The sequence below is a fragment of the Phalangium opilio genome, unplaced genomic scaffold (assembly GCF_054372755.1).
Source record: "Phalangium opilio isolate 3A_F unplaced genomic scaffold, DU_Popi_V2 ptg000017l_1, whole genome shotgun sequence".
Taxonomy (NCBI): Eukaryota; Metazoa; Arthropoda; class Arachnida; order Opiliones; family Phalangiidae; genus Phalangium; species Phalangium opilio.
Genome location: NW_028324151.1, coordinates 7,879,691 through 7,951,779, shown reverse-complemented (window position 1 = coordinate 7,951,779; position 72,089 = coordinate 7,879,691). Strand labels below are relative to the sequence as shown.

At 34.9% G+C, this 72,089-nt stretch overlaps 1 protein-coding gene and 1 long non-coding RNA gene across 4 annotated transcripts; both read left to right on the top strand.

Annotated features, from left to right (window-relative positions):
• The first annotated feature begins 3,531 nt into the window (after positions 1-3,531).
• On the top strand, positions 3,532-7,274 carry LOC149702900 (uncharacterized). The gene is made up of 2 exons (XR_016381880.1): positions 3,532-5,132; positions 5,849-7,274. It is a non-coding gene; the product is annotated as an uncharacterized LOC149702900 (long non-coding RNA).
• A 7,485-nt stretch (positions 7,275-14,759) lies between these two features.
• Positions 14,760-71,798, top strand: LOC149702899 (dual oxidase maturation factor 1-like). 3 transcript variants are annotated; one of them, XM_089866827.1, is made up of 9 exons: positions 14,760-15,207; positions 30,167-30,377; positions 35,470-35,527; positions 52,107-52,241; positions 52,338-52,400; positions 52,497-52,650; positions 63,177-63,388; positions 69,122-69,656; positions 70,317-71,798. In XM_089866827.1, exons 2-9 carry the CDS (start codon positions 30,210-30,212, stop codon positions 70,396-70,398), a joined length of 1,407 nt encoding a protein of 468 aa, XP_089722953.1. In that variant the 5' UTR covers positions 14,760-15,207; positions 30,167-30,209; the 3' UTR covers positions 70,399-71,798. The 3 variants fall into 3 exon arrangements, with proteins under 3 accessions (XP_089722953.1, XP_089722954.1, XP_089722955.1); XM_089866828.1 differs by lacking the exon at positions 14,760-15,207 and adding an exon at positions 23,763-24,126; XM_089866829.1 differs by lacking the exon at positions 14,760-15,207 and having other exon boundaries at positions 29,569-30,377.
• Positions 71,799-72,089: the final 291 nt, after the last annotated feature.

The window sequence follows — 72,089 nt, the reverse complement described above, 5'->3', positions numbered from 1 at the left end:
TACTAACCTTCACTTTCCCTTAAAATGTTTTAAATATTTTTTTTACGTAATTTTCAAAACGTGTATTTTTACAACTCGCGCCAGACACTCGAGGATGTAAATTGAAATACAATAAGAAGACATAAAAAATTAAGGGGTGGGATATTTGAAATTTTGAAGGTTTTGTGAGACTCATTATTATTTTAAATAGTATAACTTATGTATTGAAGTAATTAAAAAAATATGTCCAGCCCCTCTTACGAACAAACTTTGCCAAAAATTTAGGGGACTACCTTCAAAAGCCTTTAGTTTTGATTTTTATATTTTCCAAAAATTAAAAAACTAGAAAAATTAAATTGGCATGGAATTTTATGTAAAACAAAAATCTAATGGGTTTGTCTTTAAATAGGGACTTAAAAGCTTTGATTTTGAGTGGGGTGAAAATGTTGTTCGGTCTTTTGGGTTGGGTGTAATGTTTTCGTTTTTGCTTCTTTTTTACTGTAGGGGCTCAGTTAAATTAATTTTCAGTTTCATATAGAAAAGCAAATTAATTTAGTAATTAATCTTAAGTGGTTGAATTAATTGATCAGGTTCTACAGAAGCAAATTTTGAACTATTCTTGGCCTGGTCTAGGGCGACTTTAGGTGGAATTTCAGATTAATATATTTGATTGAATAAATTAACCTTTAAATTATTAAAATTTGTTCCGGAGTTTTTAAATATTATCGCGATTGACTTTGGAAAATCTTGAATTATTAACTTTCTGTGGTAAGAAATTTATTTTTAAAAAAACTACGACAGAAAGGTAGACGCTATTACTAATAGCGATTTCCACTGACTGCTCGCGGAGCGCTCCCATGGAGCCATATAAATGGGAGAAGTAGTTCTCGGCTTCGTTAAAGACTGTTTTTGCTAAATCAGGGTCTCCTATATTTATTGCTCCATGGGAGCGCTCCGAGAGCAGTAAGTGGAATTCGCTATAAGAGCGGATATAGTGCTACGTTTAATTTTTAGAAGCTTTAAATTGTCAGAATTATTAATGATTTATGTTAATTGTCATCAAATTTGGGAGAAATCGGTCCAGTACAAGTGGCTCAAAAAATGGGTTACAAGTTTTGACCCAGACAGAGAGAGATGTCAAATTAAAATAAAGACAGGGATAGATGTAATTTTAGAAGTAGGAATGGAGAACAGAGTAATCTGGGCGCGTCAAAGTCCCGGACCCCTATGAAAGCAGAGGCGGGTCATTGCGACAGAGATAAAAAAGGAATTACGTATTTTTCGCCGTCCCCGTCAGCAACGTCATCAAAACGTAGTTTAAGTGAGCCAATAAGATAATTTAAAATTTTCGTTACGTGTTGGAGGGAGGGGCTCTACACTGGGCTATGAATCGGACTGAAGTATATACTAACCGTTCACCATTCCTACTTCTAAAATTAAATCAATCCCTGTACAGACTAAATGGGAAGTCCTGCAAAACTAACCGAGTGTAGTCAATTCTCGCTTGTCGTTCTCGAACAAGCTCGAGCTGTACGTCTCTAGCATTACGAAGTGTCATACTTATGGGACATATATCTTATAAACTTATGTTTAAAACGTTACATCTATCCCTGATAAAGAGTGTAAAAAAATCAATAATTCTAGTATCCGGGCCATACCATTAACTTTCTTAAATGAAAGATTAAATTAAAAGTCAAGTTAAATCCATTTTATCGTTCTTTTAGTCAATCACACACTTTTAATTCTAGGAGAGCGGTCGCTCTCTTAGATAAGACTTGATACTGCCTCTAATGCTAAAGGAGGGTTCTCTGATTGGCCATAACTTTTTTCGTATTGTGTTTGCTGCTTTGAAATTTTGCCAGTGAACTAAAATTTGGGCCCTAAATATGTGGTTAAAATTTCAAAGAGATCCAACTAATAGTTAGTTCTATAAAGAAAAAAGTTGTTAAGGGTGGTTTTAGAATCCATAAAATTAATCAGACATTTGGTGAAAGATACAATATTCTTCCATAGACATAACATGGGATTTTTTTGAAAAATGACCTTAATTGGGATCGTGTATAAAGAAAACTAATCATTCGTTACGTTTGGGAACCATCTTAAATGAAAGATAACAGTCCATAGATGTGCCTTTTCTTAGTTTCATTAAGATCAATTAAGTTTAAGTATCGATTTTTATCATTATTAACACATACTTTGACTTACGTTGTTTTGGGTATTGGAATTACGGCGTTTTACCACTGTTAGAGACACGCATTTTAGCCCTAATTTTTTATATTGGACTTACGGCGTTTTTGTCGTGATTCACGCCTTTAGAGGGATTTTAAGCAAGAAAAACATTGCGTTTGAGCTCTTGTAGGTGCTTTGCCCGGGTTCTTGTGGGTACTTGTTTGTGCTTTTAGGTACTTGTGGGTACTTGTGGGTACTTGTGGGTGCTTGTGGGTACTTGTGGGTGCTTGTAGGTACTTGTGGGTACTTGTGGGTGCTTGTGGGTGCTTGTAGGTACTTGTGGGTGCTTGTGGGTGCTTGTAGGTACTTGTGGGTGCTTGTGGGTGCTTGTAGGTACTTGTGGGTGCTTGTAGGTACTTGTGGGTGCTTGTAGGTACTTGTGGATTCTTGTGGGTACTTGTGGGTTGTTGTGGGTACTTGTGGGTTCTTGTGGGTACCTGTGGGTTCTTGTGGGTACTTGTTGGTACTTGTGGGTTCTTGTGGGTGCTTGTAGGTACTTGTAGGTACTTGTGGGTTCTTGTGGGTACTTGTGGGTGCTTGTAGGTACTTGTGGGTGCTTGTAGGTACTTGTGGGTTCTTGTGGGTACTCGTGGGTTGTTGTGGGTACTTGTGGGTACTTGTGGGTTCTTGTGGGTACTTGTAGGTACTTGTGGGTTCTTGTGGGTGCTTTAGGTACTTGTAGGTACTTGTGGGTTCTTGTGGGTACTTGTGGGTGCTTGTAGGTACTTGTGGGTACTTGTGGGTGCTTGTGGGTGCTTGTGGGTGCTTGTAGGTACTTGTGGGTACTTGTGGGTACTTGTGGGTGCTTGTGGGTGCTTGTGGGTACTTGTGGGTGCTTGTAGGTACTTGTGGGTACTTGTGGGTGCTTGTGGGTGCTTGTAGGTACTTGTGGGTGCTTGTAGGTACTTGTGGGTGCTTGTAGGTACTTGTGGATTCTTGTGGGTACTTGTGGGTTGTTGTGGGTACTTGTGGGTTCTTGTGGGTACCTGTGGGTTCTTGTGGGTACTTGTTGGTACTTGTGGGTTCTTGTGGGTGCTTGTAGGTACTTGTAGGTACTTGTGGGTTCTTGTGGGTACTTGTGGGTTCTTGTGTGTACTTGTGGGTTCTTTGTGTACTTGTGGGTTCTTGTGGGTACTTGTAGGTACTTGTGGGTTCTTGTGGGTGCTTGTAGTTACTTGTAGGTACTTGTGGGTTCTTGTGGGTACTTGTAGATACTTGTGGGTACTTGTGGGTTCTTGTGGGTACTTGTGGGTGCTTGTGGGTACTTGTGGGTGCTTGTAGGTACTTGTGGGTGCTTGTAGGTACTTATGGGTGCTTGTAGGTACTTATGGGTGCTTGTAGGTACTTATGGGTGCTTGTAGGTACTTGTGGGTACTTGTAGGTACTTGTGGGTACTTGTAGGTACTTGTGGGTACTTGTAGGTACTTGTAGGTACTTATGGGTGCTTGTAGGTACTTATGGGTGCTTGTAGGTACTTGTGGGTACTTGTAGGTACTTGTGGGTACTTGTAGGTACTTGTAGGTACTTGTAGGTACTTGTGAGTACTTGTAGGTACTTGTGAGTACTTGTAGGTACTTGTGGGTACTTGTAGGCGCTTGTGGGTACTTGTGGGTGCTTTTGGGTACTTGTGGGTGCTTGTAGGTACTTGTGGGTGCTTGTAGGTACTTGTGGGTGCTTGTAGGTACTTGTGGGTGCTTGTAGGAACTTATGGGTACTTGTGGCTATTTGCGGGTACTTGTGGGTACTTGCGGGTACTTGTGGGTACTTGTTGGTACTTGTGGGTACTTGTGGGTACTAGTAGGTACTTGTGGGTACTTGTGGGTGCTTGTAGGTACTTGTAGGTACTTGTAGGTACTTGTGGGTGCTTGTAGGTACTTGTAGGTACTTGTGGGTGCTTATGGGTGCTTGTAGGTACTTGTGGGTACTTGTGGGTGCTTGAAGGTACTTGTGAGTTCTTGTGGGTGCTTGTGGGTTCTAGTGGGTGCTTGAAGGTACTTGTGGGTACTTGCCCCGGGTACTTGTGGGTGTTTGTAGGTACTTGTGGGTGCTTGTAGGTGCTTGCGGATACTTGTAGGTGCTTCTGGGTACTTGTAGGTACTTGTAGGTACTTGTGGGTGCTTGTGGTTACTTGTGGGTGATTGAAGGTACTTGTAGGTACTTGTGGGTGCTTGTAGGTTCTTGTAGGTACTTGTGGGTGCTTGTGGTTACTTGTGGGTGCTTGAAGGTACTTGTAGGTACTTGTGGGTACTTGTAGGTACTTGTAGGTACTTATGGGTGCTTGTAGGTACTTATGGGTGCTTGTAGGTACTTGTGGGTACTTGTAGGTACTTGTGGGTACTTGTAGGTACTTGTAGGTACTTGTAGGTACTTGTGAGTACTTGTAGGTACTTGTGAGTACTTGTAGGTACTTGTGGGTACTTGTAGGCGCTTGTGGGTACTTGTGGGTGCTTTTGGGTACTTGTGGGTGCTTGTAGGTACTTGTGGGTGCTTGTAGGTACTTGTGGGTGCTTGTAGGAACTTATGGGTACTTGTGGCTATTTGCGGGTACTTGTGGGTACTTGCGGGTACTTGTGGGTACTTGTTGGTACTTGTGGGTACTTGTGGGTACTAGTAGGTACTTGTGGGTACTTGTAGGTACTTGTGGGTACTTGTAGGTACTTGTGGGTACTTGTAGGTACTTGGGGGTACTTGTGCGTACTTGTGGGTACTTGTAGGCACTTGTGGGTACTTGTGGGTACTTGTAGGTACTTTTGGGTACTTGTAGGTACTTTTGGGTACTTGTAGGTACTTGTGGGTACTTATAGGTACTTTTGGGTTCTTGTGGGTACTTGTGCGTGCTTGTGGGTACTTGTGCGTGCTTGTGGGTACTTGTAGGTACTTGTGGGTGCTTGTAGGTACTTGTAGGTACTTGTGGGTGCTTGTAGGTACTTGTAGGTACTTGTGGGTGCTTATGGGTGCTTGTAGGTACTTGTGGGTACTTGTGGGTGCTTGAAGGTACTTGTGAGTTCTTGTGGGTGCTTGTGGGTTCTTGTGGGTTCTAGTGGGTGCTTGAAGGTACTTGTGGGTACTTGCCCCGGGTACTTGTGGGTGTTTGTAGGTACTTGTGGGTGCTTGTAGGTGCTTGCGGATACTTGTAGGTGCTTCTGGGTACTTGTAGGTACTTGTAGGTACTTGTGGGTGCTTGTGGTTACTTGTGGGTGATTGAAGGTACTTGTAGGTACTTGTGGGTGCTTGTAGGTTCTTGTAGGTACTTGTGGGTGCTTGTGGTTACTTGTGGGTGCTTGAAGGTACTTGTAGGTACTTCTGGGTGCTTGTGGTTACTTGTGGGTGCTTGAAGGTACTTTTAGGTACTTGTGGGTGCTTGTGGTTACTTGTGGTTACTTTCCACGGGTGCCTCTGGGTGCTTGCAGGTACTTGCCCCGGGTGCTTGCAGGTACTTGCCCCGGGTGCTCCTGGGTGCTTACCCCGGGTGCTTGTAGGTACTTACCCCGGGTGCTTGTAGGTACTTGCCCCAGGTGCTTGTAGGTACTTGCCCCAGGTGCTTGTAGGTACTTGCTCCGGGTGATTGTAGCTACTTGCTCCGGGTGATTGTAGGTACTTGATCCGCGTGCTTGTAGGTACTTGACCCGGGTGCTTGTAGGTACTTGACCCGGGTGCTTGTTGGTACTTGCCCCGGGTGCTTGTAGGTACTTGCCCCGGGTACTTGTAGGTACTTTGCCTCCTCCATAGGATTAACATTACACTAAATTTTGGAAGCTCGTAACTCTGGTTTTATTAGAGATACAGGGATATCTTTTGATTATGTAATAGTCCTATTTTCCCCTTCCCTCCTTTGTTAACATTTGCTCCATGGGATACTCCATATACGGGAAAAACATGGAAAACTCAGGGAAGTATATGGGGAAAAGCCTGGAAATCTCAGGGAAATTTGTTTTCGAAAAGTTGTATGAAGCTTGTTTTGGAACATATGTTATAAACTCATGGTTTTAGTTATATAAAGTTTTACCAAGAAGCGATATCTAGTTTACTAGAGAGAAGGTATTAGATGAATAAGTATTCGCGCCCCATAGTCCCAGTCCCACTTTCAAAATACAAGGGGGGACGTAAAAGGAGGCCGGGCTATTTCGCCTCTCGGCAGTCGGAAAATACGTAGTTTTCGTCATTCGCGTCGCGTTTACGTGAGTTTTCTGGTCCGTGACCAAATAAGCATTTTTTAAACTGGACATTAGGCCAGTGACTTTCCTGACTTGGAAAAAATAAACTGGTCCGTTACCATTGACCAGAGCACGTCGTCTGCTAAACTAAAGAATTGGATAATTAAAATATGAGAATTTTAATGTGTGGTGTCTGATTACCCTTGAACTTTCTTAGTAGTCTCGTGGACCACTGACCCCCCTCCGATTTAATTTTTGAACTGGACCAGGGAATTTTTAAACTGGTCATTTGCCCTGTGTCACCGCCTTATTTCCCAGTTGTTTTGCGTTGTCGAGTGCGTGATGGAGTTGGCTATGCCTGGAGTCCCAACCTTGAAGGAGAGAGGAATGGAGTAGAAACCCCCACACCTATAGCGTTGCCTGTGTACCCCCACCTACGGCAACATAGTCCTCTCAGCATCCTCAGCGGTTAGGTAGGGTCGTACTGGACTAAATTGTAAAAGGCGCTCCCTCTATCTTCAAAATAGAAGCTAGTTCTCATACAAATAAAATGGCGCTCCGCGGCAGCACTTAGCAATCGCCTACCGAAGGGTAGGGGCGTGCGCGAGGTACATAGGGAGAGATACGGTGCCGCAGGTCGCCCATCATTATTTCCAATCCATCTCAACTTCGTTATCACTGTCCCAACCCCCGCGACTTCCAACCACTAGCATAGCCCACTCGATCACGCTCTCTTTTCCCCGGCTACATATTTTGAAGATGGCACTTTTTAGGCGTATTAACAATCTTGGATCATCTTGGTGAACTTTTAGGGTAGCCCTGACTATATTTTGTTTAAGGTTTTAAGCTTCATATCAAACAGACGTTAGTTTATGCTACAAAAAAAGTGTGAAATTGAAAATCTCGGATCGTCTTTATGAAGTTTTAAGGATATCCGAATTTCATATTTGGCTTATGACAATTTTGAGCTAAATGATAAACGGACATAATCAGCATTTTTAAAAATTTTGTAAAATTGTCAATTTGGTCCTATTTCTTGAATTTTTAGGGGGCGCCTCGCGTTTCAATGAATGATTGTAAAAAATTGTATGATGTTAATTACAATAAGAATACAAACTTTTATTGATTTACGTTTTTTTGAAGTATCATAATAAATAAATGTCTGATTGAGCGAAAGTTATGGTCCCCTATATATATTTGTTTCAGCTTAGTGCAGATTTTGAAAATGTTAAACAGTTTCTTAACATTCTTAATTAAAATGAAGACTGAAGGAACAGATATTAATCAAAAATGTCTTGATTAGAATCAAGACCTAAAAAGTATCGATAAGACTGAGGTTATCACTTGTCTGAAGGATCAGATATTAATTTTTCTTTTTAATTGAAACTTAAATGCATGCTTAAGAAAAAACAACGTTCCATTACCGTTTTCCGTTGAAATAAATTATTTTACTGGTAATCAATTTCAAAAATTTACTTATCTCGGCTTTTCGACCACAATTCCATTCCCCGAAAACATTTTATCATTACATTAATTACATTTGGGAGATAACGTGTCAAAATAAACTATAAAACAATAAAAAACTGTAATAGCGGTCTGTTAAGCCATGATAACAACCTTTTAAAAGTTACAAGCAGTAGCGTCGCTAGGGTTTGAAATTTGGGGGGGCTAAATCTGGGCAAACTATTTTAAAGTTATTATAAGAACTTAATATAAACAAGATGGCCCAAGGGCTGGGACTTAATAGTAGCCACATCGTTATCTATTTAATTAGCACATGAATAAAAAGAAAAAAATTCAAAGACCCTAAACAAAAAATCAGAAATGTCCGACCCCACAGTGGTAGCGTGTCTTACTGCTGCGCCAGGATTTTCACTCGTCTTAGGTTTATTTTTAGTTTTGGTTAGCTTTTAGTCCATACTATTGGGACTCCCTTCGAAAGAACATGAAACATTTTACTTGTTTCCATCTGTTTTTTTCTTCAAAATTTTACTGTTTGATATTGAAATTTTTTTATATATTGCTACAGAATTTTAGGTTGCTAACAGCAATTTTTTGGTAGGGTTTACTGATTATTTTTGGGGGGGGTTAAGTTTGGAATTTGGGGGGGCTATAGCCCCCCCCCCCAAAAAAAGGCCTAGCGACGCCACTGGTTACGAGGACTATATAACCCTTTCGAGACTAACAGGACCTGAGCAAACAATAGCTTAACCTGCTACTAGTACGAACAGATGTAAACTGGAGTTGAAATTTCATCATGTGCGACCTGTGGCCCAGAAACTCTCCCATAGTCCCAGTGTGTGTAGAACATAATTTTTTTCGCTGTTATCTGCCAAAATCAATCTTTCTAGGTAGTGCCGCCTCCTCACTTGAATATTTCATGATATATTAAGGTTTGAACGAACAAAATTCTAGATTACTATTTTCACTACCATGTCCCTCTGCTACCTTGAAGCAAAATTTCCTCTCTTTTTGCTGCTCATTACCAGTGCCATTCCCTTGACTTTCTGTTCGTTATAACTACTATCATGAGTTTATTAATTTCAAACCAAAATATAAAAAAATGGATTCATTTTCCTTTTGTGCTACTTAGAATATAACGTTGTGCCGCGCCTTATCAAATAGTCTCTAACCATTGTTAGAAACTAGAGAGAGAAATTGGGCAGTAACACTGATCATGCCCTGAACTATGAGAAAGAACAATACGACGGTTCACTAAAGTACACTTGATATTACATCATTTTGCAAAACCGCGAGTAAAAATGTTACTGTCCCTATTGAATTTGGCGCCATTGGTTTTAGAATAATTAAAATGTTCCACTGCCAAGCGTGCTGGTCACGAATGGAGATGTAACGTCTTTAGGAACCTTTTAAAACGCAAAAACCATACACGTACTCTCCCAAAAGTAATTAATGTAATGATAAAATGTTTTCGGGGAATGGAATTGTGGTCGAAAAGCCGAGATAAGTAAATTTTTGAAATTGATTACCAGTAAAATAATTTATTTCAACGGAAAACGGTAATGGAACGTTGTTTTTTCTTAAGCATGCATTTAAGTTTCAATTAAAAAGAAAAATTAATATCTGATCCTTCAGACAAGTGATAACCTCAGTCTTATCGATACTTTTTAGGTCTTGATTCTAATCAAGACATTTTTGATTAATATAATATTGGCTTCTTCAACAGACTGGCAAAGAACATAAATTATTTTCTGGCGATGACTTAACTTCATTACAATTTTGAAAGCAAAATAGGATAGGCAAAATTGCGTCTAATCTTGGAAAAAATTCCTATCAATTCGTAAATCAAACAAAAGCTTCGGATTCTCCACGATTTGGTGGTATTTAAGAACATTGCCTACACTTGGTTCATAATAGGAGGTAGTTATTTTAACTTATGATTCATTATGAAGATCTTTCTTCATTATCAGTTTTGACGGATCACATCACGGAAACCAGTGAAAGAAAGACGACAGGCTCTATAAATTATTCAAACGGGATTTTTACACAATCCCCAAAATACGATAATGCCAATCACTCAAACATTTTAAGCTTCAAGGCCGCCATATCATATTGAAATCTATCAGAACGATGATCCCTCGAGTTGCAACAAAGGATAACGAGTGGATTATTGATAACCTAGGTTAAGGATTAACAAAACATACGGGGATTTTTTAAGACAACATAAAGAGCGTACGAAATGAAGAAAATTAAAAACTGAAATAAATATTTAAGTTAAAATAGTGTTTAAATTACATACTATAAGATTATCATATTCTTTATAAGTATGTGAATAAAATAGTAGAAGTCTAAAGCCCAGTCCAAACAGCTTTACCAGGGAGCACAAATCCTATTTTTGTGCTCACTGGCTTTACCTAGAAGGATGTGAAATTTTGCAGCGACGTTATTTAGGCACGCACCAAGAAATATTTTATCAATCCGCCGCCATCTTGAAAAATGGCAGCCAGAAATATAAAAACATTCTTTATGATATACGGTCCAAGCCTTCCAACAAATTTTATTAATATTTAGTGTAAAGGTTCCCTATATCCTATAGGGCTTTTGCGCTTCGATTTTCCGCCATCTTTAAACACGGCAATCAGAAAACTAGTGAACATGTTACGACGGGCAACGCCAGGTGCCTTTGCTACTAGTCCTATTATAAAATAGTAGTGTAGAGTCTCATGGAGATAAACAGTATTTTTGGTAGAAAAGTGGCGCCAGAAATCATAGCCTACTGTGATATTTACCTCTTCTCATAACCCGACTTGCCCAAGGAAAAAAATATCCCAATACTATATTCTTTTAAAGTTTAAACGAAGATGGCGCAGCAGTCTCATTATTTTTATTCAGCCCTCACCGGTAGTCCCATACTTATGCATTATAGGATTGTGATAATACCTCGAATTATACATATTACTGACAAAAATTACAATAGAAAAGAATGTACTGACAAAACACGTGACAATACTAATTGTTCAAGCTCGCAAAACTTCAAAAATTCAAAACAAGGCTTAAACATTTTTTTTAAAGTTGTAATAATTCATATAATGAGATGAAGGAGATAAAGCTTTCTCAATCAACGTGCCGCTAATTAGTGTTCATTATCTCCTTTCATAGGGTATAATTACTACTAGAATAGTAGCTAGGTATTACGCTACGACTACCAGAAAGGTTATTTTACCCATAATACTTTGGACGATTTGTCATCACCAGAGGGAGAGAGAGAATCGGTTAAAAATGAGTAACTAAGTTTTCCAACAACTTCACCTCGCTTAGTTGACTATGGTAGATTCCCCAGAAAGTTAAAATATTTCCTTTCGAAATCCGTCTTTGTCATTTGACCTTACAGAGATTCCAAATAAAAGGCGACGGATGTTTAAATTGTTTTTTCTTTAACAATTAGATTAAGGCCATCACGTGGTAATTCGATGAAAAATTTGTCAAAACACATTCATTTTCAACCTCATTTTAATTTAAAGGGATAGCTGCGTTTAATTTCGACGTATACCAAGGTTTTGGTACTTTAAATACCTGAAATGTGATAATTAGGCCTAAAATCGAACATGAAATATAAATAAAGGCACACAGCCGAAGTATGAATGGCTGATGACGTTATAACTGGTCGCCCTCTAGTGGACAAGGTCTGTAGCTCACGACTGGTCTTTGCTCTTTAGAGTTCCTAGTGTTACACAGGAAGTTCAGGAACTATGTCAACATTGTGTCATCATAACGTTGCCGTTTTCTTGAAGATGTTGCCAAAGGTTATTTAATATTGCCAAAGATTATATGATTATTTCAAGTCGCCAAAGATTATTTCAAGTCGACAGAGAATATTTAATGTCGACAGAGAATATTTAATGTCGACAGAGAATATTTAATGTCGACAGAGAATATTTAATGTCGACAGAGAATATTTAATGTCGACAGAGAATATTTAATGTCGAAAGAGAATATTTAATGTCGACAGAGAATATTTAATGTCGACAGAGAATATTTAATGTCGACAGAGAATATTTAATGTCGACAGAGAATATTTAATGTCGACAGAGAATATTTAATGTCGACAGAGAATATTTAATGTTGCATTTATCGCTTTAAGACATTTTTAAAGGCCGTTATTTTCAAACTTCTAAGCTAATGCTTTAAAGTGTTTTTTGTTGTTCTTTTTTTCAATTCGTAGAAAAAGGACTTTATTTTATTTAAATTTTTAATGACGGATTATCTTTTATCCGTTATCCGGAAGACCTCGCTTATAGATTCGTTAAAGACCTTCGCGTAAAATATTATTTTTCAAACTTGCCTCAAATTTAATATATAAAAAAAAACTAGAATGATTAAAATTTCATTCATTTTTCTCTCCTTTAAAGATCGAGATAAAAACATTTATAATTGTTTTTAACGTTAGTTTTTCTTTAAAAGGTGTAATTACTGTTTAAGAGCTGCAGTTTAAGCCTTTTAATGACTCGATTGCGGTGGCGAAGTTAATTGTTTTTTGTTCAATTCAGGGTCTTTTAAAAGTTATTTTTAATTTAAAGATATTGTACATTCAAACATATAAATGAATTATGCAGTTTTGACCTATTGTACATACAATTCTTCAAGAAAACTCGTTAGGGAATATTAGGTTCTGGCTTTAATTCATTATGTACAGGGTGTTTCTGATAAGTCTGGCATAAGTTAAGGGGAATGTTCTTTGGGAAATCCATTTTGAGCCGAAAATGCAACTTCTATCTCCATTTTTCCATCCGGGCCACTGTTTTCGAGTTATGATTGGTCGAAGTATTTTACGGATGACCCCTTAAATTTTATTAAGAAACTGATTTAGACAATGATCTCTAATTTAATTAAGGGGTCATCCCTAAAACACTCAAATCATAACTAGAAAACAGTGTCCCTTATGGCAAAATGTCATAGAACATTTTCAACTCAAATCGTCCAAAGAACATCCCCCTTAGTTTTGATAAGATAGTGCATTGGTAATGCCACCGTTTAAAACGTCAAAACAGCAAAGCAACTATTCAATAAAAATCTCAAAATTTGTTTGCATCTCAAAACTTTAGTAAAAAACACTAAAATTCAATCGCTAATTTTTAGATCTGAAATATTTCCTATAGTCTCTTAGCACCTTTAGTAGAAATAAAATGTAGTCCTTTCGCACAGTATATTGATTTCTTCAACCAAATTCAGGCATTTTTCTTACTCACACTTCGTTTTAACAAAACGTACAATTCTGCTCATACTAAGGCGCCAAGTAACTATACACGTTTCCATCTATTAACACCTGTAGTGCTTTTCTGTCAAAACACTTGAACAATAAATATATTAAAGATTTTCATCCTGATCACGTGATCAAACTATGTAAGCAAAATTCCTATCACATAAACAATGAATGCAAGCATGGACCACCCACTCAGGCAGGCACGGATTTTCAAGATCAACTATTACGTCTTATCTCCCATATGAATGACGTCAGAAGTGACTTGTTCGTTACCATTACACCGTCCGCAACAAGCAAAAACCCACTAAAAATACTTCCGCTATGGCATAATCTTACTCCAGAATTCTAATACACGTTCATCGTCGAAACACGTGCCAAAGATTTATCCCGTGTTTCCTTGTCCAAAAATTCCCCCCAATAAGTTACCTGGCGCATCCTCATCGTTAAAGAGTTGTTGCCCAACAACGTAAGAGACACGAGATGAACCCTTTTTACCCCGAAAAATTATCATCACCGACTAACACAAAAACTGCCCTCCCTAGAAAAACCCATCATCGTAAGGCCCGGCAGTATATAATTCAACTGGCTATGCTGCTACTAAACAAAAAACCTGGAACACGTTTTATAATTTGGGAAAATACTTTTTTAGAGAAACTCCTGACGTCACACGTCACTTCTTTCTCTCTCATAGCGTTTTCCTTTGGTTCCTCGCGGAGCGCTCCCATGGAGGAATAAAACTAGGAGATCCTATTCTTCAAAAACAGTCTTTAACGAAGCTGGAAACTACTACTACCATTTTTATTGCTCCTTGGGAGCGCTCCGCGAGTACCCAAAGGAAAACGCTATCAGACTTTCACTATCTTATAACCTAAGCAGCCGGATTTGACTGACTATATTCGAGTTTGAAATACTTGGAGGTAAATTGTCGTAACTTTGAAAGTTCAAGATTACAAAGAAATTCCGTTTGCTAAGGAGTAAGAACCTAAGGATTAGCAGAGAAGCAAGCTTTTCTTGAGATTATGATTTGTTTAATGAATTTTTTTTAATTGTAGTGTAATTAGCAAAATGCGGAAGCTGATATCGTGTTTCACTTTTTTAGGAGATTCAAAATATCCGATTTTCCAACTCATTGATGAAGTTGTTAATCTAATTCTTAGTTCAACTTCACCATGTTAAAATACTCGAAACCGCTTTTTCCCAATGTCTTTTCACAATAAGCATGTTGGACAACTTGCAAAATAGAATAAACCTTCAATATCAATAGCGAAATGTTAAACATCAGTGAAAATTTATCACACATTAAGACAAAATTCAACCAAACACCATCAAGTTTCTACAAAATTTGGTTAACATTAATTAGCAATGATAGATATCAAAATTAAAGCCCTATATTTCTGAAAAAAACAGAGATACATAACACCAATGGGGAATTTCAACTATTTTAGGTCGTTCATCCACTTCTCGAGATATCATTCTCGATGGAAGTGTTAATGAGAAAACTCGGACAAATTGGAAAAAAATAGATTACATTGTTTTTAAATATTTGTTTCCAATTTAGATCTTAACTAATAAGAATAAATCATCAATTTAAATGACATTTTGTAACAATTTGAGAAAATGACAGTTAAAAATTCATAAAAAACAAGAAAAAGAAAAATTTGTAGTTACAGCATTTTGGCCCTGAAACTAGTCAACTATCGGAACCGAGTCTTTCCCAATTGGTTGAAGGATAAAGTGACGTACGTAAGGCATGGGCAGGGTGGTACGAAAAAATGGCGGGGAATGGCAGAATAAATAGGAAAGATAGAACATGGAAGGCTTTCATAGTGATTTTATATACACACGGTCAAGTTCACGCCGGATATCGCCAAAAGCGGCTAACCCCCAATTTAATCCCGCTTAATAGATAGAAAGAAAAAAAAAGAAAATAAAATTGTTTCTGACGGTTTTCACTTAGAAAATCATAACCTTGTGCTCGTTTTTCTAACGGTTTGAAGGTTTTTAACGTCGATTTGGTGCGAAGATCGCTCGCCGTTATCTTTAGAGTGGTTTTGGAGCGAAACTAGAGCAGACGGCTCGTAAAAAAAGGGGAGACCTACGAAGAGTTGACCAAATAACGAAAATGTAAGTCTTTTCAAAGAAATTTTAAAGTTTTATAAAATATTTGCATGCCTTTTTTTAATTTTTCAAAATTCTTTCGGAATTAAACTACAATTTATAAAATGTTTGTTTTATTTATTTTTTAAATTATTGACAGACCGGTTTAGAATGTAGTAAAAAGGGTTTAACATATATTTATTTATTTACTAGTTTAAAACTTTTAATAGGTAGAAACTATATAGGGAAGTGTAACTTTCGACTGTTTAGGGTTAAATGTTTCGAAGTTTTTTATCCCCAAAATTAAGTAAATAAATAAATACGGAAATTTCGGTTTTTTGTTTAATCGATGTACGTGCTCGATACCGGTATCATGGTACAATAAATTATGTGTTAAAAACCTGGTAATAGACTTGTTAAAATCGTGAGCTCTGTTTAAATTTTTAGTTTTAACTAGGCAGGATAAAAAATATACATCAACGTTGTAAAATTTTAAATATTTATTGTAAAATTAATTCGACGGATAAGGTGATTATTTTACCGGTCTGTGCCTAGGTACATTTTTGGGGAAAAGATTCTCTCTCGCTCTCTCTCTCTCTCTTTCTGATGTTAGTTTTTAATTTACGATTAAGAGATAAAATGGGATCAAGTCTGCACCACGGTTGGTTACTATGAGTTTGGTTTTAGCTATAGTGATGAGCCCAAATCGATCTCAGATTGGTATCGGTATTTTTTAGGATTACCAGATTCAAGCTTAATTTACCAATTAAACGGCTAATGATCGGTAGTTATCGGTTTAATTAGATTAATTATCGGTAATAAATCGATAAATTATCGGTAGTTATCGGTTTAATTGGATTAATTATCGGCAATAAATCGGTTAATTATCGGCCATAAATCGGTTAGCTATCGGCAAAAAATCGGTTAATTATCGGCAAAAAATCGGTTAATTATCGGCAATAAATCGGTTAATTATCGGCATTAAATTTGGTTAGTTATCGGCAATAGATCGGTTAATTATCGGCAAAAAATCGCTTAATTATCGGCAAAAAATCGCTTAATTATCGGCATTAAATTTGGTTAGCTATCGGCAATAGATCGGTTAATTATCGGCAATAGATCGGTTAATTATCGGCAAAAATCGCTTAATTATCGGCAAAAATCGCTTAATTATCGGCAAAAATCGCTTAATTATCGGCAAAAAATCGTTTAATTATCGGCAAGAAATCGGTTAGTTGTCGGCAAAAATCGGTTTTTTATCGGCAATAAATCGGTTAATTATCGGTAAAGATCGGTTAGAAATCGGTCATCTGGTTAATATACAGTTATCTCATTGAGTTTAAATAATCGGTATCGGTACCAGTACCAGTAAAACTTCGATATCGACACCTATTTTAGAGCCGAGAACGTTCCCTCACATTTATATAATTCTGTCTGAGTTATGTCATCCCTTTCAATTGCACGTGCAAAATTTCATATTTTTTATGAAAAAAAAATTGTCAACGCGGTCTTTACATAAGAACCCTTTTTCGAATTACTACTTCTTAAAAAAAAAGAGGTAGGGCTATAAAGAACCCATAAGACCATCAATTTAAAATCCATAAAAGGCGGGAAAGGAAATAAGTATACCCTTCGATACATTAAAGCATAATTAAAAATATAAAACGTCTTATAAAACGCGTGTTCGAGGTCAAAGTTTTAAAAAGTTGTCAAAGAAAAAATGAAATTAATATTTGATCAACGTTTTATTTTATTATATTCCTATTAGCCGGGATATGAGGAATAATTTCGTTCATTAAATTGAATTGGTATCACAGGTGAAATTCGGAAAAAAGAAATTAATCAACATTTAAAATGAAAAGGAAATTTGAAAACGCGAGTTGAATTTTACGAGGTATTTTCCTGCTTTCAAAGCTGCATAATTCCTCCAATACAGGGTGCTCTAAAATGTTCTATGATATTTTTATGATTTGAGTGTTTTAGGGATGACCCCTTTATTAAATTAGAATTCATTGTCTCAATCAGTTTCGTAATTAAAATTTAAGGGGCCATCCGTAAAATACTTTGACCAATCTTAACTCGAAAACAGTGTCCCTTGTGGCAAAATGTCATGGATAGAAGTTACATTTTCGACTCAAAACCGATTTCCCAAAGAACATCGCCCTTAATTTAAGTTAGAGACAATGCTAATATAAATAAGGGGTCATCCCTAAAACACTCAAATCGTAACTTGTTTTAGCGTGTATCCCTTGTAGCAAAATGGAGATAGAAGTTACATTTTCTACTAACTGTAACACCCTGTATAGTATCTATTAGGTATAAACGACGTTAATTAATTCTAAACCGCTTCCATTCGCTTTAGAACTTAGGAACGATATGAATCGATTTTTATTTTAAATAATTAACTTGAAATTTTATCGGGAATAAATGGGTATGACGAATTTTTGAACAAAGAAAAATTGACTCAATTTATTATCAAAGATCTGCTAAATTCGGAAAGAGCTATCGTATTTAGTGTTAATAATGATTAAGACAAGCTAAAGCTCTAGGCCACACGTACGGTACTGTGCCACAGGGCAGGAACTTGGGAGGCAAGGAATGGAATAAAATAGCCTTGGAAATAACGGAGGCCCTCAAACGAGACATTTAAGAGAATATAAGCGATATTTTTTACTATGGGAAGTATAAACTTAACAACCGTTACGTTTCTATGTAATTTTAAACGTCAAATTTTGGGGATTTCAAAGGGAAGATGAAATTTTAGGATTTAATCGATGGTAAAACGTTTGAGGAAGAAAAGAGGTGAGATGGAGTGGTAGGTGATGGGCAACCGGAGGTACTGAAACTCCCCCAGCGTACCTTGGGAACGCCCCTACCCTTCGTAAGAGGCGATTGATAAGTGCTGCCGCGTAGCGCCATTGTATTTATATGAGAACTAGCTTCTATTTTTAAAACAGAGAGGGCGTTCTTTACGTTTACCGTACGACCCTACCTAACGTTGAGCAAGCTGGGAGGACTTCTTTCTCATCTACATAGCGCACTCTTGAATTTTGATATTAAATATTTGTTTTTGCTAAGAAAACTAGAGCTCTTATAGTCATATATGGAATATACTTAGCAAAACATGAATGAATTAGTTCTACCAAATTCAACGGAAATTTACGGCGGAAATGCTATGACGTTACGACCTTATCAGTCAAAAATAGAATTATTATATTGTCAAGACACGAATTTTAGTAATCTTTGATTGCTAACTACTAACCAAAAACGGCAACAACAATTTTAAGTAAGACACAAGGCTTCTTTTGAAGTTGATTTTTCGAGCCTTCAAATAGACACTTTTCAAAAGTTGGTGGTAAAATAGACTACAGTGTTTTCTAAAGACGGTACATCAGTGTGTGAACAAACAAAGACGTTAAATATGGCTTCAAGTTCAAAATATACGGACCAAATTTGGTACATGGACTGGCAACTTTGAAGCCCTATCTAAGGTCTTCGAATCCACAATGTTCAGCCTTAACCATACATGACGCAGACGACACTGCTTCCCCCGCCCCCTTTTTAAAAAGATCTACTATGATATAAATAGCTTTTAAATTAAAAAATACAGTATAATCTTAACAATATTTAGTCCAATTTCCGACTTCAAAAGAGCGTATCAAGTAAAACATGCGGAAAACCCCAAGAAAACTAAGAATAGACATCACGTGATCGCAAACTTGAAAACCGAAACGTTAACCTCTAAAATTAAAACGGTGTTAAAAAATATATAATTCTTATCCTAAACTAAACTAAAAAAACTAAAAGTCTAGCTTAGTGTATCCAGTTTGCCTTCAAAATTTCTCATATAAGACTACAGTGTGGCGGCGAGCCGTTTATGGCAGCAAAGCAACACTTAAGTCCACGACGCAGCCAGCCCTACCTGAAGTTTTTGATTGACCTTGTAACACTTTTATATAGCGCGAGCTCACTCCAATTACCGCCTTTAAAATATATATATATCATTCAATCTCAAAGGCTTGGAAAAGAAGAAAAATTTAATAATAATAAAAATGCCTTTCCTTCATTCCCTCTCGGAGTGGTGGTCGGTGGTTACACCCTACAAACAATGCGTCAAGGCGTGACGTCAATTAATAGCGGCAAATAGCCTCGTTTTCGAGTAGCCCCGTCCATGCATGCATGCTTTAAGAGTCTCGTTTTCGTTTACACGAGATTTTAATCATAATGAAGTGATGATATAGTTTCTCGTAAGGGTAGGTGACATTTTATTCAGTGACCGTATGTCATTTGCATACATCATTTGATAGAAATAATGTTACTTGGTTTTCTGGATTGAGGGTCACGTAATTTTTAACCTGATAACTCACTTTCGGTATTGTCTGTGTGATACTTATGACTAATAATGTTATTTATGAAACAAAAAGATGAGGTAGGGATGCAGAGATACCGTTTTAATTAAGTATACATAGTTTTCAGACTAAGAGGATTAATACCATTTACACCAGGAGGTCTGGTTACTTGGCGGACAAAGAGCAGTACCAAGAAGCCTCGCCTCCTGGTGTAAATGGTATCAATAATCCTTAGTCCTAGTATGAAAAGTATCTATAACTAAACAGAATGTTTAGAAAAGGTCATTTTTGGGGGAGTTCACACTTAATTAAAAGGAAAGTTTTAATTTTTAAATCCAATTTAATGGGGTAGCGGGTGTTTTTCTCTTTAAAATAAAACAAATTTCGTTAAAATCAGTTCACATTTCACCAAAGATACAATTTTTTTTAAATAATCATAAAAAAATCCTGAGCAAATGTGATCTCGATAAGAGAGCTAAATTTTGAAAAATTGGATTCTAAGCTACGAAAACTTCGACTAAGTCAAAAATATAGGATATTATAGGACCTTTCATGAAATTATAGGGTGATATAGGGCAGGTTCAAAAATATTTGGGGGGTTGCACACTAGCCGACTTGGCTTAGCGACCCGATCCCTCAGTTCGAAATAAATAAATAAATAAATAAATAAATATAGGACTCTATTGGAATTATAGCACTGCTGGCCTCCCTGCATAAATATTTAATTAGCAAACAATTCAATTCGTGCAGAGGCATAAGCTAATCAGCACGCAAAAATGTAGAATAATTAACGACCACCTGATTTGATACGAAATAGAAATCCTTCATTAACAGTTCGTGAAATCAGTGAATTAAATTAATCTCTAGCCTTGAATAAAATTCAACACCTGCTTCGATAAAATTCGATATAAATTTTTTTATATATTTAAAATTGGAAATAAAAAAACATTTTTGTAGGTAAATGACAACTGTCTTTCACAGCACAGGCGAAATGCGGGCATGCACATTAGCAGTCATATTATAATTTCCCTAGTCTAAAATATCCAATGTTTTTATATCGAATTTGTCATTGGCTTCATAAAGGCGTATCAAATTATACTCAATAAGAAAAGAACCAGTTTATATATATGGGGGTTTCGTTTTTCTTAACTGACAACCACAAATTGATTTAGGGGAAAAATTGTCTAGTCTATTGTAACTTAAGAAATACCAGTAAATATTTATTTATTTACCGTTATATTAGGCCTATAGGTTACAATAATAAACAATAATAATTAGGCAAATTCGTATGCGAGTGGCGTTTAACTATCGAACATAAATTCGATTCATTTTACTTACCATGATATAATTATTATTTTTGGGTTTTTTGTTTTTTATAGTTTTCTTAACCTTGATGGTAAATTATTCTTTTTTATGAATATCTATGTAGAAACGTGTATGAGCTATTAAAATACCAAAGAATCAAGTTTTAGGCAGGTACACACCGTATTAACCATAAATAAGGTTTGAAGTTACAGTTCAGTATTGCCCGAAGCGGAAACAATGATTACTATAGTCCCGGATTATTATTTATGTATATTAATATTTTACGTATATTAAAGGGCTACTTAAAGCTAATTAAGAAACGATTTTTTTGGTGATAAATGAGGTTAATTAATGTTTGTTATCGATGACTTGATCGATCTTTTAAAAAATCAATCTGTTCCCTGAGATATTTAAGTTCAAAGGTCAGCCTATGGCAAAATACAATTGATTCATTTGAAATGTGCAGCTTAATATAAAAAGTTTAAATATAAATAAAGAATTCTGTTCCAATTTAATTATTATTATTTTTTGTAATTTTAAAGTTAAAAATATTAAATTCCTAAATTTTCAAATGATACACTAATTAAATTAATAGACCCTTTTGATACAATTAAAAAAACACCCATGATCAGTCAAATATCTTTTAAATCAAATTCGATCAAAAACAATTTCTAGAGTAGTAAGCATCACCGAGCCCCTGTAAAGGTGTTCTACACGCGTGAAGATCCGCAATACAGAGCAGCCTAGCTTATGATATACCTAGCTTAAAGGAGGAAAGTTTGATTCTGGAGTAGAATTGCTGTGGGCCATCCCAGCAGGCTTAAATTCAAGGTTGGGCATCATTGAGAGTTGACACCTATCGGTGGAAATATTTTACTAGTTTATTCACGTGTAACTAATAGTTCTTATTGCTATAACCAGGTGTCACAAAAGGCTTATGACCAACATAAACCTTGGGTACTATGGGTAAATTTCACTTAAATGCATAGCAAGGGCCCTCTTGTGTTAGCGCTCTAGAGAATTCAACTCCAGAATAAACATCCCTCCTAGAAAGGAAATAAAGTTCCTTTCCCATGGCCTAGTAACTTTCTTAAATACCCCCTTTACAGTGGCGCTCCTTGGAAGCGAAACGGTGAACTAAACCGAAACAAATTCATTCTTTCATTAAATCTAACATAGATGGCGCTTACAACATTGGTTTCACAAAATTGAAACCAGTTTTAAAATCCTTCTAGCACACTTCCCTAAGAAGAAATATTACTCAAAAATTACGGTAAAATATTCAGAACCAAGTTATGAAGTCTCTATTCAAAATTTAAAAATAGATTTGTGTTAGAAACGTTTTAAAACAAGTATTTTCACGTAATTTAATCATGTATTTGTAGTGTTTAAGCGGCTTGGTCACCCGGTTTTTTCAGCTTGAAAATTTAAAGTTATCAAATAGTGTAACATGGCCTAAATTTCAAATTATTTTAATAAGAAACATTACATAATTTAAATTAAGGTTATATTTATGCAATACAATTAAATTACGCAGAGCATAAGTTACCCCAAAACTGGAACGCCACTGAAAACGCAAACACAAACAACTTTCACTACAGTCTTATTTTGCATAAAAAACAAGGACCCTTAAAGGGATGGTATAATATAACTGAGTCATTAATTTTTGGGATAGAAATTGTGTTTTCGAGTATTTTTAGCGACTTCTATTTCTTTTGTTATGACTTAAGAGTAAACAATGGTTAGGCGTTAATTTACCAATATATCGGTTGATAATCGGTAAATATCGGTTGATAATCGGTAAAAATCGGTTGATAATCGGTAAAAATCGGTTTATAATCGGTAAAAATCGGTTGATAATCGGTAAAAATCGGTTGATAATCGGTAAGAATCGGTTGATAATCGGTAAGAATCGGTTGATAATCGGTAAGAATCGGTTGATAATCGGTAAGAATCGGTTGATAATCGGTAAGAATCGGTTGATAATCGGTAAGAATCGGTTGATAATCGGTAAGAATCGGTTGATAATCGGTAAGAATCGGTTGATAATCGGTAAGAATCGGTTGATAATCGGTAAGAATCGGTTGATAATCGGTAAGAATCGGTTGATAATCGGTAAGAATCGGTTGATAATCGGTTGATAATCGGTAAGAATCGGTTGATAATCGGTAAGAATCGGTTGATAATCGGTAAGAATAGGTTGATAATCGGTAAGAATAGGTTGATAATCGGTAAGAATAGGTTGATAATCGGTAAGAATAGGTTGATAATCGGTAAGAATAGGTTGATAATCGGTAAGAATAGGTTGATAATCGGTAAGAATAGGTTGATAATCGGTAAGAATAGGTTGATAATCGGTAAGAATAGGTTGATAATCGGTAAGAATAGGTTGATAATCGGTAAGAATAGGTTGATAATCGGTAAGAATAGGTTGATAATCGGTAAGAATAGGTTGATAATCGGTAAGAATAGGTTGATAATCGGTAAGAATAGGTTGATAATCGGTAAGAATAGGTTGATAATCGGTAAGAATAGGTTGATAATCGGTAAGAATAGGTTGATAATCGGTAAGAATAGGTTGATAATCGGTAAGAATAGGTTGATAATCGGTGAAAATTGGTTAATAATCAGTAAAAAAGTCGATCGATATCGCTTTCGTTGGGTTAAATAATCGGTTATCTCGCCGAGATTAAATAAATGGGTTAAAATCGGTATTGGTTACAGTCAAACTTCGATATCGGTATCGACATCGGTTAATTAAGATATCGGGCAAGCTTTACTGTATTCAAAATAAATAAATAATTAATACTATTCCTTTCACATTATCCTCCCTTCAAACTAATTCAGCAAATGCGTAGAAAATAATCGCTCTACTTTAAAAGCAAAAAACATGTAGTTATCGGTTAACCCACGTGCCAAAGATACGTGACTTTAGCTTTTAAACTAAATCAGAACGGTACCGGTGACATCATCAAAGCGAGCCTCCTTCCTTTCAGATTCGAAAAAGAAACAAATTTCCTTCCTTTGGAACCGGACCGGCTGTTCTTACCATACGTTAACAACTAGTTTCCGCTAAGCCTAACCGTCGTCTGCTTAAAAGTTTTTCTAAGGCGGCAAAACTGGATGCTGAGCCTCTCTCTCAACGCGAGACCAGACGTTTAACCGTTTAAGGGAATTCTCTTATTATTCAAATTAGTTTTATCATATTTCGTATTGTTTAATTATCGCGTTAATTATCATACAAAATTTAATGAAGTGATTTAAATTAAATACTTAAAAATGGGTGACTCCGGTAAGCGAAATTTTCATTATATTTTATTTGCGAAAAGGTAATCCGCCAGGTATTCTTATTTAGGACGGTTCTATGTGTTAAGACTTTTTGGGGTGGCGAGTTTTACGACGCGGTTTCTACGTTTTTTTTTCTTAACCTATTTAAAAAATTAAAAGTTTTTCTTTTTAATTTTTAAGTTTAAATAACTAAAAAATCTTATCTATATGGAAATGGCCAGCGATTGAGAGCTTAAAAAATTAAGATTACACTAACTTAATTGCGAGTTTAATCTAGATTGTATTTAAATTTGATTAAGAGAAACGGGGTAGATTTTAAATTTATGCAAATCTACTAAGAAAAATTTATTTGAAATATTTTGTTTAATCTGAAGATTTAAATGTTAAGAGAGTGTAAAAAGATTTACGACCTTTTTTTGACCTTTATATAGGCTTTATCAAATTAGGGATATTTGAGGTGAAATCGGGGTTGGTCTAATTTTGATATCATGTTTAAATTGTCAAGTCCGATATTCATAAATAATTTCGAATAACAAACGACTTTCTAGGTTGTCTAGTAGTATTTGAGCAGCTTGGAGAACAACCTTAAATTATGGGAGATACAGAAATAAATCTAAATTATTATTTCCATCGGTTCATAATTGTGTAATTAAGGGATTGGAACTGTCACCAGCTTATTTTGACTTATTAAAATAGCTTATTTGTTTAATCCTTATATCAGCATATCTTAGAGACCAATAATAACTTCCAGGCATTTTACCAATTGTTATTTTAACCCTTAGCGGTAAGCACTCGACCGTAAGATTTTGTCAATTCAAGTTATTGTTATTATATCCCATAAACAAACTCGTGCGGTAGTGTTGACACAAATACAGGGTTGGCACGTTTTTGCCAGGGGTGGAAAAAACCGCATAGCCCCCCCCCACAAGCCTTCCACTCTGTAAAGTTTGCCGCCATTTTGGTGGAAAGGGGAGGAGCCATATTAAACTACACCCCTCTGGCCTCTCCCTATAAAATGCTTCATTTGGAGACTTGATAAGTTGATACTTTAAAACCATTGTTGTTTCACCAACTCCTCCAGCAGTCATGAGTTATGGGGTTCAAATATATGTAAATTTTAAATTTTCTCCTTGTATAATTATGTAACATTAAAGATACCATCACTCGCCCTTTAAATTATAGATAGCTGAGGTAGGAATCAGAAGGGTGGGTGTAAAATAGCCAATGGGGGAAAGCAACAGTCAAAGGAATTCTTTAAAAAATCAAGGAGGAGTGAGTGAGTTGTTGTTAGAGCAGCATGGGAAAAAAGAGGACATTGGAGTTAAGAGCAGCCTAAGCTAGCTCAAGTACTAGAAAATTTTAAAGAGGGCCAGCGGCAGAGCCAGCCGATACTATAGTCACTTCAAAAGCTACCACCCAAAACGGATAGTCCGGTTTCTCTTTAAGGGATAACGGCGGCCCCCGACCATTAACAACTATACTATACATTATGCCGAAGTTTACATTTTTTCTGCGTAAAGATATACTTAAAACGCGCGTATAGAGAGCTTCCAGATGGGGTAGTAGTACGTCACACTCAAGTCTTACCGCTGTTCTGGTAGCCATATTGGGTCACGTGGTCTCAGCTTCATTCCTGCTTTAAACCCACCAATATGGCAGCGTAAATTATGTCACCAGACTCAGCTCCTCCAATTGAAAGCTCTCTGTACATAGTTTTCAGACTAGGAGGATTGATACCATTTACACAAGGAGCCAGGCTACTTTGCGGGCAAAGTGAAGAACTTACCAAGTAGCCTGGTCTCCTGGTTTAAATGGTATCAATCCTGCCTGCAGTCTGAGTGACAACTATGTATAGCCAACTTGCACTGCCTCTAGCGGTGTCTTTTGGTAGGAGAGAAATAATCTAAGATTGTGGCGTTCCCGTCCCTTTGCGTTGGTTTTCACCGCGAGTAATTAATGGAATGGTTTATACTTCTTTGATAACTGAACGTAGATACATTTGAGTGACAGGCGAGTTTTGTTTATTTCAGGTAAAGTTCGTATGGGATAAAATATTAATCGGGGTCAAGGTATCTCCGAAAAAAAAACCAAGTAGTGGTTGGGGTCGTGGTTGCTCACGTCGGGGTAAGACAATATTGGTTTCAGAATTGAATAGAAAAATTATCGAAAAGCGTTAAAATTTCTTGGTATTTGGAAATTAGCTTATTTATTAATAAGGAGGATTATTTGATACACCTCTGCTAGTATCAGTCTACTAACTATTAAAAGCACACTGAATTCTGAGCTATGTGCAGCGGCGATTCAAGCGAAGGGTCAAATGGAAAAGAAGGGGTCGAGGGACGCCAAGGAGGATGGTGAACTTTGGTTTCTGTTTATTTGTTACCCTCTCTGCTTTTTATAAATGAGAACTCATTTGAGACTAATCAGACGATTGTTTTTGGAATAGGCCAAAAAAAAAAATAATTCCCTTGTACCAAAATCTAACCCTGCAAAAACCCTAAGTTCTACATTTTAGATCTTAGGTACAGGGGGTTTGGGAAATAAGTCCGGGGTCCTGGGTATTTGGGGTCAAGGCTCGGTTGAGGGTCACCGTAAGAACATTAAATTCTCATAAGTTTGATCCTTAATCTCCATAATTTTGAGAATGAGAGTTTGATTTATTTTTTCATCTCTACGAACAGAAATATAAATAACACGAGATAAAGCTACACATTCATTACTTCACAGTTCACGCGTCAGATTTAAAATATTCTCGTGAACATGGCAAAATTCGTATTGTCGAAATCAAGGGTGATTTATATTTGTTAGACATATTCATAACCAAAACAAATACTTAAAGTATCCCTTTAACGGAATTTATTATTTGTAAGTCATAACAGAAAACGAAATAAAGTAGGTTATAGCGAGGGTTTCCCGGGAGAACCTTGTTTCTTTTCTTTTTTTTTCTTTCTTCCAAATTTTCTTCTCTTCAAAGTTAGTAGTATATAAAGTTTAAAACGTCTTAAGGCGAGGCCCGATTCTTCAATCATATAAAAACAGTTCTTTTCTTTTTTATTTCTCATAGTATATGTTTTGGATATGAATTTTTCATCACTCTATCTCGAGACGTAACTACGTAATAGTTCGATAACGATATTTTTTTTTTAAAAAAAAACTTTTCTTTGAGGGAGGAACCGAGATAGAACTTGGGAAAAAGGGGGTTGATTTAACAATAGTTTAGTAACGTTTCGAACTAGAATACTAGATCACCACGCGGGGTTTTAAATTGGTTCACGATTCGTCGTAGAATTACTGCCCAAAAATTAATATGATCTCCTACTGGTACTGTGTGCTAAACCTAATCCTTTGAGCTATTGATACGTTATTGATTGAAAGTTGGTTTCACAATATTTCGTCGGTATAAAGTGGATTGGTTTTGGGGTGGTCTTGTATTATTGTTTATGTTATTAGCAAGGTTTTCATAACTGTTGAAAAGCTTACATATTTATTTATTTATTTGAGGTTTGCCAGAAATTAAGGAGTGTGTTCTTTTTGGGGGGGGGGCGAATTTGAGTCGAAAATGTTCTATGGCATTTTGCTGTAAGGGCCATTGTTTTCAAAGTTATGATTGGAGTATTTTACGGATGACCCCATTCAATTTAATTTAAAAAAACTGGAAGACAACGCTAATTTTATCACGGTGCCATCCCTAAAACAATGGTAATGGCTAGATTAGGCGCTGCCTGGTGTGATGAGGGATTATGCATTACTGGGGTGTGGTGTTAAATCTCAAATAAATATATAAATAATAAAATAATAACAGTAAATAAACAGGTTTCAAACCTAAAAAGAATCTGCTTTCAATTTTAAATTAAACAGTTAAAAAGGGGTAATATTTAAATTTTGAAATAGCCTACGTCTTTTTTGGGGGCATTTAATATTTTCTCAACAAACCATTGAGATTGCGGTGTGAAAATTTGACCTCTAAAAACAATTTGAAGTCTTCAGCCGCCAAGTTTAATTAATAAACTCTTAAGCCTAAGTAATGCACTAAAAGCAATGCTTGTCTAATAATCAAATTAGACAAGTCAATTAGAATAAGTTGCATCACAATCACAGCGTGGTGACTTTTCCATTGAAGTTAAATTCTAATCTACAATTCGGATATTTGAATAAACAACACGAAACCATAATCTTATTAAAAAAAAAAAAAAGAAAAAAAATCAAGGCCATTTTTGACAAAAACACTACAAGTTAATGAACTTCAAACACTTCAGACAATTTCAACGTCTAAAACCCACACATTCCAAAGTATAAAATTTCAAATGGAATCGGAGAAAAATGGGGCCCCATCCTACGAGAATTTCTAAAAATACTTTCACCCCAAATACAGATTTCTCCCATCTAGTAGCTACAGTCTAATGCCCATCATAAGCTGCCCACTATGGGAAAAACCCCACCTACAAGCCATAATCCCACAATGTCCCTCATTTAAAAACAAAATAAAAATCACGATTTTCAAACGAAAGCCGCTGATAATGATAAATTGATGAAGATGCAATATGGGATAGAGGCTGCAGAGGAGAGAACTAGAGAGAAGAGAGAAAGCAATTTTCCCCCTAATCATGAAATTTCTCCCTTAAATTCCCCCACGTTCCATCCCACTGTTAATATTCAATGCCTACAAACTTAAGGTACTCTTCTCTTCAATGCTCACTAACCCTTGGTGTAAGGAATATCATGAACTTATAAATGCCACTATGAGTTTCTTGGTGAAGGATCATGGGTTGAAGGTTATATATTGGGGGTTGAGGGTCGAAGGCTTATCCATGCTTGGTCCATGGGGATCAAGGCTGGAAGCTTGGTCCATGGGGATCAAGGCTGGAAGCTTGGTCCATGGGGATCAAGGCTGGAAGCTTGGTCCATGGGGATCAAGGCTGGAAGCTTGGTCCATTGGGGATCAAGGCTGGAAGCTTGGTCCATTGGGGATCAAGGCTGGAAGCTTGGTACATTGGGGGATCAAGGCTCCAAGCTTGGTCCACTATGGTTCAAGCTTTGAAGCTTGGTACTCAGGGGTTCAAGCTCAAAGGTCGTATACATTAAGGACTTTGGGATTCTAGTCTCGAAGCTATGTCCATCAGAGTTATGATTGAAGGTTTTTCAAACAAAAACTCTTGCAATAATTGATGAAATTCCAGTCAGAATTAGGCATGACTATATACTTCTTTTTTACAAACTTCAGGAATCCTATCATGCGTGATATTTGGTTAAAAATATTTCGAAATAGTATAGTCTCGCGCGAGAAGTGCCGCGCATTCGCATTGCTCGTAGCCCTTGACCCGAAAAGAGCAGCGTTTTTCTTACGTATCCAACGAATATGGGGCACGAGTTGCTCGAACGGCCGCTAAGACGCGTATAGTCGCGGGTATACTAAGAAAAAGAAAAAAAAAACACATTTTCTCTGGTGGGAGCGGGGATAAACTTAGAGAGTAAGAGTTTTCCAGAGAAATGAGAGAGAGGAGGAGGATAAGATTGGGAGAAAGAGAGAGAGAAAGAGGGAGAGAAACAAGCTAGCGTCTTATGAAGGCCTCGACACTGGCCTATAATCACTTTCCCTTTTACGTTGGCATAACGGTTCTTTCAACGGCATTCGGCACCCCGACGGTGCCCGCGATGGGTCACGTCAGAATCGCGTCTCCGGCGAATGCTAATTACGATAACGTATACAACACATCCACGTCCATCGACCTTCGCAAAATATACCATTTTTAACTGCGGTATAGACCTTGCGGACCAGTCGCGTCAAACGTTTATAATACGACTGACAGTCTGTAAAGACGTATCAGTTGCAATTCGCGATCCGTTCATACTCGGTGGTTACCTACTACTTTCCAAAGTGGATATTTAGTTATAAATAAATTTGGAAAGGGGTTTGCTTACGGAATTTATTGCGCGAACGGCAACGAGTGTGCGCTGTGAATTATTGTGCGCGATATTTTAAATTTTTCTTGCGGTATTTGATTATAAAGTGGTTCCTTCCGTTTGATTTGTTCACATTGATACAGATAGCGTTGAAATCGGATCTTCTCAGTTCTCGGATATTTCAAGATGCTGACCGGTTGGTTCGACGCTTTTCGTAACGACGGTGGTCCGACTTTATACCACGCTTCTAACAGGACGCCGGTTGTCGAAGACATAAGGAATATTCTCGTTTACATTTCCTTCTCAACTCTATTCGTAGCCTTTCTCATCGTATTCCCCGGAATTAGAAAAGAAGTGAGTATTGATCTTTCATTTATTTATTTATTTATTTGGTTATTAATTTATTATGGTGATATTTTAGGGCTAAGACATTTATTTAATTATTTGGGTGTCAATTATCCATAAAAAAGGGATTGATAACGAAGAGTTCTGTTAATTTAACAATTGAACTTCACTCCAATGGGGAGTGTCTAGTAAAGTTCAATTTCAAGGGCATTTTAAACGTTGAAATTCAGCTAGATATTTGGAAGGTTATATTAGAGAGGATAACTTTCAGGGGTTGTCGGAAATCAACTCGTTATACTTTAATTTAAAACAAGGAATTAAATATGGTTTTAGGCTTATGAATTTCGCGGAATAATTTTAGCATCCTTTATCTGCAAAATTTTCTAATGATAATTTGTCCCAAATTAGCGTGTTAATTTTGCGTAGTTTTAGAATCCTTTATTAACGAAATTTCGAATTTTAATTTTTTTGTAAATTAGCATCTTAATTTCGCATTTAATTTTAGTTTCCTTTATTTGCGAAATTTCCAATGTTAATTTGTCGTAAATTAGCATTTTGATTTCGCATCTACAGGGCTCCCATCTGGTCTCTAAAATACCTAAAAGTCTCTACTTTTTGGGTAGGTCTCTAAACCACCCTAAAATCGCCATTTGGTCTCTAAACCACCCTATTTTCAAAAATTCCCGTTTTTAATATTCCATCTAAAATTTTTTGCAACAGTAAAACTCTTCTCACTCCGATCCACAGGGAATTATTAAACGCTTTAACCTTTACAAATGACCTTGGCAATATCTCGCCAATTTGAACTATGTGTTTCTGGTTTTTCTCATTGGCTGGTGGAACTGTGTTTAGAAAGTAAATTCGTCTTGGCTCGGAGAGGTTTATTTTGGTTTCCCAACTTTTTTGTGATACTTCCGTACAAATAAAGATCTAATTTTGATTTTGAATTGGTCTCTATTTGGTTCCTATTTCCAAGAATTTGGTCCTTATTTTAGCCTATTTTTACCGTGAAAGGTCTCTTTTTTCACTATTATTTTAAGAAATTTCTGTGGGAGCCCTGCATCTAGTTTACCATCCTTCATTTGCGAAATTTCTTAAGTTAATTTTTCGTAAATTAGCACGTGAACTTCCAATTTTAATTAATAGTTAATTCAGAACATTAATGTGGCAAGATTAAGTGTCCTTTAGCGTGAAAATTATAACTTATATATTTTTAATTATTTCTCAAATACTACACCAAAAATAAGTATACGTAGACCTTTTAGTAAGTTTCTTTAGTATCCTTTTCAACAATATTTTTTGATACTCCCCTCCCCAAAACCATAGCAAACACTTTCCCCCTATTTAAATTCTCCTTAAAAAGCGTATAATTTCGAAATTCAATGACATAAAGAATATTTATATACACATCCGACCGACAAGACTTAAATGAGACACGTCTCTAACGAAGCGAGACAACCTAATTTTTTTACTCGTTGAACATTTATGTTGAGGATAGATTTAAAACAAGAAAGGCAAAGAAACAACTCTTTGCTTGCTTGCTTGTTGGGGAGGCATTTTTTTTCAGTACAAGTAGTTGAGGGTTAACTGTCTGTGTATATTCGAAGCCGATTTTAAATAAAGAAATAATATACGTAGAAAGTTATACAGCGGAACTTCGGTCAAAAACGTAAAACAATTTCACATTCGAATACACTCGCAAATAACGGTTTCTGACAGATTCTCTTAAATCGATCTATGTTAAGTTTTGGGAGCCCCTGAAACAAAAATAAATGTTTTTTTGTATTCTTATTTGCATATTTAGGATGGATTTTGTTGTAATTATACATTACTTAGTTGTTTTACCACAAATTATTTGGTATATATGCTAGTGATGGGCGCTTTAACCGATATTTTGGTTAGAGGTCAATTAAGCGATTTTAACCGATTAATCGGCTAGAGATTAATTTACTGATATATCGGTTGGTAATCAGTGAAAATCGGTAAAGATCGGTTATTAATCGGTAAAGATCGGTTATTAATCGGTAAAGATCGGTTATTAATCGGTAAAGATCGGTTATTAATCGGTAAAGATCGGTTATTAATCGGTAAAGATCGATTAATAATAGGAAAAAATAGTTGATAATCCTTAAAAATCGGTTGTCAAGAGACGAGCAGTTGGAATATTTCATTTATTGCTTACTTTGATGTTTAATAGTTATAATTTAATTTACCAAAAAATAATTTGTGATAAACCCACGTTAATTAAAACATTTAATGAATTATATATTATTTAAGCTAATTAATATCAAATCAAAGCTGGCAGAAAAAGTATACAGCAACTGCTTTTCGCGTTTCTAACTAAGACCAAATTAAACCTAACAATTTAAAAGCATATAATAGGTATTGGTCACTCGAGCTTAACATAAATAAACATGCCCCTTTGGAAGATGATTTTGCGGCATTTAAATATAATGACCAAATTATATAAGATAATTCTAGTATACGTGCATACGTTTTAGCACGATCTATAAACTTCACCCTTCTATGGAGGACATAAGTTTTTTCTAAAGAGACTACCGCATTTGGCCCAGTTAATTACATAACGAATTAGGTTAAAAGCGATATGATCCTACCCTATGGGGTCTAGTGTTTTAAATACCGGTACGTTAATAAGATCGGGTAATTTGCAACTTATTAAGAAGGAAAGGTCTCCCCTATTATAAAAATATAAAAAAACACGCTGAGTAATTTACACATGGGTGGGTTCGCGGAAAATTAACTCTTCCTTTGGCTAGACTAATGATGAAGTCATTTAACCTACAAAACATTTTTAAAATTACTAATCTCGCAAATATTTACCCTAGTTTTAAATTATATTTTTTTGTTTTTGTTTTTGAAAGTTGGTTTCATTTCTCAAAGAGTAAAAGTGAGGCAACGTCATCATTACCTTGAGTTAGGGTTGTATATTTTTAAGCCTAATTGGAATACTTTATGGCCTAAGTAACTAAGCCTAATTGAGTTTTCTTCGTTAAATTCAACATATATTGTGGTCTAAGTTAATAAATCTAATTTGAATATTTTCTGATGTTTTGCAAGCAAACTAGCTAGGCGTCCAAATTGTTCAGTAGCTAGGCGTCCAAATTGTTCAGTAGCTAAGCCTAAATGACTTACTTTGTAAGGAGAATGGTTAAGCCTAATGATTTATTTTATAAGGAGAGTAGTTAAGCTTAGTGGGCTTATTTTTATATAGAGTAGTTAAGCCTAATTGCATTTTTTATGTAGAGTAGTTAAGCCTTATTGGATTATTTTATATGCAGAGTAGCTAAGCTTAAATGGCTCATTGTTGCAGCCAAAGAAGCAGAGTTTAACTGTCTAAATGATATATATTGTAAATAGAGTAGTTAAGTCTAATTGGCTTATTTTTATGAAGAGTAGTTAAGCCTTATTGTATTATTTTAAATGCAGAGTACCTAAACCTAAATGACTGTTATTGCAGGCTTAGAAGCTGAGTATGTCATGCCTCAGAAAAACATTAGATATAAGAGATGTGACGTATAGTACTCGAGCCCGGCCCACGAAACCCGCATAGAAATTAACGTTAGGATATATGGGGACACAATAATTCCTATTATCTATATATAGATAATAGGAATACATATATGCATTCCTTATGTAACTGTTCCACTATTTTAACCAGATTATAACTAAGAATAATTTGCATTAATAAATATCGTTAAGTCTAAATTAATGCAATAACTAACTATCAAATCATTTAAATCAGAATTTAAGTGCACTGTTTTCCCTCTCAAGCAATCATCTAACCCTATCACACAAAACTTAATTGCACCAAATAATTTTGAGCGCCCGAAAGAGCAATTAAAACACACAAGTAATTAACTTGAACGCAAAATCCTTTAGTCTAGAAAGGTATAGTTCCAAACCCGGGAAACCTAAATCTTACGTAACATCATCAAACACAGCAAAGGCTCGCTGTGTTTTTAAATGAGTGAGGAAGAAAGTGAAAGTTAAGAATTTTTTTTTCTTAATCTTTGAGGAAGCCCCAGAGCTAACGACCGCGAAGATCCAATATATATGCTATACGGTAAAGGTCAGACTCAGGAAAAAAAAGTACGATTTTTTTAGGAAAAAAAAACAACAAAACGATTTATCTTTGCACTCCTGGGGATTTTGGATTTGTTTGATAGAACAGTGAAAGTGAGATACCGAGCTAGTTTGAGATTACAGATGCTCTGTTTTCACTGGGAGATTTCTGAGCGTTTTTCGCAAAATTTTGCGAAAAGATAATTTTTTTAACTCTTCTTTTTATCTTGCGAAATTACCATTTTGGCATTTTGCATTTTTTTCTTTCTTTATTTATTTTCTTAAAGGGATACGTCGGGATGGTTTTGTTTTCTTTTTTAATCGAAAGAGTGTATAACATAATGAATATAGCAATTGGAACCATGTTTCTCTCTACAATATTAAAGAATATACGAGCAATTAAGTTTCCGTAATGGATGGTAATGGACACTAGGCTTTTCCCGCGAAGTACTGGGAAGTATCCCCATTGGACAAATCCCTCATGTGGTACTAGTCGTCCAATAGGGGTAGCTCACAGTGCTTCGCAGGAAATCCAAACGCGTAGTGTCCATTAAAGAAACTTAATTTCTCGTATCTTCTTTAATATTATAGATAGAAACATGGTTCCAATTGATATCATTCATTATTTTACGTGCTCTTTCGATTAAAAATGTAAAATTTCTAGCCACAGTATCCCTTTAATTGAAAACGTGGTTGAAAAAATTAACCATAACAGCGAAAATTACCTTCTTTCGTATAATTTTTCGCGAAATTCTTTCCCTTAAACAAAAAATCGCCCTGTGAAAACCCAACATTGACGATTAATTACTTGCCCCTTTCACTAAAGGATAAAGTATTTATTAGTTTTAAAGTGACTGATTTATCGTTTCATTAAGATTTTGAAATAAGTTGGAATTTTTTTCTCTCCGCCTTTTTTTTTGGGGCCCAGTTAGGAAATAATTTAATATATTAGATAAATATAAGGTTAATTGCTATTAAGATTTCTAATCGATGTTTTCGTTTTCTTTTTTATTTTCAGAAACTATCGACATTTATTTGTGTAACGATAAGTTTATTCGTAGGAGCCGTCATACTCAGTAAGTTCATTTTTGTTTATTTATTTGTATGTATGCTCGTCTGTTCTATAAACACAGTCAATATTGGTAAATTAGTTCCCGAATTTGACGAAATTGCACGAGGTGAAGGTTCATTAGAACTGGTTTGGTTCAGTTCTTCACCCGTAACATTTTAGCTTACTTATTAACCCCTAATTAAGCATAATTGAATAATAGTATTAAATTTTAAAATTGGCAAAAAAAAAATAATAAATTAATAAATAAAAATGCAGATGTTTCATATTAGTGGGCCCAAAGACAACTTAATGTTTGTTGTCTACACGGACAGTAAACTAAAATATTTCATATATTCCTTGGTTTAACTACCCTATATCTATTTGAATGTAATGAAATGTAGATTTGCATGTAACGTACAAAATAATTACAAGTATAGTGTATTACTTACTGTATATTTAAAATACCATTAGCCCGCATTAGCCAAATATAACGGGGCGATATAATATAACCCGCTTCGAGAAGTCAAAATATACCGCCCAAAAACTTTGACATTTCTTATATTACAAAAAGAAAAAAAATTAAAAACAAATGCATACAATAGAAAAATCAAAATTAGTCAAAAAGTTTTAAAAAATGCAGAAAATTTGTTACGGTGCCTCTAAAGTTATAGGAGCTCTTAATATAACTTCTACGAAAACTTGACTATGGGTTCACCTGGAGTTTGCTCAAATAACTAAGTAGAGAAGACAAGTCCTTAAATGTTTAGATGGAAAGTACATGTTTAAAGAAAAAAATTAATAATATCTGATGGTATATGCCTCAAAAAATTGTACAGTACACCAAAAACTTCAGATTATGGGGGTTATATCGTGAGTTTTCGTGTACCGAGGGGCCAGTCACACAGTATAATAGGCGACAGCATAAACGCTGTACCTTTCGCTGTACATAACTTATAAAAGCTAAAACCAATTACAGGAATTTTAATATTGATTAGCCCCAATGTAATTGGTGTAAAACACACTTTATCTTTCGCTGTACTATAAACTGATTCCATTTTAATGCTCAGAATTATTACACGTATATACGTAACCTATTATCTGTGTACAAGGAATCTAATAGTGATTAGCCTCTCGCATATCATAAGAGTTCAATTTAATGGAAAATTGGCCAAAAATTGTCATTTAACCTTGAGACTAAATTCGCATAAAACATTTAAAAAAATCATAATAATTTTTCGCGACAATACAATACAAGTTGGGAAAACCAAAATATTACCTCTCCGAGGAGGACTACTTACAAACTTACTTACCCAGATATGGAAATGTTTCTTTTTTTAAGAACAAATACTGAAGTTAAAATTTATGAAATATTAAAGCAGTATACAAAGCATAGCAAATATACTGTAAATCAGACGGCATTTTACATCCAATAAGGATATACTTGTACACATTAAAATCATCCGATGGGGGAAAAACGGGAAATGAAGAGCTAAACCTTTGGAGGGATATTACCTTTACGTTTTTGTAAAGGCCGAATTTTCTACTCCTCAACTGTATACCCTCTATGTTCAAAGCCATATTCACAACAGGGTTGCCATGTAAACACTATCCTCTCGTTTCACCTCAACAATTTTCTTAGTCTGTCAACATGACTGTTAACGTTACATAACATCAAAGCTTATTTGTGGCTACACACACTGGAAGTAAATGCGCACCATAAATAGCATGAAAACACGAAGCTATAATCCGATTACGATCAGACCTTTCACTGGTCTGGGCTGCGTCCAGCAGAGCTCCCCAAAATGACAGCGGATTTTGGAAAACGGTTACCGGTGAGATCTGTCGTCATAGCTTTTTTCCGGTCATCGGTGTTTTAAAAATGACGCTAGCACAATAAAGCGTGCAAGGTACCAAGGCTTAACAAAAATTGTATGATAACATATTTAAAGAGATAGATAACAACGTCTTTTATAATTAAAATTAGAAAGTAACATGTCTCTTAAAATTCTCGCGTCATCAAATGCTTTCACGCCAATTAAATAGCTATAGTCCCATCAGAATCAGCAAGAGCTATTTGTATTAATTCCTCCATGTTTTTTCGCCAAGCTGAGAACTACGCGTTATACGTCACGTTTTCCCAAAACCCGACTATTTTCTTTGAAGACCGCGCTGGCTCAGCGCTGAGCACCGTGACGTCAAATTCAAGAGCAAAATCCCGTCCTGTACGACACTGCTAACAGCGCTGAGCTCTGCTGAACGCGGGCCAGATATCCACCATGATTATAAACTCTAAGCCTAATTATTTAACAGTGTATTTAACTTTCGGCTCACTCTGAACCGTTAATGTCTCTGCATTACAGAAACGAAAACCAAACCCAAGCGTTTACTTTTTGGTTCACTAGGCCTATTGACAAATAAAAGTACATTTGACCAATATCGTTGCGTTCGTTTTGAAATCACTATAGAAAGGATTATGCTATAAACAGATGTAGTATAGCTTAAGTAATATATAAACATCCATTTCAAATAACAATATTAAAAAACATTCTCGGAATATCAAAATGAAACAGAGCTTTAAAGCTACAAAAGTACTAAATGCATCGTAATTACGAAAAAGATTTCCACATATTCACTTTATATTATGAAAAAGTGAATATTAAGGTTCTGTAGGATTTCTTAACACATCAAAACAAAGCGAACTGCTAACTCGGCGCACTAGTGTGACAACGGACAGACACACACAGACAAAAAAATAGACTGCATTTTAACTCTTTCCGTTTTAATTTTGAGTTTAGAAACAAGATTATCTTAAATATTAAAATAAATATAATTAATATTAAATATTTTCTTCGTTAGTTGTTCGCCTTATTGAGCGTTACATCGTCTTGATAAAGAACAATTAAACATTCTTGAGAGACTTGACTAATATTGGCGTTTAAAATGAAGCATACGCCGGTTGCTTCACCTTATTCTAATAGGTAGTATATAACGATTTCGAATCGCAGCTATGGATAAGAACAGCGCAATTGCGTGAACCTTTGGTGGAAGCCCCGCCATTGGGAGGCCGGACGTTTCTCGTAACCCTGGCCGATCGCCGCGTATGTCTTAACCTTAACGATGATGATGGAGTAGAAGCCAGGTGTACAGACTGGTGTCCATGTGGGATGGACAAAAACTATGACCAGAAGATGGTGGTGTAGAAGCCAGGTGTACAGACTGGTGTCCATGTGGGATGGACAAAAACAATGACCAGAAGATGGTGGTGTAGAAGCCAGGTGTACAGACTGGTGTCCATGTGGGATGGACAAAAACGATGACCAGAAGATGGTGGTGTAGAAGCCAGGTGTACAGACTGGTGTCCATGTGGGATGGACAAAAACAATGACCAGAAGATGGTGGTGTAGAAGCCAGGTGTACAGACTGGTGTCCATGTGGGATGGACAAAAACAAAGACGAGAAGATGGTGGTGTAGAAGCCAGGTGTACAGACTGGTGTCCAAGTGGGATGGACAAAAACAAAGACCAGAAGATGGTGGTGTTAGAAGCCAGTGAATACAGATTGGTGTTCATGTGGAATGGACAATTGACTAGTCAGATGAAATAGTAGTGGCCAGTTGAATTGTGGATAGCCTCAAGTTTTGAATTTTCCGGGAACTGTGAATGCGGTCCGGAAATGGCGAACACATTTGCTTCGATTCGGAAACTGCGAACGCGGTCCCCTGGGGTGTAAGTCAATAACAACAGCCTGACACACACACACACACACACACACACAGACATGCCTGTCGATTTTAGAACCTCTCCGTGACATACGTCACTCGGAGAGGTAACAATCACGGAGTATGGACGGAAGAATATAACCTTTGACCTTTTTGCATTGTATTGCATTATACATTTTGTCGTTGATTTCCCGTATTATGAAAGACCAACCGTTTACGGTCATTTGAAAGAGAGCCTGCGCTTGTCATTTATCCCAAAATTAACTTCACTACATTGAATTTAGTAACTAACGATATCAATAAAAAGCACTCGTCTCTACCCCCTACCGTATTTCAGAGAGTCACACACTTGAAACTTCATTTTATCATTTATCGCAAATCAAATATACAATTCTGTTTTAAATAACTAACAGTATCAATACTCGTTCTATATTAACTTTGAAACAAGAATGAAAACTTCAAATCTATGATCCGATAACGATTAGCCCTTTCACTGATCTAATTGCTACCATGATGCTTTCTTCTATTATAAAATCTAAATTTGATTATTTAAACGTGTATTTAACTTTCGGTTCACTCTGAACCGTTAATGTCCCTTCATTACAGACACGATAATCAAAACCCAGAGTTTACTCCACCTCAGGTCTCAATTATTTACTCTTTGGTTCACTAAGCCTATTGCGGATCAATCTTGATTTACCCGATAGAATCGAGGCCATAGCTTTCGTCTTGAAATACCTAAACCAAGGATTATTCTATATACAGATGTAGTATAGCTTAAGTAATATATAAACATCCATTTCAAATAATAATATTAAAAAACATCCTTGGAATATCAAAATGAAACAGAGCTTTAAAGCTACAAATGTACTAAATGCATCGTAATTACGAAAAAGATTTCCACATATTCACTTTATATTATGGAAAAAGTGAATATTAAGGTTCTGTAGGATTTCTTAACACATCAAAACAAAGCGAACCGCTAACTCGGCGCACTATACTAGTGTGATAACGGACGGACACACACAGACAAAAAATAGACTGCTTTTTAACTCTTTCCGTATTAATTTTGAATTGAGAAAAGAGATTATCTTAAATATTAAAATAAATATAATTAATATGTAATATTTTCTTCGTTAGTTGTTCGCCTTATTGAGCGTTACATCGTTTTAAAAAAGAATAATTAAACAACCTTGAGAGACTTGACTAATATTGACGTTTGAATTGAAGGATATGACTTAGGGTTGTAAATTTTCCGGAAAAATAAAACGCGGAAAATTTTCCGGAAACTTTTCCGGAAAATTTTCCGCGAAGAGGAAAATTTTCCGCTAATCGGAAAAATATAAAACTAGCAATTATGTGAGCTTTGAGTCAATTTATCCAACTTTTAAAGATTTAAAACATTCTCCAGTTATTTTGCCATCTTTAGTAGATTTATTAAAGTGTCACCAAATATTAGTGGTTGATTTTCCCATAATTTGTGACTTTAAACAGGGTTAACAAACTTCATTAACAACATAACACCTCGTTTCCCTTACAATGACGCAGACCATCACTATCCTTTACGCCTGATAATTTTAGTTTCACTTAGGTCTTTTAACGGTTAGGTCTCGACTCTCTAACGCCTTATACCGTCATAAGAGCAAAAAGTAACCCTATGCATGCAAGCGATAGCATATGAGTGAGCTTTTCCTATAGAGAATAGGGGTCACTAGACTCTGTTCCCTTGGACAATTTTTTACCCCTCCGAATTCACCTAAAACCAAATAATGAATGTTTTGAAAAGAAAGGCAATTGAAAAATTTTAAAGTTTTAACTTTTTAATTGAAAAACCGGTAGCGGAAAAATACGGAAAATTTTCCGGAAAAATATAGCTCGGTCATTTTCCGGAAAATTTTCCGAGCGGAAAATTTTCCGCGGAAAATTTTCCGACTTACAACCCTAATATGACTGTTGTTTCGACTTACTCAAATAGGTAGTATATAAAGGATTCGAATCGCAGCTGTAGATAAGAACATCGCAATTGCGTGAACCTTGGAGGAAGACCCCTCCATTGGAAGGCTAGACGTTTCTCGTAACCCTAGCCGATCGCCGCGTATGTCTTAACCTTAAGGATGACGGTGGTGTTAGAAGCCAGGTGTACAGACTGGTGTCCATGTGGGATGGACAAAAACAAAGACCAGAAGATGGTGGTGTTAGAAGCCAGGTGTACAGACTGGTGTCCATGTGGGATGGACAAAAACAAAGACCAGAAGATGGTGGTGTTAGAAGCCAGGTGTACAGACTGGTGTCCATGTGGGATGGACAAAAACAAAGACCAGAAGATGGTGGTGTTAGAAGCCAGGTGTACAGACTGGTGTCCATGTGGGATGGACAAAAACAAAGACCAGAAGATGGTGGTGTTAGAAGCCAGGTGTACAGACTGGTGTCCATGTGGGGTGGACAAAAACAAAGACCAGAAGATAGTGGTGTTAGAAGCCAGGTGTACAGACTGGTGTCCATGTGGGATGGACAAAAACAAAGACCAGAAGATGGTGGTGTTAGAAGCTAGGTGTACAGACTGGTGTCCATGTGGGATGGACAAAAACAAAGACCAGAAGATGGTGGTGTTAGAAGCCAGGTGTACAGACTGGTGTCCATGTGGAATGGACAAAGACGAGAAGGTGGTGGTGTTTAGAAGCCAGTAAGTACAAACTGGTGTCGATGTGGAATGGGCGAAAGACTAGAAGATGGTGGTGTTTAGAAGTTAGTAAGTTCAGATTGGTGTCCATGTGGGGTGGACAAATGAACAGAGTTGTTAGACAGGCAATGGAGTAATAGCCTGTAAGTGGAATACAATTTCCGGGACTGTAAATGCAGTCTGGAAATTGAATACACGTTTGCTCCGATTTGCAAACTGCGAACGCGGTCACGTGGGTGTAACAACGGACAGACAGACACACACACAGACAGACAGACACACAGACACGTCGAAATTAGAACCTCTCCGTGACATACGTCACTCGGAGAGGTAATAACAGGACCTGAACATCGGGGACCCTTTAAACGTTAACTTATTAACTATAAAGTATTCTCCGCCTGACGCTGTAACTCCAATGTAGATAACGGTATTGAGGCCCTAGTTGTTTTATAAGACATTAAAAAATACCACTTCTTACCTGGCAAAAAGGGAAGGCCGTTTAGAAGGTCGTTCGGGCCATCGACATCCCTAGAGAGAAAGAAAGAAAGAAAAAATGTTAATAAACCGTCAGGTTAACGTGGCAGCGCAATTAAAATAAACCATAATGATAGACTAGATGGGTTAGTCGCATTCGGGTTAATTTGTCGAATTCCCCTATAGTTTTTTTAACATATTGGCCGATATTCGCGCGCAAGCCTCGAGCCCGCCAGGCAGACTAACTCGCGTTACAAACAAGACCCGAATAAATTAAAATTCTATATGAACCTCGTCACTAACGTTACCTTTCAGCGTTATCAGTAGCTAAGGGTTGGTTTGTGTTTAACAGGATATCAGTGTCAAGTTAAGTGGTAAAACGTCGTACACAATCGCCCACATAATAAAAAAATAATATAATTAAGATTTTTTAAAAATGAAAGAAAAAAGAATTAAGTTAATCCCAAGCCGGCCTAAATTTTCTAGTGCAAAATATTTGGGGAGTTCTTAATTGCAATTTATTTAATGTAACGAATTAAATTTTTGTTTCAAAATATGGAGGAATGAGGTTTACCGTTTAAGTGTATGAATTTGAAAAGGGATAGCGAAATACACCAGGTTACAATTTATAATTAACAATATGTTATATTGGCAATTGCTTTTCTATGGACATTGTTTTCACCCAAGTGTTGCTGCCACACCGTTGGTGAGCCCGGATATTGTAGATAAAAATGATAGCAGTTCAGTTTGAGTTAGAACTTGGCTTACAGAGGGCCTGACAACACTTCTCTGAAGTAGTTAAAGCTAAGAGAAAGGGGGGGAATTTTCTCTAGCCCCAACAGCGAAAACTATAAGATTTGAATATAAAAAGAACCCTTATAATATATGAGAACGTTCAAAAAAGAACGGGCTGTAGCGCCGTAATCACAGGCTTTTACCACTTCTGATATCCCGCGCATTTCCACCCACAATAGATATTATAAAGAAGTTTCCACCAGGGGAGCTCACGACCCTCACGTAGACCTTCCATCTCTGTTTTTCCCCTGACTCACTTCAACAAGTTGAGAGACAAAACGAATATAATGCCTATTACTGGCAAGAATATAACAACAAATTTCTCAGGCATTAAATGGGTTCTTGATATATAAATACCGAAAATACACTTAGAAGCAAGAACTTAAGGCTGTCAAAATTCACCTAAAACAAACTCTTATATTTCCAAAAATTATTAGTTGTTGTTCAAGACAAATATGAACAACATACCTTTTAAACGTCCCCATAACGTAAATTATCTCCAAAAACGTACCAACAAACTGCTAATTTTTCCTGCGCCGTACGATAGCTCAAATTATGGAATGATCATTAATTTTCGTGGTACACGTCATTATTAACCATTACCACATTACGTAATCAGCGCTTATCCCCAATCCCATTGTTTTTCGAATTAAAAGGCATAAGGGCCGCGCGTTTAAGCGGATTTTTAAGGGTGGGAATAATTTAGTGATCTATAGCTATGGGGCAAAAAAGACAAAAACTGTCAGATCTGTAGCAAAAAAAAAATAATAAAAATAAAATTGAAAAGTCAAAAATATATATATTGAATTTACACGCATGGATGAACAAGGGGTTTCTGAACAGTTTGTCTTTAATACCCTTGTAGGAGGTGAAAGGGCCAACAGAATTCCAATGATAATATTAAGAATTTAAGTACTTTGGCAAATAAAAAAAATATATTTAAGTTCAATTATGGCGTGGTTGTCCTATAAAAATGCGAACGCGCGCTTATGGGTTTCAAGTATTCGTTTAAATTTAAACCAAAGTCACTTGACACTTCCTTCAAAGGCAAAAGGCATACTATTAAGTTTGTTAATTTATTCCCAAGACACTACTGTGTATGTATCAGAAATATCTTTTAACTTAAATGGATAGTAGTACCTACATAAATGAACCATTGAAAATTTTGAATTCAAAAATTTCTCTTTCCTTATTATAATTTGAGAAATTTAAATTTTAAAATTTACTCTTTATAAAAAATATTGGATGAAGTCTTAAAACAAAAGGCACGTTTATGACGTCACGCACGGTGCGCTAAATAGGGTTACAATTATTTTCCACCAAAGAGTGACATAGCTAGAGATGTGAAATTACCGTAATTTGAAATTGGGAAAACTTCAAAACGTTTTGGTAAATTACCATTGTAAAATTACGGTATGATATTTAATAGAATATGTAATTTATGGCGGTATTTGGTAAATTACTGGTAAGTTACGGAGGATGGTAAATTACCAACTCACACCTCTAGTTATGACGTCATTAGTAAGATACACTGAGGGCTGTGTCATATTTATTTTCGGTACTAAAAATATTTTCTATTTCCAAACAGGCTCAATTTTCGCATAATTTAAAGGTTACGTTATAGTCAAAATTATAATGCTACTATCCCTTTGAATAACTTACAACTTGACGGAATCTTAAATCACGCGCCAAGAGTTTCCGCATAAAATTTTTAAGTTCCGTTTGGTATTCGGAAATAAGCTAAAAATAAAATTTAAATTATTATAAGAAATAAGGCGGTTCCCTTCCCTAAAAACCGGATGGAGTTATTTATATACATATATATTATACAAATATATTATACAATGGGAATTTCTGCATGCATGTAGCTTGAATTTCTAATTTAAGGCTTTTGTTTATTTTAAAGATAATTAAATATACGAGCAGTCACAGATGTATGTATATTATTATAATTCTATCTGTTACATCACTAAGGTTTAAAACTCTATATCCATTCATTGAAAAATACAGGGTGTTTCTGATAAGTCTGACATAAATTAAAGGGTGTGTTCTTAGGGTGTGAGTAGAGGGAAAATGGAGATTATGATGCGATTTGCAAAATATTGTACAAATATTCATGTACAAACCTTTCAACCAACTATAAACAATGCAGGGTGTTTCTTTCAAGTCTGCCTTATCAGAAACACCCTGTATAAAACTAGTTTCCAATGAAAAGGCTCACCCTATAACTTATCAAGGTAATAACAGAGCGCATATCACGTTCATTACAAACGAAAAATTTCAGTGAAAGTTCATTATAAGAAGTTAAGTAACATGAAAAAAAAAATACTTCGGTATTTTTTACCCTTTGAACACGATCAATCATCTTCAAACTAGATTATCCGCGGATAAATTCTCTACTTATCACGCTAGCAATAATCTCGAATAATTCGTTACATAATATCCCATTATAAAACCTCAAAAAGTGAATTATTTCGACCACACAAACACTTAAAGGGCTAGAATTTTTTCATTTTTAATCTGAGTAGCGTACAAAATAATGAATATCTCAATTGGAACCATGTCTCTATCTTCAATATTAACGAAGATACAAGCAAGCAATTGAAGTTTCCGTAATGGTGGGCAATGGACAGTTTTGGACACTACGCGTTAGACCTCTCCTATACTAGATGCCTAGTACCACCTGACAGATTCATCCAATAGAGGTACTTCCCAGTTCGCGGAGTAGCCTAACGCGTAGTGTCCATTTCCATTAGGGAAACTTAATTGCTCGTACCTTCTTTAATATTGCAGATAGAAACATGGTTCCAATTCATATATTCATTGTATTATAAGCTCTTTCGATAAAAAAAACATGAGAAAAGATTGTAGGCCTAGGCCGGAAAGAAAAAAAAAATCTCAAAAATATTTGTCGTAATTTACATTTCATATGAAGAAATTCGAGTGAAAGTAATTTGTATAGTCAGTCGTAATAACATCGTAATTTGTGCTTGTAAATCGGCCTTACAAAACATATTAAATCATCAAAAAGTATGGCAGAATTATTTTCAAAGAGCTACAGAAACGTTCCAAAAACCACAAATACGTTTTTTTTTCAAATAGTGTATCGGGTTTAACTTTAGGAAAATTTTAAAGTAAAACTTCATACACTGTTAGTGGTACAAAGGAATGCTAGAAAACATATCATAAGAAGGGGTTCAGGTAGGGCTGCAAAATATTTAAAAAATTTAATAAATATTAACTGCAAAATATGCGTATAAAAATGACGACACAACAGAATTTCCAAATCCCAGTTACATGAATATTTATCCAAAACATTCTTCATAAATACTCACAAAAATTTTACAATAAAACAGTCCTTAAAATAGCATAGAAATTACACCAAGAAAATACGTCATTTCATAGATTGAAACCTAACCTATAAACAATCAAAATATTTATCGACGAGTTTAAGTATCTCTTGATTTGAAATTTTCTTTATTTATTTTTTCAAGATTCGTTTTAATCGGGCGCCTAGTTGTCCTCTTTTCTCCGCGTGCTATGATAATATTTTCTCTCTCGAGATTCATTTGAAATGAAAACGAAAGTTGCCTTTGGCTCGACATAAAAACTAAAAAAGGTCTCGCATTCCAAGGCAAGACAAGACATCAGAGTCTTTGTTGATCTAGTACATACATTAATTAAACTAGATTCGTAATATTCATTCCGAATGCAATCATAAACAACTATTTAGATTTACTCTTAATGTAATGAGTGGGTTTCTAGTTTTGATATTCTTTAATTAAAGAAAGAATTTTAATTAATAAGTGGATGGAAGTAAAAAATTTAAAATTTAAATATCGAGTAAATAATTTGCATAATTTGCAAAATGAAATAAATTTTAATTGGAATTTGGATCAGTTAAAGAAAACCTCTTTAATTTAAACTAGCTGTATTTAGTTTTTGACTAATATCTGTTCTAAAGAAAAAAAACCCTTAATTTAAATTAACTGTATTTAATTTGTGACTAAATAGTATTTCAAATAATTTAATGTTTCAAACAATATTAAAGCTTAGAGGAGAGATGCGAGATGGAGTAGAATTGTTCGTGGGCCATGAAAGTCTCCCAGAGTAACTTGCGCATGCTCATACCTTTGGTAAGGGATTGTTGAGTGCTGCCGCGTAGCGCCATTTAAAAATAGAAGCTAAATTTCAGGAACTAGCTAGCCAGGTTATAAGTAATAAGATTACCACTCCATTTCACCTCTGTCCTCTAAGATTAAAGGAGATCCGAGCCTCGTTGCCATTACTTCATAGAGAGGCTTAAAAGCGTGGGCTTCAGTAATAAAACCTAATTGCTCGCAATATACATAATTACAATTAAATTACACTAAATTAAACGTCAATTCTCTTGAATGTTTATATTTAGTACACTTATTTCTAAAATCCCACTCCCTGTATAAGGAAAATAAATTAAATATGGTTAACATTTGACAACTTAATAATAATTAATATCTTCCCTAAAGGCCTTCTTTATAAAATCACGACGTAGCTCAAGGGTGCATTTAGAGCTCTGAAATTATTTACCAACCACAAGTCCACGTAAACAATTTTTAAAAAATTATTTTCCCACACCTCACTCGCCGACCAAATTACAAGCATTCTAAATAACATCAGAAGTATATAATACTTCCATTCCAGAGAGGTGTACCACCATAAAGTGGGAGGGGTAATTGTAACATGATTCTTCCCAACATCCTTTAACATTTGGAGCAAGGTTACGCGATAAATAGTTCCCACATCATTACTCTATTGGCGCTTAACTATTTGCCAAGGCACACGCATGCGCTTGTGCGTTTTTGTCCAGCGTCAAGACAATCAAGGTTTGTGCAGGGTTGATTGCTGGGGAAATTAGTACCACCAAATAGTTATAGAATTCACCCCAGCACGGTGCGATGCCCATCTGAAAGAAGTTTGATGAGCAGGAGAGCAAACAAAAAGATATACATGAGCCTGGGAAGAATCATGTTACATAACTAAAGTATTAAGAGAATACACGGTGTCATCCTTCTTCTATTATCCCCTTCTGATAACATCAATAACATTAGGTTCCCCTTCAAAAAATAAGAAAAAAAAACGTAATTGGCAATGTATTACAAATAGAGGCTGTTAAGCAAAATGGCATACGTTAAAAAAATAATAATAAAAAAATGGCCCAAAAGTCAACACCTAAAGATCACTAAATTAGTATGCATAAATCATATTAACAGATGGGTGTATTATATACCTTAAGAAAAAAAAACTGTTTATCAAGTATCAACCCCCAAAAATTTCCGCCTGTCTTTTTTAACTAGTCAGACAGCTTTTTATTGGAGAAATATTTCGAAAAATTCACTTAAAATTTATATATTTTACGTTAATATATTGTGAAAAATGGAAAAATTATCTTTTACTTTTGCTTTTGTATATATCTAAATTAGTTTAAAAAATACTTGACTTTAAATTTAATCTACCCTTAATGTTAATACAATATATACTAGGTTTTGCGGTAAAAATCGTGCAAATACCTCGCCCTACTGTTTCAATGTTTATTAATTGTTTGAGTTATAAATTATACTTAACAATATCAGGAGTTTAGCCTAAAGGTATGGGTTTCCTTTGGAAATTTTAGGGGTTTAAGGGTAGGTATAAAATAATATTATATATAAGGATATTAATATTTATAAATTTTATCTTAAAATAATTAATAATAACAGGAATACATACATCTAATAAGAATCATTGTGCAAAATGTCTCGAACGTTAATTTCTATGCGGTTTTGTAACCAACCAATGAAATTAGAGTTTGAAAGATTATGACCTCATTCAAACTCTAATTTCATTGGTTGGTTAGCAGCAAAGCGAAGTCAGGCGAGGTGCAAGGCGCAGCGAGATAGAGTATTCGCGAGCTAAAATTCTTCAAACATATTGTTATTCTAGCACTTGAAAACTTCCCACAAAACCCGACTAGATACGTTGAGAAAAATGGCAGCACACTTATTCCAATTAGCTATATGCATTCCTGATAATAAATAAATAAAATTTTGTATTTTGAAACTTCTCACTCCGAATTTAATTATTTTTATTATTTAATAATACAAAACTGAGGAGTATGAAGGTTCTAATTATAGGCGGATCAATTAATACCCTTAGTCGCCACTATGATAGCCTTAAAAGTATTAAAAGTGGCGCTAGTTACCTACAACAAGTATACTAATTTAAAAATATAACTTATCTTTTAATATGATTAAAACAAATTAATTCCATGAAAAATAATTAAAATCAGGGTAATTAAAATTAATCAAAGTTCTACTAACATTATGACCTGGTTTATGCATCTATCTGAATTTCTTCACATGTTGAAAAAAAAAGTAAATACAAAGCTACTTTAAATATTTCCCTATCGAATATAAACATTCAAATTCCTTTTTCAAAAATTCAAAATTTCCAAATAAATTATTTCGCTATAAATGTACTAAAATTTCTCTGGCTCAAGGCAAGTCCTTAAACTTATGCTGATCACTTTCTCCATATTGGAATAAATGAAGAAAAACCAGGGAACTAGGTCTAAAGTCTCGTTCATCGAGTACACACACTCCCAAATAAGTTTCCAAATAATGTTCTTGTAATATATGTACGTCTATATATAGACAGAAACACCGCGTAAATTAAATATTAAAATTCCCTAGCATCGAATTAAATTTCACTTTCTCCTTTCGTAATTTTAATTTGACCTTATTTACAAATTAAGGGGGTTTTCCAATAAGTTAAATATCTATAAAAAAAGTTTATCTAATACCCAAAGTTTTTCATAATAAAACCGATTTTTATTGAATTTACTTATATTTTCAAGTGTAAAAGACCAGATGTTATATGAACCGTAACGTTTAGGTAATAATTTAAAAGAGCTCGGTTTTAATTTATTGCAACATTAAATTTCAATATTATGTTCTCGGTCTTGTAATTCCGTTTCTTAGACTAGACCAAGTGGTAGGTGATTTATGCTAGAAAAAGGGTTAATTTATTTGAGTCAGACCCTTTTGAAACTGGTTAAACTTTAATATGTTATTACAAAAGCAAAACTATGGTTTTAGGTGGAAATAAAACCGTCCTAAACTGGTTCATTCCTAACCAAATTTTGCCAATATACCCGATCAAATTTTGCCAATATACCCGATCAAATTTTGCCAATATACCCGATCAAATTTTGCCAATATACCCGATCAAATTTTGCCAATATACCCGATCAAATTTTGCCAATATACCCGATCAAATTTTGCCAATATACCCGATCAAATTTTGCCAATATACCCGATCAAATTTTGCCAATATACCCGATCAAATTTTGCCAATATACCCGATCAAATTTTGCCAATATACCCGATCAAATTTTGCCAATATACCCGATCAAATTTTGCCAATATACCCGATCAAATTTTGCCAATATACCCGATCAAATTTTGCCAATATACCCGATCAAATTTTGCCAATATCAACGACCATTCTAAGCCCACTTGATCACACCTGGTCCATATTTAGCATTACCCGAAACATGCTTTTATACATCAAACAAAACCCCTGACTTTTTTTAGGAAATTATTTTAAATCCCTGACATATCACTAACATTTCCGCCTCATTATCCAAATCCCTGACTTATCCAGGTTCCGTAGGAGCCCTGCTATATATTCTGAACGGAATGTGTCAAATTTAACAATTATGAATAATAATAACAACATAAAAACATCTTCGGATGACTTCCCTAACAAGGCATGAATGATTAATGCGTTGTAAAATACCATATCAACCTCCTTATTCCGTAATCAAATACTTCCTAGGGTTCTTGGACCGTGAGTTTAGAACTTTGAAAGTTTAGATCGTAGCCCCAGATCGAGAGTACCTATCCTAGCGTGACAACAAAGATGCTAGGTATTCATGTCCTCGCTTCTTTGTGACATAAACAAAAACATCTTGTTGGGAATAAATTCACCATGAATCATTGAGTAGATAGATCATAACGGTTCCAGATTCATCTCCAGAGTCGAAAGTTCTTGAAACTTAAGTTTATTTTACTGTAAGTCTTGTAAAAACTAACCCAGACTGTCCTGGTATAACGAGGTCGACTAAATCAAAAATATTTTTACAATCTGGGACTGGGATGGGTGTTCAGAAACGTCAGCGATAGACGCTTCGTTTGAATGTTTTCGTGTATTTTGACCTTAAGTCGAGTTAACTTAATGTTTAAACAAATACTAAAGCAATTAAAATGGCACGCCTTTATTAAATATCAAAGATTAAATATTGAGTTTGTTTTAGAAAAGTCAGAGGTTAATATATTATAAACTAAAAAATTCCAAAACAAATGTTAAAATGTTGCTTGGGAATTCTGATATTTTTCAAAATTCATATTTTCCGGGAAAAATTCTTTAATCAACTTAGAAAATTTCCCGTTTTCGTATTTTTGTGCTGTTAATCTCTAAATATGTACAACGAAAGACAAAAGTAAAAAAATCTTGCAACATTAAAGAAAACATTTGAAATTTAAAAGAAGCCAGTATGTACTTTTGGTGCATTTAATATGGCTAAATTAGAGTACAAAATTTTGTTAGGGTCTTGCCTTTTGTAGTCTTTACCGGATTTAAACGGAACTAATTTCAATATCAAACCATAACATTATCGTACAATGTACCCTGTCTATGGTCCTATATAAGACCTGGAAACATAAATAGCTGAAGTTAATAATTATATCAATTAATGAAATAATTACTAACTTAAATAATCCCAGAGGACGCAATATAGAAAACATCCGTTTCCACGCTTAATTTAAATATATTTAATGATACGCATATGCCTATATTAAAATCACATTAACCCTGCAGAAAACAGGCAATTAACCATATTTCTATTTTTGTCCATTACAGTTACCAATTTTGGCTCGGATTGGCGAGTCGGAGTGGCCACCATATCTAGTCCCTACCGCGCTTTCTCAACAGAGAAAATTTCGGCAGATATAGGAGTCCATATTGGTCTTAACAGTGTCAACATTACGCTCAAAGGTAAGCGTAAGCCTCAAACTAACCCTAACCCCAACACTTAATTTAAACAATTAACATTCCAAAATCTAATTTTGATTACATCCTTTTATCTTCTAGCCACTCCTGTTCATAGGCATAATGAAGAAATTAATTATAACGAGAGATTCTACTGGGTAGGAGGTATGTGACCTTTCTTGACCTCAGAACAAAATTAATCTTATTAAACTAGAGGTTAATGAATTCTTTGTTTGTTTTGATCTTTTTTCGGATATTTAGCTACTCAAGTTAAAGACGAATACAGAAAAGCTTTAGTGAAAGGATTACCTTTCCCCATTCTCACAATAGCCGAATACCTCAGCCAAGATATTGAAGGATTTTCTTGGGGGAGGCGGTATCGATTAGCCGGTTATTATACGTATATACTCTTGTGGTAAGTCAGATTTTGCTTTATTTTAATGAATCTTTAAAGAGATTGAGCAATATATGTTAGAATCAATTAAGTCAAACCTAAACATTCGTTCCCATCTTGAATTATCAGCGATTACTATTTTCTCTATTAGAATTTACTAGATAGTATCCCTCCACTACAGTTTCTTACCAGCTGAAATTTCAATGTGGAACGTAGCGTTAAACTCAATGGTGCAATTTGAGTTTGTTAATCAAAATTAGTGATAGGTACAAATCGATATGATATCGGTATCGGTGACCGATATGGCACTTTAATCGATATATTGGTTCAAGGTTAACTTACCGATTAATTGGTTCGAGCATAAATTATAGATTTTTTACCAATCAATCAGTACAAGCTTTATTAACCAATTATTACCGATTAATCGGTTGGAGGTTAATTTACAAATTTTACCGATTAATCGTCGGTTCTAGGTTAATTTACAGATTTATCGGTTAATAATCGGTAAAAATCGTTCGATATCGATTTCATTGAATTAAATAATCGGTTATCTCGTCGAGTTTAAATAATCGGTTAAAACCGGTGTCGGTTTTAATAAAACTTCGATATCGACATTAGTTAACCTAATTTACGATAGCGGACATCACTAAATTCAAAATGATAGGAAAAAATACGATATCACAGAACATTGTCTCTGACATCCTATAAGGTTTGACCGGGGTTGACAAAACCTTTCAAAATATATTGCTCAATCTCTTTCAAATAATTAAAAACAAATTACTTTTTCTTCACTGTATATCATTAAAGGCCGACTTCCATCGAAAAGGGTTCTTACGAACTGAAAACCGTGCATCGAGAGTAACAATGGAGCGACCGTGCCGATTTTCGAATCCCCGCTGGACAAAATTTTGAGGGGTTCTTACGAACTGAAAACCTTGATACGGGGGTTCTTACGAACTGAAGATAAACAATAGATATTTTCCTTCAGAGGGTCGTAAAAATCGGGAATAAAATATTTAAGAGACTTTCTATTGTTTATCTTCAGTTCGTAAGAACCCGCATAGCAAGGTTTTCAGTTCGTAAGAACCCCTCCAAATTTTGCCCCAGTGGGGACTCGAAAATTGGCACGGTCGCTCTATTGTTAAGAATCGATGCACGGTTTTCAGTTCGTAAGAACCCTTTTCGGTGGAAGTCGGCCTTTAAGCGTGTCTACATTATAAGAACTGTATTTAACCTCATATCGTCTTTGGTTAAGCCTATATAACCCACAATTCAAGTAAACAAATCTTTCAATGGGTTCCTTCAATGTCTTAGCCGTCGGTCTTAGGATCGGTCATGTCCTCATTAAAACTATCATTGATAGAAACCCACACGTTTTTACGCAATCAAGTTCTTAATTATCTTCAGTAAATTGTACAAAAATGCGGTTTTTTTAAATGCCTTTAACGATCATATTTTACTACTAAGATAATGACGTGTCATTTCTTCACAATAGTAAGCGCAAAACCATTAACCATCGTCAAAGATCTAGTCTTTCCCACGCATTTAAATCGAAAATGATTAAATTCATAATTTATATTCAAGCACCCCTAATTAAAAGTAAAAAGTTGAGACGCTGTTTACTATGAAAAAAGATTTAAAGGTAAACCATAAGTTTATGAGATATTTTTCCATAAGTATGACACTAATGCTAGAGACTTACTGGGTGGGAGATAGTTGGAGAACGACGCCAGAATTGACTACAATCCGTTTTGTAGTCCATCTTCCTATTTAGTCTGTAGGCATTTTACAGCGCCAAGAAGTGTTATCTAGTTTACTAGGGAGAAGATATAAATTCGCCACATTTCCAGCTTTATCTCCAGTAAAAACGTAGGTCCGGAGTTAATCCCGCCTCTAAATTACAACCAGCATCTCATTAGTTCTTGAAAACTCACGTCAGCGAGATTGAATGATGAAAACTACGTATTTTCCTTCTGAGGAGAGGCGAAATAGCCCGGCCTCCTTTTACGTCCCCCCCCCTTGTATTTTGAAAGGGGGACTGGGACTATGGCGCGCGAATACTTAGGCATCTTATACCTTCTCCCTAATAAACTAGATATCGCTTCTTGGTTACACTAAGTCATTTCATGACGAGCTTTCATTAACCAGTGGCAAACTTATGGAGCATATCCTATGAACCAAGTCAAATTCACAATTAATATATTACACTGATAAGAAATACAATATATCCGTTCTGGATATTTCTTTAATTTACTACATTTGATTAAATATTTATGCAAAATATCTCTTAAGAAAATGCAACTAGAGATACTGTAGTAAGAGAGTTAATCAATCTAGACTAGTTTTTGGTTTCGCGAAATGTACCCGAGGCTTTGAATCATAAAGAAAGACCCTTGGATGAAATGTTTCGCTTTTTTTAATGCGAGTTAACGCCCTAAAACTTTAAAGAAACGACGATGAAATTAAAAAATGATAACAAAAACTCTTCCGGTGTCGATTTGTAGGTCTCCCCCAATTTTGCGCTTAAAATATACCTTTAAGCGTTATCAGAAAAAAATGAAATCGAAGTTATATATATGTGTCTTTTTGTTTTGGTATAATCGCCCTACTTTTCCGAAAATTCAATGTCGCTATAATATTTTGGATATTTGTAGCCAGGTTGATTGCCCGAATTAATTCTCCCTGAACTTAAAACTGAATTAATTTTCCATTATTCCGAAATTAATTGTCCCTGAACTTAAAACTGAATTAATTTTCCATTATTCCGAAATTAATTGTCCCTGAACTTAAAACTGAATTAATTTTCCATTATTCCGAAATTAATTGTCCCTAAACTAAAAGGTACTTTCCTAAATTAATTGTCCCTAAACTAAAAGGTACTTTCCTAAATTAATTGTCCCTAAACTAAAAGGTACTTTCCTAAATTAATTGTCCCTAAACTAAAAGGTACTTTCCTAAATTAATTGTCCCTAAACTAAAAGGTACTTTCCTAAATTAATTGTCCCTAAACTAAAAGGTACTTTCCTAAATTAATTGTCCCTAAACTAAAAGGTACTTTCCTAAATTAATTGTCCCTAAACTAAAAGGTACTTTCCTAAATTAATTATCCTTAAACTTAAAGGCACTCTTAATTTCCTGAATTAATTATCCTTAAACTTAAAGGCACTCTTAATTTCCTGAATTAATTATCCTTAAACTTAAAGGCACTCTTAATTTCCTGAATTAATTATCCTTAAACTTAAAGGCACTCTTAATTTCCTGAATTAATTATCCTTAAACTTAAAGGCACTCTTAATTTCCTGAATTAATTATCCTTAAACTTAAAGGCACTCTTAATTTCCTGAATTAATTATCCTTAAACTAAAAGGCACTCTTAATTTCCTGAATTAATTATCCTTAAACTAAAAGGCACTCTTAATTTCCTGAATTAATTATCCTTAAACTTAAAGGCACTCTTAATTTCCTGAATTAATTATCCTTAAACTTAAAGGCACTCTTAATTTCCTGGATTAATTATCCTTAAACTTAAAGGCACTCTTAATTTCCTTAATTAATTATCCTTAAACTTAAAGTCACTCTTAATTTCCTTAATTAATTATCCTTAAACTTAAAGTCACTCTTAATTTCCTTAATTATCCTTAAACTTAAAGGAACTCTTAATTTCCTGAATTAATTATCCTTAAACTTAAAGGTACTCAAATATCTGGAATTAATTTACCCTGACCATTTAATAAATTCTCTATTTTCATACTAGTTAGTACATTTCCCTAACCAGTTTCCTCCTCAAAGTCAGTAAGTCAATTTTAATTAATCAAACTCCCAAAAATTAAAAAAAAAAAACGACAACGTCGATTGAATTTACTTCTGTCTCTCAATACCTAAGGGTGCAAAAAAAGGTGGTGTGTCTTTAGTTCTCGCGCTTAATGTCAAATTGCCCGCGGTTAAACTAGCGGCTCGTCTTTTTAAGGTTAATTAGTGTTAAAATCGCGAACAAAGTAGTCTAAACGTGTAGTTAAAATTTCAACCTTAGAAACGGACCGATTAGTAAAGGCTTTAACCCGTTTTAAAATGGAAGGTTTGTTTCATTTCAAGAATCAAGATTAAAAACGTTAAATTGCTTACGAGTTAGATAACTTTGCGTGTCTGGGCCAAGTTTTGTCGGGGATGCATGCCTAAGGGAGTTTCCATTTGCACCAGCCCTGGTATAGAGTTTCATTAAATTAAAACTTAGTATTATTTTAGTGCTCCATTTGGTTATATATTATATTATATTTTATATATCAAATTGCGAGAGACGAATTTTTCAGAGAAATGAAATATAAGATAACGATTCAAAAAGACTTTAAAATTTAAGACAAGGAGGGGGTTTTTTAGTAAATGATTTAAATCTAGTCTATAATGACATATGTGGGTCTTTTCAAAGTTTATACAGGGTGTTTATGATAAGTCTGGCCAGCATAAATTAAGGGGGATGTTCTAGGGTAATTGATTTTGAGTCGAAAATGTTCTATAATACTGTTTTTGAGTTATGATTGGACTGTTTTAGGGATGACCCCTTAATTAAATTAGAAATCATTGTCCTTCCTATTCTTAATTAGATTTAAGGGGTCATCGGTAAAATACTCCGGACAATCATAACTCAAAAATAGTGGCCCTCAGCGCAAAATGTCACAGAGCATTTTTGACTCAAAATTCCCAAATAGCAACCCCCTTAATTCATGCCAGACGTACAAGAAACACCCTGTATACAGTTTGAAATTTATTCCATAGAAAACCAGATAAGTAACGAATATTATATCATGTCAACTTGGCTCTAATACCAATACCAATAAATATTAATTTTCGTGGACTAATAATTTAATATCAATTGACTTATCTGCGATGTTACTTCCGTAAAACAAACCCTATGAATAATTTATGTTTACTTATGTCACTTAGTAGTAGATAATAATTTTTGTGGTGGCACTAATATATCATTTAGCTCATCTGCGTCATTACTTCCTCCTTATAACCAGCTCGTTAAATTTAATAATTGTGAAATATATCTTTCATGCTTTGATTGAATAGACTATACAAAGTTTTATATTGTTTCAGAAGCAAATTTGTACGCTGCGATCTTTCTAGATAAATTTCTATATGTTTTATCCAATGAAAGCTAGGCCTAAGAATCTTAATTATTTCTCGCAATATTTTATCAACTGCTCCGTGTGCGTGTTGTTTCTCACGGTAACATAGCAGTTAAATAATAGTGTTTAATTTGGAAGTTATAACGATACGTCAATCATTACATAGGAAATATCAAGCTTCGATCGTTACAAAATCATTTTGGTTGAATTACTATATTTACGTTTCAAGGTCTTAAGACTTAATTTTAACTGATGTTAATATTTAGTTAAACAAAACCATCGGTTTGTTTCTACCAGGATTCATACAACTTTTGGGAAACCGATTTCCCTGAGATTTCTGAGAATTTCCCCATATATTTCCAGGTGCAAGTCCATATTTGTTTATATTTAGTTGGGGCAACCCTTTCAATCCTCACAACTTTAAAGGTTTTCCCTGAATTTGACTAATAATTATTAATTATCCTCAGTTTTGCCTGCATTTTAGAGTGAACAATTTATTTCCCTGAGTTTTCCATAAATTTTTAGTCAACAATTTATTTCCCTGAGTTTTCCATAAATTTTTAGTCAACAATTTATTTCCCTGAGTTTTCCATAAATTTTTAGTCAACAATTTATTTCCCTGAGTTTTCCAGGTTTTCCAGTTTTGTATGAACCCTGTTCTACACAATTTTGTATTAGCAAGAGCAAATCGAAAAGGGATAGAGCTAAATTCATTTGAGAAAACTGCATCTTAAGCTACTTAAAACCTAACCTAATCACAACACATTTTAATAAACATATAAATTAGTTATTAAATCATCACTATATTAAGAAAAAAAAAACATCTCCGAGTATCACTAATCCTCTCTAATACACATTTAATAACGTAACAAAACGGACCTTACACAAAATCGCGGCCCGTTGTAACAGAACTGTAATATTTCCCAGACAAAAGTTTCCTCAATTAAAAAGCCTAACCTCCAATCAGTCAGTCAGTTTAGTCAGTTAAAAAGTTCTTTGCCGGAAAGGGTGCCTTTAATTGATAAAGAAAATCCCAAATTCATTATCGACAAGCAGAAACCGAATGTCAAGTTCCTCCTAAAATATAAGCCGTTATGATATTCATTTCCTCAAAAAAAAAAAAAAAAATCATAATCACGATCATTTTCCTTTTGACAAATTCTCTATAACTCATAATTTTTTTCCTCTTATTGGTGATCTAAGTGATCTTCCCAGAGTCCGTAATGTCTTTTTTTTACTTATCCTTAAAGAAAAAAAACCCGTCTTGGCCTCAGGGTCCTAAAAGAATTGGGGGAATTTTTTTATTATTATTATCTAAACTTTAAGTACAATTAAATAGAGAGGGGTTTCTTTAACTGCGCATGCACCCCCTATCGTATTTTGAATGGATTGAGTTCGAGATTCCCCTTACGGCACACGCTGTGCATGGCGAAAATGTTTTAAACGGGAAAAACGTGTGGACTAGCTAGATAGCTAGCTACTCGGCGGATGGTAGGAATGTGGGTCAACACTTTCGTTAGCTAGACTGATTGAAAACCAGTCACGTGGTGTAAGACGCGTACCTTCGCGCGTCCCTAGGAAAATTTGTAAATATTGCCAATTGAAAGTGAAAGTTTTTAAGTATTTTTTGAAACCATTAAATGGCAAACAAAGCTTAGAAGATTTTTAAGGTATTTACAAGACATATATTGTGAGCAATTTTTCAACATAAGTATAGCAAACATTTCAATTTATCTAAATATATATCGTTCATATACAACCATGGCCGGAAATAAGCACAGAACACTGGACATTGTCCAATAAAATTTTAAAATGTCCCATAATTTTTCTAAAAATTTACTGGACATTTTGACCAATAAATTTTCCGAGGTTTTCATAGTTTGACTATGAAGATGCGACACTATTTTTACACACTCCAGTGGACAATGTCTAATGTTTCCAGTCAAAAAGGGGGGGACGTCACTGGACACATGTCCTATAATGTTTCCAGTCAAAAAGGGGGGGGCGTCACTAGACACATGTCTTATAAGAGATTTTCCTTATTTCCGGCCCTGTATACAACAGACTCGGTTCCCACCACATGAATACGCCTCTATTAGTGCTGTCTGCTAGGACTTCATTTGGTGTTGTCTGCTAAGGCAGGGAGAGAAAGGGAGATGCCGCGTGAATAGCGCGAGGTGTCTCTCTTTTGGGTGGGGGAAGTAAATTTCCCAGCCAACGGGGGTAGTATCGCCCGGGCCACCGCGAGCGCTACTGCGCAAAATCCAAAGTTTTTATCTCATGTAGCGACTATTCGCGCATGCTCAATGATCCACCGAATGACCCAAGGTAGAGAGAGAGAGAACATAGTATTTCATACCCCCGTTTTCAACCCCTACCCGCTAGATACGAGTTCTGTTAGCATTAGGCGGCTTCTCCCTTTCTCTCCCTGGCTAAGGCAAGTAATATCCCTGAAAACAAGTTTGATCCCAGGTGAAATATCCTTATCTATGGAAGCGTTTTGAATCGCTCTCAACCGGTTTCCAACCTGTGTGCGTGTGAACATGGCTTAAGAAACTAAAATTAAGCCAAAGTCCTTCATGAATATTTTTGTCTATTTCATTACGATGTCCTCAAAATAATTTCAACACTTCCAATTTAGAAATTAGTAACGGGAATTTCATCTAAATTAGGCTTAGTAATATGACAACCCTGACACATCTCGCCAATCACGCGGAAGAGTCAAGAAAAAAATACGACGCAGTAAATAAAAGTGAAAACGGAGTTGCCATGAACGCAATCAATGACATAAACGGGTGAAATAATTACAAACGACGTGTACACGCTGACGCTAAACACCCTCCTTCGCATTCGCTAGATTAGGCCTAAGCATATTTTCCATTGGGAAAAGAAAAAAAGAATAAAAATTAAGAAACTCCAGAACGAAGAAGCCCAGATATCCGTCCATGCTTGACGAATACCTTCAAAAAAATTAAGATTTCTTGCCTCCCCATAACGAAAAGTGAAAGTCGATTTCTTCCCCTTAGATTTTTTTAGTCTAAATTTTAAAATTTTTACGAGATAAATTATTTCTTTCGATTTAAGTAACGTCGTTTTACAATCATGGAATCTTGCATAAGATAGAGTTAAGCTTGTCGGGCACATGTAAATACCTTAAATATGGGGCAGTTTTTTTTTTGTTATGTTTCTGATAAGTCTGGCATAAATTAAGGAGGATGTTCTTTGGCAAATCAATTTCGAGTCGAAAATGTTTTATGATATTTTGCCGTCCAGGCCACTGTTTTCAAGTTAAGACTGGAGTGTTTCATTAAATTAGCATAATCTTCCAGGGGTCATCCGTAAAATACTCCAATTTTAAATTGAAAACAGTGGCCCGAACATCAAAATGTCATTGAACATTTCTGACTCAAAATCGCCCAAATAACATCGACCTTAATTTATAGCAGACCTATCAGAAACACACAGTAATAGTGACCAAATAGATCCGTTCAAAGTTGCGATACTTATTATTAAAATGTCTCAATAATCAAATATGTTTAAATAAATTCAATAGATAACAAAACTAATTGATCAACGTGAGAAATCGATTTATGAACTATGGGCTTTAAATCGTTTTTAAGGCTAACTGCTAAAGAGCTGCTTTCTTAGAAAATTAATATTATTTAACTAATTCGATTCACACAGGTCTATTAATCAAAATTAGGTAAAGGGTTCTTTTATTTTGATGTAATAAAAAAGTTTGGAAGAAAACGAAAAGAGGATTATGATTTTGTCCTACTTAATATTAATTTAAAAAAAATAGGCGTTCACGTTATTTACAAAATTCTATTGTAGAATCTTTTGTTTTGACTAGAGAATCGAGATATTGCGGCTTAGAGTGGTTTTTCCCATATTTTTTTATAAAGGGAAGATGAAGTTAATTTTTAAATCGATGATTAATTCTTAGAAAAAGTATAAATTTCAATTATATTTCGAACTTTTAGCACTTTAATATTTTTAAAAGAAAGGCCCAGATTGTAAATGTTTTTTATTTTAATTAAAATGAGGCTATAAAGTGATAATTATTTCAAAGTTTAAAGTAAAGTTCTATTCTCACCACAAATAAGCCAAAAACAAAATTGATACTTATTCTAAATAATTTCATTTGTAAAGCAAATATCACGATAAAAAATGGAGTAAATTTTAATAACAAACTTCACCCAGCCTTTAAATTCATAAAACAATCACCATTGAATAAAAATAAAGAAAAAAACCCCGCATCTAGACAAACCAACGCAAACGTGAGATTACACGAAGAACACTAGTATTGTCCAAAATAAAAAGATTAGAAAAAATTTTCAACGCGGCACACATAGAGTACACCTTCATAATCAACGTACATAAAAGAAGTATGATGTAACGTACGATTACAATCGAAATTTAATACCGACTACCTAACAGGTAGCTCGGTCGGTCGGTCGGTCGTTTTACACAAATCGAGCTTCCTAAGTAATAATAATCGTGTCTGATACGGCTAGCTATCAACAAAAACTACAAAATTCCAAATCCTTAATTCTTTCACTATTACATAAAAACATCACGACTTTTCAAAGATACGAGTATACCACCATTTACTACGTCATGCACTTTTCAATGAAATAAGTAAAAGGAGAATGTTTAGAAATTGTCTTATTTGGGTCCATCCAACGTAATAAATTCCAATCTCTATAAGTTAAACACCATAATTTTATAAGATATGTTCCATAAGTATGACGCTTCCTATACATGGTAATGCTGGAGACTTACAGCTCGAGCTAGTTCGAGAACGACAAACCAGAATTGAAGTCCTACACTCGGTGGTTAATTTTGCAGGACTTCCATCTTCCTATTTAGTCTGTAGTAAGCCTTTGACAGCCCTCACTAGGCGTCGCTTTACCTCGAATCTATGACCTACGTCACTTCATGACAAGCTCTCATTAACCAGTGACAAACTTATGGAACATCTCTAATGAATTTATAGTTAAACACGTCATAAACGGAGGACAAGAAAAACAGGGTTTGGTTACTTCATTATGAGAATTTAAGTGTAGTATCAAAATATCTTTGCACACTTGTGTGCTGGTGGGTTTATTTTCAACACCACAAATTTTGCTATGGTACATTCTTCCTGATCTATCAGCCATTTTTCAAACAGTATAGGCCTACGGTACGAACAGGTGCCAATTCATTCCATTTCTAAACACTTTCTATTTTACACGAGGCCATGCGAGTAAAGAAAGCTTGGACTATCACCATACCCGCATAAAATTTCAATTAGGGGTTACAAAAAGAAATGAAAAAAGCCTTCAACTTTATTTTTCAGTAGCGAATGTCATCACGAAATTGACAATATGACCTGAATATTTCTTTTAACTCGATTGTTTATTTTAATGTCTTTGACAGGACGGCGTTCGCATTGTGGTTACTGATGAACGTTCTACTGTGTTCAGTGCCGAGGTACGGGGCCTACATCATGCAACTGACCGGCGCGGTTATGGTAATGACCAACGCCCTGTACGCGGTGCTATTACCCAGAAAACCTCTAGCCATACAATTCGAAGGTGGAACAGTCACTTTCAGATATGGATGGTGCTATTGGTTGCTGCTGGCAGCTGGTAAGTTCAAAGTTCATTTTCTTCATTTCGAAATTGAAAGTTTTTGGTTAGGTATTAAGGTCAAACAAAAAATGTTACGAAATAAGAATTTTACACTCAATGGAATTAATAATTTGAAAATCTTGCCAAACGGCGCAAGGGTTAGGTTAAGAAATACCAGATTCCCATGCTTTTTTGAAACTAATTAAAAAATTAACTTGGTATTCGACAAATTTTAAAATAATTCAAAAGGGAGCGGTAGTAATCAGGGCTTCCACCAAATTTCAAAAATAAATAAGGGAAAAAGGGATAAACACAGGGTAATAGGCACCGAAATTTAGAAAGCAGGGACCTCAAAGAAAAGGACATCTTTAATACATAAAAAAGCCTTAAACTGACACATTTTTAAATATTAAGTGAAGTAAATAACATTGTATCACTCTTCTTTCCAATTTTAGCTTATAATTTCATAGCTTTTTCCTAATATTCGGTAACGTTGGAACGCCAATGGCATATTTAAGTATGAAAATTATGAGACTAGAATTTTCTAAATTTACTTATAATTCATGAATATTTATCTACACATAACCATTTTCTATGGTATACCTCATTACCAAAATTTTAAAATATTGAATAATCAACGCCTCTCAGGTTTGGGTGCAGTTTATATATACTTAACTTAACAGATTCTCAAAACCCTATTCATTCTTTAAAGTTAAACATGTAATTATAATTTAACTTATTGGAAACACAGATGATAGTCAATCCCACCTATTTGAAATAAATAAATCAACAATGGCGTGAAAAATCGCACTAAAAAAGATAGAAAAAAGAAACCCCAATGGTCATACATTAACACCCGACCATTATAAAGCATGTTATGTATAAGAAGACCCTTTGGGGTTAGCCCAATTACGCTATTTAAAAAAGACACCCTAAGCTAGCTAACTCGCTTCAATGTAACAACTAGTTAACGCCCATAGATATGCGAGGTAATATAGCCAGCCAGTTGTCAGTCTAGTTTCGATAATAATTACAAAAAGAATTGACCCTTCTCTTTCAGTTAGAAATGCCTAGTTATATAACAACGTCGTGCAAATGAATATCAACCTCTTAAAAAAACAGGGCGTTGAAATAATACTAAAAAGCTATAAAGTATCACCCTTTGCAAATTCTGTAAGACGTGAATCCTTTTTTCTTTATTTTTTTCAATGGGTTTCATTTTACCGGTCACTAAGAAGTAGATTAATTTGAAGTTGAACAGTGCCTTAATAAGTGAAACATGCAATTTCAGCTTAATATTTAGTTAGCTTGGAACGTTGGGTCAGATGGATAAAGGTCACTTATTTATTATATGCCAATCTTGAATAATATCGTTACATTTTGCAAAAACTCTTAAATACTAGGGCTAAAACGAGATATTTTAGCAAAGAAGGGTTATTTTATCTTATGGTCAGCTACTCATATGTTTCTGAAGGGTCTGTCAGAAATTAAGGGGATCTTCTTTGGGAATTCAGACAAATTCGAGTCGAAAGTTTTCTATGACATTTTGTCATCTGGGTCACCGTTTTCAAGTTATGTTTGCAGTATTTTATGGATAACCCCTTACATTTAATTAAGAAACTGATTAAGACAATGATTTCTAACTTAATTATTAAGGAGTCATCCCTAAAACATTCCAAACGTAACCTGAAAACGGTGTCCCTTAATGCAAAATGTTGTAGAACATTTTGGACTCGAAATCGCCTTAAGAACATCCACTCCACCCTTAATATCTAACAGACCTTTCAAAAACACCCTGTAATTACAAATCTAGATATCTTTATTATTACTTATTGGTTAATCTACTTTCCGACAATCATTTTACTCACGAAGAATGCGACGAAATTGAGAATGAATCTCGAAAAGATTTAATACCAATAGTTATAATAAAATCCCGTTTTCCTAAATCATCCCAAACAGTATAGGGAACATACCTAGATAATTTCCGAAATCCTAAGCCCTGACGCTAACTCTTTACTAGGATAGTTTAAACACTTTCAGATGGGTTATTTTTCGATAGTAAAAATCCGGTTTTGCTTCCCAAAATTTGGTCCATTCTAAGGTCGAGTATGTAGTATAGATGGTTAACTTTACTTCGATTACATTGTTCGTTTAAATCAATAGAGGATGGTTTGACCCATAAACCTCTCTCTATCTCCCTTAAAAGATTTTTTAACTACTGTATCTGTACAATAATGACCAGTTTCAAAAAGGCCAGCTAATGCCTTACTTTTATTTCTATCGGTTCATCTAGCGTAATTAAGCGTGCCAATTTCCTAACTCTCTATTGGGATGTAACAATATACTAGTCTGTGTCGTCTGCTATTGGGTTAGTTAAGTTGAATCGTGGCTTAGGGTTTAAAACAATGTTTTTAAAAGAGTCGAGATGAGATGAGAGGGAAAGTTTTCAGTTGCATTTTTAAGAAGGTTAAAAACTGAGAAGAAAAAGGGATAGCATGGTTAAGGGGATGTTCTTTGGGCGATTTTGAGTCGAAGTTCTATGAAAATTTCTCCTTAGGGCCACTCTTTTCGAGTTAAGATTGGTCAAAGTATTTTAGGGGTGACCCCTTAAATTTAATTAATTAAGGGGTCATCCCTAAAATAAAGTCAAATCATAACTCGAAAACAGTGTCCCTTGTGGTAAAATGGAGATAGAAGTTACATTTTCGACTCAAAAATCGATTTCCCAAAGAATATCCCCCTTAATTTATACTTGGATTCTAAAAATTAAGATTAGAAAATTAATTAAATCATAGCTACTACCTAACGATAAATTTTAATTGCGAAGTGTTTAAGGAAATTCCATAATGTTGCTTTGGGTTAATGGGTCTCTTTAATGATAAGGTCTTCAAAAAGATTAAATTTCGAAATTACAAGTCTGATTTTTTAGGGTCAAGGATTTTTTTAAGTTTTGTTGAAATGAAATACATTTATTTTAATTCTGAGGTGATGTTTAGGGTTAAAATAAACAAGTATACAATCTAGATAAAGGTTTAATAACGAGCTTAAATTGAAGACAATTGAAGGTTGTTATGACTTCACATGAGTCACAATTTCCACGTTTTAGGGGCCAAAAATGTTTGGAAGCGAATATCTCCGCAACTAAATGTTGTAGACCCCATGTTCTTTGATGCACTTTCCACTCAGTTTGACCAAAAGAAAGCACCCTTTAATTTCTGGCAAACTCATCAGAAACACCCTGTATACTGATGTCAAAAAGAGGAGCTATTCACTCTCGAATTCCCTGTACAAAGATATTACGGTGTCGTTCAAAATTTTACTCAATAATATATCAGGTTGCAATTCTACTTTAAATTTAAAGCTCACTGACCTAACCAATTTGTGTAATTTTTTCAAAAATTTAAATATATATTACAAAACTAGTGAACAAAAATTATTTTTAGAATATACTTTCACACCCCCTTTGAAAAAAAAGTGTTGGATATTGTGACAATCACGATTCACAATTGAGAATATACATCGGTATGCCGACTAACTAGTTTTTGATCAAACAAAAACAATTTTAATCAAACTTGACAAATTAAATTAAGAAAAATCAACAAAAAGGAGCTTAAAAATAAACTAAAATCTTCCATCTTTAAATTCAATCCACGTACTCAACACGTGCCACAGTCAAAGAAGTTCAATCTAGGCCATGTTTTTCTTCTCAAACTTGCTTTAACTCTTACCTTCGAATATTTACAACTTAAATATAATGGAACCACAGGGATACATACAGATAACAGGAATCATTGTGACCCCATATATATATTCCATATTCATTTCTATGCGGGTTTTGTGGACCGTGCTTGAGAACTTACTAAAAGTCACGCCTCTTAATTCTGACCTGATTTCTTTGGTTGGTAGTAACTTCAGGTCAGGCGCGCGCCCAAGGTGCAAGATGATATAATGATTAGTCTATCTCTTCATACAAAATCCACCTAGATACGTTGAGAAGATGGTTACACAAGAATTCCTATTGGCTGTATGCATTCCTGATGCAACAGATATTTAACTTAAAATTACGTACTGAGCAATATATCATCTTAAAGGAATACTTAAACAACCAAATTAAGTATTTTCATCAAATAACTTTTACTTGTCTAAAATTAAACTTATAGCTTGATTATTTGGGAGTAAAACTACAGTTTAATTATATCAGGGATAGATTTAATTTTAGAAGTAGGAATGGAGAAGGTTAGTATTTACTTAAGTCCGACTCATATCCCAGTATAGAGCCCCTCCTTCCAACACGTAACGAAAAGTTTAAATTATCTTATTGGCTCACTTAAACTACGTTTTGATGACGTTGCTGAAGGGGGACGGCGATAAATAGGCAATTCCTTTTTACCTCTGTCGCTATGACCCGCCTTTTCTTTCATCCCCTCTGTCCCGGGGAAGGGGGTACGGGACTTTGACGCGTGCCCACATTACTCTGTTCTCCATTCCTACTTCTATAATTAAATCTATCCCTGATTATATATTTAAAGGTTCTAAGGTCTTATATGGGTTCTTAATAGTTAGCTCAACGTTCTTGGGAGAGATTAAGAGTCCCTTTAGAAACGGTACAACGACACGATATGCCCATAAACTTAATAAAAACCTAGACTAAACAACACTTTTTAACACCGCACACTTTCGTGCGGAAACAGTGAATTTCCTTTGATATAAATCATTCGGTGTTGATATATATATATATATTACATAAATATTTTTATGAAGTTTAATGGAGATATTGCACCAAAACACGTAAAAAAATATTCGCCACCATAATAAGTTTATTCCACTCCAGACCTTAATGTTTATTTGTAAATAAACAATTACCAAATAAATAAATAAATAAAGGCTTTTTATTTATTTTGAACCCGTCCTAGAAAAAACTTAACAAAAAAATCGACGGAAACTTGTCTGGGGACCCAGAAGTTTCGCATGGCCGAACTCTCGATTTTCCATTAAATTAAAATAGGCATGGATTGTTTAATTTGAAAGGGGTTTTCGAATTATAATTCCCCATAATCGACAGAGAGTGTAAAATTCAACAATTTTCAAAATTAAAAAAAAAAAAGAGGTTGGGCTCTTTGTGTAGGTCATACATCAAGGTTTACCAAAAAAATTTACAACCATACTTTCTGGGTGGAGTGTGACAAAAAGTCTATAAAAAAACCCTTAATAGCCAATTAAAACTATTCGACGGTCATGTAATGGTTAGGCATGGTTAGTTACATAACCTACTGACATTGACTGATATATATGAATAATGAATTAATTGTTAATTTGAGAGGTGCAAATTTCGAAAGCCTCCAACTTTAATATTAAGTTCGACGAATTTTTACGCTAATTAAGCTGACTTTATGATACCTAAAATGTTTAAAAAATTACTTAAATTATGGGAAATTTTCAATGTTTAAATCGAAAATATCAATAATTAAATGGGCTTGATTCTCAAAACAATTTTAAGTTAACTAACCTAAAATGCCTATTATATTATATTAAAATATTCATCAATAAACAATAATAAATAACATATTAAATTTTTTAACATTTAAAATATTTTGGATAAATTGATATTTAAAGTCAGAAAAATTATTGCCCAAATACTTAGTATTACAGTTTTTCGTTCATTGTTCTACATTTATAGTTTTTGAATTCCACCCTATAAATATCAAATTAGCGTACTTGAACTAACCTTTGACCCCTTAATCTATTTCCCAGGTATTATAGCGTTCGTGGTAGGAGCAGCGGTGGCCATATTGGATACACTATACCCCAACACCTTCTCAACCATCTTAGAAGTTGACTACGACACGCCTTATAGGTACTTCGTGGGTCAAGACCAACTAAAGCAAATGCCACACTCAAACAGTAGCGCCAGTACGAGCAGCAGTTCGTTACAATCACACGTTACCCCTCAAATATACCAAACAACGTGTCGGAGATCACGCGCCAAGGCGACGTCCATCGAGGAATTAGTGGAAGCCCACAGACAAGAAGAGAGTAATAACGACAGTAGTAGTAACACAGAGCCCAAAACGACGACAACGACAACGGGCTCGGATAATAGTTCAGAAACAACGAACGATATCGGGGCTAAAGGCATCGAGAACCAAGCCTTTGAGGAGGATAGGCTTAGCGACGATGGAAGTACCATCGTCGATGGTAAACGGGCGGTCAGTTTGCAACATTTCGAGAAATACACGCAAAAGGAAGCGCAAAGAAAAACATCAGCTGCCATGTTTAACGTTAATCGGTGAGTACATTTTTGACAAATATTTAAGTTACGATATTGCACAACGCTGGCTTAGCCTCCTAGAGATAGTTAGAATAGTTATTTGTTGGCCAATTATGTGGCATACAATTTTCACGGTAATATGAAACCAGGGATAGATTTAATTTTAGAAGTAGGAATGGAAAACGGTTGGTATTTACTTCAGTCCGACTCATAGCCCAGTATAGAGCCCCTCCCTTCACGAAAAGTTAGTGATTATCTTATTGGCTCACTTAAAGTAAGTTTTGATGACGTTGCTGACGGTGACGGCGAAAAATACGCAATTCCTTTTTACATCTGTCGCTATGACCCGCCTCTTCTTTCATACCCCTCCGTCCCGTGGAAGGGGGTCCGGGTCTATGAACGCGCCCAGATTACTCTGTTCTCCATTCCTACTTCTAAAATTAAATCTATCCTTGATGAAACATATTTAAAAAAATGGTCCGAAAATTTCACAACAAGAAATGTGTCGCGATCTTTAAATTGGTCAGTACGTAGTCCCGCTCCCTGTCAGTGTACATTAAGTAATTCCAAGTTTCCCTGAAAGCCATATCCCTTTAAATTCTATTATCTCCTTCGCATAGGGACTACAAATTTTGAAACTTGAAAAATTAAACTAATCATAATTAATATTAATTACAGAAGGTCACCAGTCATGCCAAGTCATTCGGGCACGTATTCGAAAGAAGTTAACATAGACATTCATTCGGCGGCATTATGGTGAACGTAATTAGTATAAATAGCGTATAATTCAACGCTAAAAAAGAATAAAAAGAAATAATTTTCTTCGTGGTGAACACATTAATAATTTCGTTTGAAACATAACGACGTGATCGGGTCGACAAATGTCTCCAAAAACAACCATGTAAGTACGCGTTCCAATGGCGTACTGCAACAACACCTTTAAAGGACAGTTCATTCCAAGCTAAATATGCGACGCTATAACAAAGTCTAGATCTAACTATTAAGTTAGATAATAGCTTTGACGGTATAGCAAATTCAAGGTGGAATGAATTGTTAAATAAATTAACGTCGATCTCGTATTAAAGTCGTGTTTAAAAACAAAAATTAATCGTGAATAAACCGCGTCAAAAAAAGAAAAATTACACAAACTGCCAAAAAAGAAAACCAATTCAAAAAGTCCATGATTAACTTTTTTTCCTACGAACTTATTTTTAATTATTATTAATTTATGAAAAACCCAAACACTGCCGCTTTATGTGAACGTGTGAAAAGTTTTCAAAACAAACCCATAAAACGCCAAAGAATTGAAAGTATGTGAATTTTAAAGAATTAAGAACACATTTTAATTAATTAAAAAAAATAAAAAATAATTAATTTTGAAGATTGTGTGTGAAGAAAACGTGACAACAATAATGGTGGATAAAAATAATAAATAATCAAACTATAATGAACTGTGATTGAACTTTTAATTGAACTTTCGAATTGAAAGACTCGCGTATTAAACTAGAAATGTTAATTTTATGAACTGCTTGTAATAATTTTATAGAACTGCCATTTTTAAGCCTTCCTTCATCCCTCTGCTGTGAATGAGGGTTAATTGAGTTAATTTTAACTGAATTAAAGCGTTAATTACAGTAGCTAAAGACTTTTCGAGCTTTTTTTTCTTTTAATTATTTTTAAGACCATTTTTGTTTAAAAAAGCCGTAAAGTATGTGATTGTGTAATTTATAATAATTATAAAAAACTTGTCCCCTTAAAAATTCTTTCCCACATTAATTAATTAATATTCCGTTACGTGTGTATAATTTTAACTAGTCGAGAATTTAAAATTTAATTTTAAGAAAAAAAAAAATCAGAAATTCGAATTAAAATAATGAAAAAAACAAATTATCAAAATTTCTAAAAATTGGGGAAAAATAATTTAAAATTAGATTAAATATGGTAGGGTTAAGTTATTAACTAGGTTAATTATAATTAGCCCTTCTAAAAGCTATCTCTTTCATTACTATGTGTTTTGTTATGTAAAACCGAATTGTGATTGATTAAATAACTTGAAAAAAGAAGAACTTTCTGTGTTTATGTTACTAATTAAGCCTATTTTTATTTCGTTAACAACAAGCCTATTTCTTCGTTTGTTGCTAAACCTATTTTTATTTTACCAGGAACAAGTCTATTTCATTGTTATTGTTGCCAGGAATAGATTTAATTTTAGAAGTAGGAATGGAGAACAGAGTAATCTGGGCGCGCGTCAAAGTCCCGGACCCCCCTCCACGGGACGGGGGGAGTATGAAAGAAGAGGCGGGTCATAGCGACAGAGGTAAAAAAGGAATTACGTATTTTTCGCCGTCCCCATCAGCAACGTCATCAAAACGTAGTTTAAGTGAGCCAATAAGATAATTTAAACTTTTCGTTTCGTGTTGGAGGGAGGGGCTCTATACTAGGCTATGAGTC

What these genes read in the sequence shown, in the direction of transcription:
- LOC149702899 (XM_089866827.1), top strand. Translation starts at nt 30,210, where the DNA reads ATGCTGACCGGTTGGTTCGACGCTTTTCGTAACGACGGTGGTCCGACT. An exon ending in GAGATTCTACTGGGTAGGAG is followed by an intron (nt 52,401 to 52,496) that starts GTATGTGACCTT and finishes TCGGATATTTAG; the next exon opens with CTACTCAAGTTAAAGACGAA. An exon ending in TTGGTTGCTGCTGGCAGCTG is followed by an intron (nt 63,389 to 69,121) that starts GTAAGTTCAAAG and finishes TCTATTTCCCAG; the next exon opens with GTATTATAGCGTTCGTGGTA.